The 58197-nt window shown below is 45.3% G+C and overlaps 4 protein-coding genes across 7 annotated transcripts; 2 read left to right on the top strand and 2 right to left on the bottom strand.

The window, feature by feature from the left end:
• The first annotated feature begins 7681 nt into the window (after positions 1-7681).
• On the top strand, positions 7682-32011 carry rock1 (Rho-associated, coiled-coil containing protein kinase 1). 2 transcript variants are annotated; one of them, XM_037457214.2, is made up of 33 exons: positions 7682-8616; positions 16541-16622; positions 18071-18171; positions 18365-18502; positions 18647-18822; positions 19221-19305; positions 19432-19576; positions 19700-19838; positions 20087-20178; positions 20947-21106; positions 21846-21921; positions 22043-22131; positions 22398-22446; positions 22653-22788; positions 23180-23271; positions 23369-23615; positions 23863-23969; positions 24086-24236; positions 24853-25013; positions 25136-25320; positions 25785-25854; positions 25944-26047; positions 26169-26334; positions 26433-26526; positions 26612-26700; positions 26794-26985; positions 27087-27252; positions 28357-28427; positions 28533-28621; positions 28723-28801; positions 28976-29237; positions 29605-29812; positions 30029-30491. In XM_037457214.2, the coding sequence occupies exons 1-33, from the start codon at positions 8524-8526 to the stop codon at positions 30078-30080; spliced, it is 4146 nt and encodes a 1381-aa protein (XP_037313111.2). In that variant the 5' UTR covers positions 7682-8523; the 3' UTR covers positions 30081-30491. The 2 variants fall into 2 exon arrangements, with proteins under 2 accessions (XP_037313111.2, XP_037313112.2); XM_037457215.2 differs by lacking the exon at positions 30029-30491 and adding an exon at positions 30498-32011 and having other exon boundaries at positions 7683-8616.
• Positions 32012-32296: 285 nt separating this feature from the next.
• On the top strand, positions 32297-38299 carry usp14 (ubiquitin specific peptidase 14 (tRNA-guanine transglycosylase)). The gene is made up of 16 exons (XM_037457219.2): positions 32297-32481; positions 33445-33590; positions 34015-34047; positions 34136-34240; positions 34978-35081; positions 35266-35324; positions 35428-35558; positions 35821-35901; positions 35998-36080; positions 36187-36301; positions 36460-36525; positions 36608-36700; positions 36783-36911; positions 37024-37081; positions 37316-37423; positions 37521-38299. The coding sequence occupies exons 1-16, from the start codon at positions 32466-32468 to the stop codon at positions 37661-37663; spliced, it is 1470 nt and encodes a 489-aa protein (XP_037313116.1). The 5' UTR covers positions 32297-32465; the 3' UTR covers positions 37664-38299.
• A 58-nt stretch (positions 38300-38357) lies between these two features.
• Positions 38358-43419, bottom strand: thoc1 (THO complex 1). 2 transcript variants are annotated; one of them, XM_037457217.2, is made up of 21 exons: positions 43304-43419; positions 43003-43076; positions 42857-42917; positions 42711-42780; positions 42329-42447; positions 42193-42241; positions 42008-42103; positions 41819-41901; positions 41652-41725; positions 41437-41545; positions 41196-41330; positions 40784-40884; positions 40639-40705; positions 40370-40420; positions 40183-40253; positions 39976-40071; positions 39791-39856; positions 39588-39671; positions 39074-39221; positions 38899-38983; positions 38358-38772 (listed from the first exon to the last, which is right to left on the bottom strand). In XM_037457217.2, exons 1-21 carry the CDS (start codon positions 43385-43387, stop codon positions 38495-38497), a joined length of 2001 nt encoding a protein of 666 aa, XP_037313114.1. In that variant the 5' UTR covers positions 43388-43419; the 3' UTR covers positions 38358-38494. The 2 variants fall into 2 exon arrangements, with proteins under 2 accessions (XP_037313114.1, XP_037313115.1); XM_037457218.2 differs by having other exon boundaries at positions 38603-38807.
• A 9073-nt stretch (positions 43420-52492) lies between these two features.
• Positions 52493-54834, bottom strand: LOC119209830 (aquaporin-1-like). Of its 2 annotated transcripts, none has more exons than XM_062557906.1 (4): positions 54229-54834; positions 53657-53822; positions 53368-53444; positions 52493-53053 (listed from the first exon to the last, which is right to left on the bottom strand). In XM_062557906.1, the coding sequence occupies exons 1-4, from the start codon at positions 54670-54672 to the stop codon at positions 52874-52876; spliced, it is 867 nt and encodes a 288-aa protein (XP_062413890.1). In that variant the 5' UTR covers positions 54673-54834; the 3' UTR covers positions 52493-52873. The 2 variants fall into 2 exon arrangements, with proteins under 2 accessions (XP_062413890.1, XP_037315322.2); XM_037459425.2 differs by having other exon boundaries at positions 53368-53449; positions 53661-53822; positions 54229-54833.
• Positions 54835-58197: the final 3363 nt, after the last annotated feature.

Raw genomic sequence — 58197 nt, 5'->3', positions numbered from 1 at the left:
AGAGAGAGAGAGAGAGAGAGAGAGAGAGAGAGAGAGAGAGAGGAGAGAGAGAGAGAGAGAGAGAGAGAAGAGAGAGAGAGGAGAGAGAGAGAGAGAGAGAGAGAGAGAATGACCTTCCCCTGCCACACAGGAACGCCAGAGTTCTCGCCGCCGAGGGTCTGGGTCTTGGTCACCGTGGCCTTGGAAAATTGGCGACAGCCGGCCTCCCCCCCCCCCCACACACACACACAAACCTTGGCAGCATCAACACACTCTGACCTTGTGTTTCGACAGACGTGAAGAGCGAGAGAGAGAGAGAGAGTGGATGTGCTGTTTGAGATGTGTGCGTTTTGTGGGAAATCTGGCTACAAGCCGGAGTGTTTCCAGCTGTTGTAGCACACCGTCCGGCTCCTTTCACGCCAGCGAGATACACGGCCCCGCAATCTGGGCCGCAGTCAAAAGCTCCCATTTAATCATCTGGGAATAAAAAATGAAACGAGGACAAATTAATAACTACATCAAAAATAGAGCGGGAACGAAAAGGCAGAGGGGATGAATTCTCTTCGCAATCATTCATCACCACAACGACGACGACGACGCGCCGCCGCATCAAGCGCTCGTGGGGCCCTCGAACGCAGGCGGGCCGAAGGTTACGGCGAGAGCGAAGACAACAAAAGATCAACCAGGTGGAAACGCAACACCGACGGGTGGCTCGCTGCGCCCAAATCAAGACGTCAACCCCTGCTTTACAAGATAATGTCAGATACTCATGTATGGCGGCAACTGCTGTTCAAATGGGGTTGGCGTCCGTGCAAGGGAGGAGGGGGAGGAGGAGGGGGAGGAGGACGCAGCGGTACAGCCTGTGAGAACACACTGTTCCATAACAGTGCAAGACGGGATTCTCAGCTGGATGCGTTCCAGGTTCGAGTGGAGACAACGAGCACATCTCATCACAGAGAGCCCTCAGACGCACGCTGCTCTTCAGGAGCTCACGGCGACGCGACGCAGCCCACAATCAAGCCGAGAAAATTATTATTGTCGTTTGTTTTATATATAAAAAATAAAAGAATCCTGTTGTGATGAGATGCGTGACGTGAGGAGTCAGGAGACGGGGACACAAAAAAAACTTAAAGGATGAAGAGACATTCCTCTTTCACCTTGACACGCCATCTCACACACGCACGCACACAGACTATCACACTTAATGGCGGTGGTTCGACTTTGCACGCTTCCTGCAGAGCGACTAGAGGGAGAGTCCAGAAAAGTCCCATTCGTTTCTAACGGGCAGCTTTTTTTACTTTGATCCGAGGCCGAAAAAAAAAAGAAAAAAAAAGTTGACAGGGGCGACAAATTTGGACGGTTTTAGCCACGTGGTAATCTAAGTACGACTGATGCCGTAGGGGAAGGGGAGCTTATATAAACCAGGCAATGGGTTCATTGAGCGATGCGGTGAGTCAACCAGGACATCAAGCGGTGACAGATAAGAAACTGCCATGCATGTCAGACTCACAGATAACCAACAGAACAACAGGAAGTGCCTTGCACCGGGGTCGTGTTCCACTCATGCATAAATGCACACACACACACACAAAGAACCTCCCTTGCAACAAAGAGCAGGATGTCAGTCTTTTCGGATGTACCCCGTTGAAGAAAAAGCGTAAATTACCTCAAATGTTGTTATTTTGGATCCGGGACAGAACACTGTGCCGAAAGAACCTCTGGGAGACGTCAGTTAAGAATAAGGCCAAGGTAACTCCCAGGAAGAGGCCGCAGGAGGATCAATTTGACCTACAGGAAAGCCCAGATGGAGAACATCCCTTTTTAACGTTGTTGATTGGAACCTAGCCCGTATAAAAATATATAAATATATATATATATATATATATAATTTCCCCGGCCAAGAACGTCAAATTGGAGCAGGAGAGCATGAGACAATGAGCCGACCGGACGTGCTTCATTTGTGGTTCAATCGACGGGGTTCGATTGGCGGATGGGGGCGTGAGGCGTTGGGTCGCAACTCCTTTTTCCCCCCTTTCCCCAGTCCCTCTCGAGTGGAGAGGGAGGCAGACTCACCTCCGGGAGCACAAATTCACGGTCAGGCATTGAGGGGTGAGAGGTTTAGTTAACGTGGCGACAGCAACGGGCCTTAAGCGAGCTCCGGTTAATGAGTGAGGGTTTAACACATGCACAAGCAACAGGACTTTAGATGTTAAGGTCAGAAACCGAAAAGAAATGGGACTTCCATATTACATATAGACTGGCATGTTCCTGCTCTTAATAACAGCACTCAAAAACGCAACCCCCCCCCCCAAAAAAAGATACGCAATAAATAAAAGCTAAATTACAATAAGTTATAAAAACAATTAAAAAAGCGGTTCCACTTCCTGCAGGTGAGACTAAAATATAACAGCTGATGGTGGAGGGCTTTGAGGAGGGAGCCCCACCCCCCGCCCGAGGGATCAATGCACATAAATGGAAGAGGTCGCAGACCTTTGACATCTCCTTTCAGCCGGGGGAAGGGCAAAGGCCTTTGTGAGATTGGCTTTAAAGATCCAATTGTCAACTGCGCCTACATACAGTACAGAGTTTGTGTCGCATTGTCTCTCTCTCTCTCTCTCCGTGCACACTCCTCAGCCCAACCGTGCACACTTCTCCCTCCCCCGTGTGTCCAATGTCTTCATTGAGGCGTTTCAATGAAATAATGTTGCTATATGCATCCAGCTGCCTTGCTTTGCTCTTCATGAACCCCCCCCCCCCACATCTGTTTTAACCACTTCTCCCACATTTTCCTCTCCTCAGCCTCCCTATCCTCCCCTTCAGACCTTATCGGTGCCTTCGCTCACTCCTCTTTCCCGCGGCATTTTTTTGGAGAGAGATTTGATCGGCTACTTCTTTATAGTAATGGAACTTCAACTGCATGTAGAAGAAAACACACACACACACACACACAAGCCTGACACCACCAACGCAGCCTGTGAGTACTCAGACATTTTACCAGTGCACAGCGTGTTCTTGGCATTCTTGACCCTTAATAAAAAAATAAAATAAAAAAAAAAACAAGCCAGGACAGGTTGAAAGTTTACGAGCATCCAGGAGGAACACTTTGGGCTCTGCAGATCTGCACCCAGGTGCTCTTTTATTATTTTTTTTAAAAATCAACAATCAGTCAAAGTCTGATGCAGATAGGAAAATTAATATTTAATTGGGAGGCATTTCCAGCCCGATTTATACTTCTACTCGCCTACAAACTAGTTACCTCGCAGCGTATTATCATTTTACGCGAAACATTCAGACGATTCCTTACAGATCAAACCGGACGCAATGTAACACGTTTTTTTTTTTTTACAGTGAACACTTTTACTTTGATGATGCGAGAAGCAAGCGGTTTGCTTGATAGCACACATCGACCTTTCCCGTGACCACGTGAGCATTCTGCTAAAGGCAACTTTTGATTCGCCGCTGACCTCCAACCTCTCGGCGGAATTTGGACAACGAGGGTTAATTTGAGGAACACCCCCGTTTTCTGAGTCCTGTCCAATCCCGGTCAAAAAGTGTGCATCAACAGCACTGATCTCTCTCTCTCTCTAGTTGGGATTTGGTCCCTTGCACCATCTGTACCGCGGATCAGAGGGGACCACGGTCACTAAGACCTGCCTCTGAAGGGATCAGGAGAAGCATCTGCCTCTATTGCCGATTGGTCCCAGTAGTGTCTGTAGGATCTTATTATTTGGTATGGTGAATGATCCGTGAGGGGGTTTTAGTTGCCGTGTGAGAGAGATTTTGCCTCACAAAATCAATATGTTGAAACGCTGCGTCTCTGCAGCTGGTTGAAGCCACCGAGGAACCTAAAAACCTCTGTGTTGGTAATCGATTGTTAAGTATTGTTGTGAATGACGCTGAATACAAATCAGAGCGATCTATCACGCGCACACACACACACACACACACACACAAAACGCACAGGGCCAGCCGAGCGAGCTCAACAAAAAAAAAAGAGGAGTCCGGGTGAGCTTGAAATGAAGAGAATAAAATAACTCAATCCGTTACCCTGGTAACAACTGCCTTATGTACAAAATGGATGCGGGATAATCATCTCTCCACAGCTTGATGGAGCAATGACATGCATTTCATTGCAAAAAGGCCTCCCTGCCTCGCAGCCGGTCTTCCGGCACAAAGGAACAACTGTTAATGATACTTTGGCACAAAATAGAAACGGGGAGGCATTAATATGATGAGAGGTTGACAAAACAGCCTGCTCTCAATGCATGAATAATACATTTTAAAGAGATCTTTTGACTACCTGACATCTCAAGTTGCTTAATTAAAATTGCCAGAAGCCCGCTTTTACCCCGCGTGCGTGCATTTCTCGTTAATGTCATGATGGTTGAAGTGTGCTGTACTCAATCGTTCCAATTTACAACAAAACCTCCCGTGACAGGGGCAAATAACACGTTTCAGCAGAACACTCTGGTTTCAAAAAAACCCCCACGTCCAATCCCCGAGGCGGTGTTCCACTCGCGTTTGAGAAATAAAAAAGGTCAAAAGCCTCGACCACACAGGAGACAACAGCCGCGGCCGAACCAGGGGCTTAACAAAGCGACGGGGGGGGGGGGAGAATGAGATGTCTCCTTCAAGGCTAAAGAGAGAAACCTGTCCGACCGCAGGAGTGGTGTCACGGGGGCCTTACTTATCTCCTCCCAGATTAACTCCCAATTGTTCCACTGGAACAAAAGGCAGCCAGGGAGGAAACCCCCCCCCCCACACACACTCCCCTCACCCCTCCCCTGTCCCCAAAGGCCAGATGGTCAGCGTTGCGGGCCCCCTCCTGTCCCCTCCAGGCCTTTCCCCCCTCTCTCTCTCTCTCTCTCTCTCTATCCGACAGGGCTTCTGCGCGTGCTCTACGAGAGACAGGCCACCCGGCCGATTGCAAATCCACCGGTCCCTGGAAGTCCGTTTGAAGACGATGCTAAAAAGCGGGGTAGAGGACGGCGTGTCCGCACGTCACACATCACAAATCTGCTTTTTAGGTATTTTTGTTATAGTCAAACGGAAATATATTTTAAAGGCTCAACAACGTGGGATTCGTTCCAAGCAGAGTGTGGGGGGCCTCGGCGTGAAAAAGCGACGTAACGGTTTCTTTACAATGGACCGCCGCAGTCTGCGGGATCATGTAATGCGCATGTTATTGTCATTAACTCCGATGGGCCTTTTGAAAGTAAAGGCGCGGGAGGGGAGACATGGAAGAATGCAACCTTTGGGACATGAAACATGGAATGTCAGATTAGATGCAGTCAAGACGGACTGGTTTGCCATTTAGCTGCAGTGACAAACCACCCAACAAAAAAAAAAAAAGGTCTGGCGGGTCCTGGCTACGTGGCTCTACATGTGAAGTGCTGCAGCCTGTTTCAACATCGGGCCTCGGGCAACCGTGACAGTCTTCAAGAGACAAACGTCTAAATTAGGGGCCTGGTTCCACGCAAGACAGGAACCAACAATCATGGAGGACAGGAGTGAACTTTTCAAGGCAAAACTAAAATATAGCTTTAGAATCTGCAATTCTAAAAGGCAGCAGACATCAACAATCCTTGTTATTAGTGGATCAGCTAAATGACATTTAATTGAATGCAATCACCCATACGAGAAAGTTCCACATGTCCTTCATGCTACAGGTTGGACCAAACTGACACTCATATTAAACTGCGAGATGTTAATTACTGACAACAGCCCACTAATTGGGCTATTAAATCTAGCTCTGGTTGACAGCAACGACGTAGGCAACCATATGATGGAGCAAATAATGAAGAGAGAGAGAGAGAAAAAAAAGAAAAGAAAAGATTCACTCACGCAGTCAAACAGGCATCAGATGTGATTAGATTAATTTCCCCTCGTTGCAGAGTACTTTTAACTGCAGTGGTTTCATCTCTGTAGCTGTGACACTAGTCCCAACCGACATTAAGCAGCCCCCCCAACCCCAACCCCCCTCCGGTGACGGACCCGAGCTCACGCAGGCTTCAGCACGACCATCACCGGCCCGATCCCCGATCACCCCCCCCCCCCCCCCCCCGTGTCTGACCACCGGCGCCTGTTCCTCGCGCCACGCAATGTTTAAAGCGAGCGTGGGCGCACGGAGTGGAAACGCGGTACCTACGGAGCACGCCTACCTTTATCCACTCGGGTGGGAGACGCGTGACACCGCACACGGCCACGTAGCGAGTCGGTCCCCGTCAAGGTTTCTTTTTTTTTGTTGTTTTGTTGTTGAAGCGTCGCGTCCACACGACACGATCACCAGGCCGACACGGTGCGCTCTGCTCACAGCTGATCTGCGCAGCGAGGAAGCCGCCGGGTGACGTCACCGTGTGACCGTGTGCGCGCCGTTCGCTGCGGTTCAGCCGAGGATAAGTTCAGCTCGGCCTGTTGTTAAAAAGTGCGAGGACGGATAAACACGAGAGTTACACGCAAAAAGGGAATACGTGACGAACTTTACCGGGAGTAGCCAGTTAAGTGGTTCAAGTTTAAAAAAAAAAAAAAGTATTTTAATAAATGGTAGGCTTTTTCCGAAGAGCACATGACAAAATGTTCAGTAAACGCATGTTTCTGTTTTCACCACAAACTTGTACAACAGCGCCCTCTGTTGGGTGACATGCAGAACACACACACACACACTGCTGAAAAGAAATAAATAAGAGTAAAAGAGACAATAATAGTTTAGACAGAGGGCCGGTTAGATAGACATATTCACAAACGCAATCCTTTTTATTGTAGTCAAAAAAGTATCTTCCCCCTATTCAGGGAGCATCTAAGCATTTCCTGTTTGCCATTGTTTTCACTCTGGGAACTAACTACACATGACCAATAAATGCCAAATCGAAAAAAGACAACGTTATTAATATAAAGTGTAAGCCAGATGATGAAACTCTGTTGAGTGACCTTTACAAAAATAACCATTACTGTCACAGTGACCTTATGGGGTATCCCATAAACGTTGTCACAAACAATCCCAACATTCTAGAGGGCAACCCTCCCCGGTTTTGGTCATTTACAACTGTAGCACTAACAAATGATAGCACTTAAATTGTACTTATAATGGCACTTTTCTATAACATGTTTTGTAACTGCTTATTTGATGAAAAATGTAATTTCTTGTTACTTGTTCTTCTGAGTTTGTATCTATGTGGAAATGCACTTATTGTACGTCGCTTTGGATAAAAGCGTCAGCTAAATGACATGTAATGTAATGTAATGTAATTTATCTATGGCTCCCAATCACACCGAGAGCAGAGGTGCGCCGCATGAATCACTTTCGTAATGTGTAACCACATTTAATAATGATCCAGTAACAAGAGCATATCTAGCCCACGTGGACAATTCCAATTCAATATAAATAATTTAATCAAACATGTCCTTTGAAACATGACTCAGAACAAGGGTATTGGGTGACACCTAAATACAATAGAACGTTATTCATAGATGATTATGGTCCATAACCACAGCAGGATAGTTTCAGTATAGAAAATAATAATGTACACGAGTATGTAAATATAATTGATCGTTTTATTTTGCATCATCATCAAACCTGATATAAGAACTTGACATAAATGAACCGTAGTACATTCCTCGTATCCCTCCGATGGCAGGCGATGTAGTAACTGGTCACAAAATACGTTGTGACACTGGTGAGCAGGAACGTATTGCCACCAGCGGTCCGTGAGTGCGCATGCGCAGTGCTTGACATTTTGAAGTTGCTTTGAACAGGAAGGCGGACATGTTGGTCGGGCTGTGGGAGAAAATCGGGCATCGTCCGCTGTTTTTTTCCTTCACAAAACCTACACACGTTTAAAAGTTGATGGATGTGCCTTCGAAGCCGGAGACGGAGCACCGCAGACGGGAGACAGTCGAGAGTCAACGACAACGCACGGGGTGCAGCGGGAGGACAGCCGTTAGGCGGTGAAACGAGACCGTGTTTTAAACTCATCGAAATTTGGAAGAAGCAGAAGTTTTTTTTTTCCCCACCACTTCTACTTTTGAGCTGTCAGAATCTATTGTCGTTTTTTTTTTCTTTCTTTCTGCAAGGCCCCCGGACAGAAATACGGGACCGGGCCTGGACCGACCCTCCCGCAAACTTTGCTTTTTGTTCTTCTAATCGGCAAAACGGGCTAACTTTGAATTGCCTTTTGTTCGGATGCACCCACATTTTAAGCCCTTATCCTCAGCGGCGTCCTGCGGAGGCTGACTAATCTGTCGCCGCATTTATCTGTTGCCACTGAAGTTGTCTGCCACTTCAACACTGGAATAAAACAAAAAACCCTCCCTTGGACTCCGAGAATGTGGCTTTTGTACATTCAGCGCAATCTTAAACGTTTCATCGTCTGTGAAAGCTCGAGGAGAACGATGTATTTTCTTTAAAAGTGCGGCGCGCGCGGTTCACGCTAAGAAAGGAACATTCGGCTAGCTAGCTAGCTACTGCTGGCTGCTAAAGCTAGCTAGCCAGCCTTCTAACCTCGCCAGTGGGCTGTTTTTGTTCGTGGGCCGACCGTAGCAGCAAACATGTCCGCCGGGGAAAGTATGGCGGCTCGGTTTGAAAAGATCGATGCCATGTTGAAGGACCCGAAGTCAGAAGTAAACACGGATTGTCTTCTGGTAAGTTTGTAACTCGCTAGCTGGCTAGGCGGCTAAGCGAGACGACCGCTCGGGGTCTGTCTACTCCTTGGAGCAGTTCTTTCTTCCGAGACCAACAGGTCGTCTTGAGTTGTCACTGACGGAATGTGGTGATATGCCTCGCTCGGTTGAACACGATCAAACGCCTGTATGTATGTGTGTGTGTGTGTGTGAGATCAATTATACGAAATGTAACTTTATATATATATATATATATATATATATATATATATACAGCATGAAAACAATGAACAAAATTCCATCCGACAGTCCGAACACTGCAGCCTAAAACTGTAAAACTATGTCCTAGCGTTTGGCTCGTTGTTTAACGGCGACGTGCATTCAGTAACGTGACTTCAATTCGCACCAGCATCAACAACTAATGAGGACTCAAAGGTAACTGAACTTGAGTGACAAGTGGCAGACACATTTTGTCAGACGGCTTGTGGTCAATTCGCTTTTTCAAAGATGACGCTAATCATAAGATCTGTTCACCTTAATTGCCGCCCACTGCGGTCCTATAATACTCTTGTGATGTCACCGGGGCATTTGTTTCCCGGCAAGATCACACGGAAGTCTGTGGTGAGGTGTGCTGCTTCGCATAGATTTACTTATCTCGTCTTGATTTGAAGTGATCGGCTGCCTGCGAGCATGTTGTAACCTGCCCCCCCCCCTCAACCTCTGAAGGCCCCCAGCTGCCCCACTACACCTGCCAGCTGGAGGTCCATCCCCGGCTGCCTCGTGTCTCCGGGCGAACTTTCTAAGTCATCAACAGAAAAGAGGCGTCTGCTGCCACGTGCTAAACTCTAAAGCAACACCATCAGGTTTTGCTGCTTCTCTCCCCCCCCCCCCTGATTACATGAAGCAAATAGGACGTGTTTGTTGATATTGGGATCCTTTCAGTTTGGGTGACATCAGCAAGCAGTGCTTTCTCACGGATCTGGCTCTCATTGACTCATTAGAGGAGTCACACCCAGATGTTAGGTGCGAGGAAACGTCAAGAGTTTTCTGTTTTGCGGCACGACTGGGGTTTTTTTCGTCACGTACTACAAAACCCGGAATGGCGTTATTCATAGTTACTCATTCAGGTGTTGCTCACATCAGGTCATTCTCTTTGATTAACGATCCCCATATCTTGATTGTGGGATTATAGAATGCAGACTGACTTACCAAGCAAAGGAAAATGGAGCAAGCGGTGTGTTTTTGTTGTTTTTTTTGGAAAGTGGGCTTGTCCTGAAACCCCACCCTCACGTGCAACTTGACGTGTTTGTGCAAAGGCTGCTGTAGATTGCTGTCCATTGAAAAGAAAAGCTCGCCCGCTCCCTTTGACCTCCCATCCTGTTGCTGAACGAGGCAATTAAACTCACCTGAAAGTGCGCATGTGCTGCATTTTCAGTGGCTGAAAGCTATGGGGACTGTTCCTGCCGGCAGCAGCACAGACACGGGTGTTGTTCCCCCCCTCCCCCCTTTCTGCAATCTTGCTTGATCAATGAATGGGGGCCTTTTGCTGAGGCGCTCTCTGCCACCGTGCAACTCCACCCACAGCTTAATAAAATTCCGTGCTAATCAAATAACCTCTTGTCTTTGAGTTCCCTGTGTGTCCCACAGCCGCTGTGCACGTCTGGAGGGAGTTGAGACCAGGCAGGCAGCTCTGAGGTAGCTGGGTGTGGGCTCTTCTCCCTAACCCATAAACCAAAATTATGTGAACCAAAGACTCATGTTTCTGAACGCCGTGAATCAGGACGTTTAACTCATAAAGCAGCCAACACGCTGGGCTGTGTGAGTAATAGGTTCCACCAGAATTCACAATGCAAGCCTTTTACTGGCTGCACTTCTGTACCTGAGTCCGAGCTGCCTTTGGCTCTCCCTCTGAAGCATTGCACTGTTGGACTTGAACATTTTTCCAATGGAGAGCCTGGTCTGTGTTCTGTGATGGTGACACTTGGGCCTGCACCGTAGCACTCAGCTCTGGGCTGGCCTATTGAGCACATTGTTCAAGCCCCGATGCCCTTATCTGCGCCCTTTAAATAAATCCTGCCCGGAGAGAGGAGCGCGTTATCTGGACGCTCTGCCCCCCTCCCCAGCGATTGTGCTCTGGGCGGCTCGATCTGAAGAGACAGAATTCCTGACATTGTGACGCAAAAGCTCACTGACATTAAAGGTTGAAGAACTGTCAGAGTTTTTCTTTCGGCGACATCTGGCATCAAAAACTTGGATCAAAAGTCTGGATTCAATGTTCTTACCGTAGTTTGATTTTTCATAAATGAACATGGTGAAAAATGTGTTTGCCAGTTTATTGCTTTTTTTACACTTAAGTGTAGAGTCTAATCATTTAGTGTATAAAATGGTTGCGTTGATCTGTTGGAACTTGTTTTGCAAAGTCTTTGCTTGATTCATTGCTACTTTCACACTTGGGATGCATTGGCGTGTCCATTTTTTAAGCTGTCTTTCATCTGCTGTTTGGACTTTAAATCTGTAATAAGAGTAATTACAGGAAACTGAAAGGTTAGAAAACCATATTGGAAGCCTGTGGTTCAACATGTGAATGTTGCATGTACATATTATGGTCAACGCTCTTATTCTGAAGTGATTTCAGCCTATCAGTTGAATAAGATGAACAGTACAGTGTTACAGTTCAAGTGGTAGCTGTTGGCAGGATGCTGTAAACTAAAGTGAGCATTGTGCTAATTCACTTATGCTTTTGCTTTATTGAATAATTATATAATAAATGAGTTAAAATCCTATATCTAGGTTAACGCCTGCCAGCGTTAGCTACTCAAATTAGATTTAATTAGGGAGATTCTTATCATTACCTCTGTCACTATTGCTAAATAATGGTGCTGTGTGGCCAAGGAGCTAGAATGAATAGACATTCATAGGGAACTCACAATATAGCGACACCAGCGTGTACAAATGCCAACCATCAAAAAACATCAAACAGCCTTTTAACGGGCCGAGGGAACGCGCTCGGTCACAGCTGCCTAAGTTGGAGCCCTGAGTGATTTGTAGGGGTTTTACTGGCGTCCCTCCTAACAGTCTGTGGGCTGTGGCCCAGTCAGAGTACAGTTGGCCTTTGTCATGCCGATGTAGAGGGCTTGCCGGCGTCCTATTGACCTTTGCCTCTTAATGTACAAACCTCACCTGGAAGGTGCTGTCAGCACTGATAATGAAGCTACAGTCTGTGTTTGGTTAACGACTTGTAGACAGATCTGCACGGCTTTGAACAGAGGGAGCACTTTTGCTTGACATATTAACCCCCAGATTATTGTTAATATGTCTAACTTGGCTGTACTCGCCAGTACTTGTTTCCATTTGATAAAGAATATTAGATTGTATGTCGGCATTGTTTTCAGGTTGGTTCCTGCTCCTGTTTCAGCCTCGTTTTCTCCTTCCACACATTCATACAAAACAATGTGTGCATCACATTTCATGATTACTTCATTAAAACTCTCCGCATAAATGTAATCCTATTGTGATTACTGATGTCCAGCTTTTAATGTCAGATTGTAATGCAGCTCCCAGGAGACATTGAATTCCAAACTACAAATGGATGTCGCACTGATGAACAGTTGACACTGGTGGTTTTCCCACTCCAAGCATGCTTATTTCCTTACTTGGATCAAAAGTTTTGTATCCAGTGGGACGGTTGTTGTCGCCGTTTGATTTCCTCCAATTCACCCCTTGAACTTTGCAGCCTCCTGCTTCTCTGTCATCTCATTGGTGAAGGGCCGCGGCCCACGGTTAGTTTGCCCCACATACAGCGGACTCCGCGTCTCCCCCCGTCCCCCCCCCCCGCCCCTCCAGTGAAGATGGTCGGAATGGGCCGAGTGGACGTTTTAATAAGACGGTTATTTGTTGGGCCGAGGTCAGACATCCCGGGCAGAGCAGCGGAGTTTCGCTGGAGAATCCGGAGCTCAGTCAGTGGAGCACGTGCGTGCACGCCGCTGTTGGGATAACTCAATTATATTTTGACATGAGAGCCTTTGTGACAGTGATTCTCGCTCACTGGGACCTCATAAGGAAATGGAATGCCCCTGTTTTGCCACCCCTGGGTTCACTGTCACTGCCATTTACCCAGCAGAGCTGTCGGATGCGCAGTCTTTCTAGGTAAAGGGGCTGTTCTGTCAGTAGATGTTATTGTCGTGCAAAGGGAGTTTGGACCGAGAAGTTAGTTTGAATCAACAAACCTGAGTCCCTCCAGTGATGTTGATTCCAAGCCAATCCTGATGGCTACTGATTCTACTACTTGGGATAAAACTACATCAAGCGACGACATGAAAAGATGTCCCGCTTCGAATGGCCTCGCCAGTTTGTTCGATCACATTGGTGTGAACATGGGCGCCGCCTCTATTTGCGTGGCCAACCGACGGGCTGTCGCAACAATCGCTCACACGTGGCAGGACAAAATTGTCTTAAAGAGGTGGCAGAAAAGGAAGTGAGGAGGCCAGTCCACGTGCCTAGTGCTGGCATGCAGAAAGGGGATGATGTGGCTGAGGCGCCCATGGAAACTTTAACTCAGACTTTAATGTCTGGAAAAGAGCTTGTGTGTGTGGATTTCTCTTCCCTAAAGCTTTAAGAAATAATTGCCATATGTGATGTCAACCACTGGCTCGCGCGTTTTTACAATATAATTACCACATTTAATTATTAGGGTGATGAGATGTTTTTATTATTATCTGGTAATCCCAGGGATGTGTCGCCCTCTGCCTGATGCATAATCCCCAGAAATAACTAGGAGTCCTGTTTATTCTTCCCCTAAAACACTGCAAAGTATTAAGACCTATTCTCTGGACTGCTAACACACAATGCTTTTTGCACTTGAGTCACTTTTATGCATGGTTTTGCTCTGTTTCTAATAGGTGTAGCAGGTCGAAGAGAATTGTCTTTATAATTATATAATAAGCTTTTTCCTGGCAGATTTTGGGCTGTTCCTTATGTGGAGGAAAAAATCCTGGAGACCAAAGTCTAGATCCACACAGATTTAATATTTATACATATGTTAGACCTGTTTTTCACATTTTGTGTTCCACATTCTTATTTTTTTTCTGGACAGTTTAATTGCTGTGTCCAGAGCGCCGGATGTTATCATTTCTTTTTAAATAGTTATCAAAACTGTTTTTTCACGTTCCACGGACGGTCGATTGTGCGTTTTGTTTAGATACTGCTATACCAGCACCCAGGCCTGTTGCTGATGCAAAGAGGCAAATGCTGTGATGCAAACCTGGGACCGTTGCTCCCCACACACACACACACGCACACAGTCACACTCGTACTACTTCAGAATGCTTATTTGTCACACAATTTGTTGCTTGTGTCCGCTTTGTTCAAATTTGCAATTAAAATCGTATTCCTGTTTTTGCCACAGTGTTTCACTGTCCAAGCTAAACAAGCGTTCTTTTGTCCCACCGGTGTTGCAGCAGAGGACTCTTAGCATGGCCGTCTTCCTGATTTTTCTTTGTTTTTTCCTTCATTTGTTCTCCTATTGGAGCAGCCGGCCCCATATGCCCCCGCCCTCCTCCCTTTCCGTCACAGTCTTCAGCACCAGTGCTGACTGAAACTAAGGCTCTCTGTGTGACTCTCTACTTGGGATGGATTTTTTTTTTTTTTTCTTCCCTTCCTTCACTTTTTGTTGGGAACTTGTTTGGCCACATACCTAAAATAGCTCTCTGACGTGTACGGTCCTGTTGAGGAATGTTACTGTGGCTGTCCAGAGTTCTCTGCGGCAGGAAGTTATGCGAACGTGCATTGCTGAGCATGAAGCCTTGTGATTAGGGTCCTGAAGGACTTGGTCTCTCTGCTCCCCCCCCCCCCCCCCCCCTCCCTCCATTGCATGCTGGTCGCATACCGTATGGGGAACAAGGCCCCCTTTTCTGCCAGCCTGGTTTGTGTAAATGATCGTGTCAGAACGCAGACTTTTCCAAAAAAAAAAATCTTGAGCGGATGATGGCTCTCACCTCCGCCGTGTGTGTTGGTCACATCCTCCCCTCTTATTAATGTCTGCATTCTGTCTACGCTGCTTTTGTTCTTGCCATCCAGCCATACTTCGCCTCCCGTTTTTCCCTTGGGATGGTGTGGGGGGGGTGCGACATGGCCCCGACCTCCACTGCTGAGCAGAAGCAGAGTTACTTAAGAGGATTGTCCGCCTCGTCTGAGCTGCTGATTCATGTGTCATCATTGTTTTGCTCAGAGATGCAAAGAGAAATCCTCTGAATATTTAAGACTGAACATCACTCGCAAAACAAGAATGGCTACATTCTTGGTATGAAAGAATGGATGTCAACGAGTGATGAAAAGTTGTTTTTAAATGTTCTTTGGGCACGTCTGGTGTAATGATCTGACTTTTTTTAAAGAAAGAAACCATTAGCCAGGTGAGAGTCAGGAGATGCTCAATTTCAACCTCTGGTTTTCCCCTCCTAGAGGGAATACAGACCACTATAGTGTGTTTGTGAGCCGGTCTTCTTTGAGCCATTCTGGATTATGGAAGATTAAATTAAATCCAGCCAAGTAGCCTTTGTGCTCCTATCCGGCCCTTTTGTTTTTGTAGTGCTCGGACTTTCAATATGGTAGCTGTCATCATTTGAAAAGGGTATTGATGCAACCCATTTATCAACACCCTCCTTTTTTTTTTTTTTTTTTTTTTTTTTTTTTACAACAATGCTGCTCAGGTTGTCGTGGAATTGTTTTGTGACGAGGGTCGACGTTGCAGCGCAGCGTTTACCCAACTGTTCGGGTGTTCGGCCCCACCCTGCCGGCCGAAATAATAGCGGGGGTCATGGGAAATTCTGTTGGTCATCCAGCAATGCACATTTATCAGCTACTGTCTTTTTACACCAGCTATTTCATATACAAAATACTGAAGGTGCATCCTTTTAATGACGCTTATCCCATTTCTGATCACATTGGTTTGATCATATCTATACATGAAAACATGTCAATTACTTAGCCTCGTGGTAACCTGACCTGACTAACTTCCTGAAGCTGGTGCACACAATGACAAACGTGTTCTTCTGGCTACCCAGACACCAGTGACAGCCAATGGGAGAGGAGAGCGACCAGAAATGTGAATAAAACAAATGTTTTTTAATGGTTCTTACTTCACTTTCTTGACCTCAGTCCAAGGCAAGACTTTTTTTTTTTTTTTCTTCTCCGGGGCCAAAGTGGAGTCGCAGCCTCTTTCATTACACAGACTCAATTTGACCGAATGTAAACAAAGTGTCAACCAATCGGAGGGCTTGAACAGACCATCGTACCCGGGCACTCTCCCTTTAATCATTGCACCAGAATTGAGAGGTTTTTTGCTGCTGCCGTGGTTAGTAATGGTCTTACTACACTGAGGCTGCACAGGAAGTCGCCCGGATGAGGTGTAGCTTACACGGGCAACCGTTTCTCATGCTACCACTCCATTCTCTTTCTGATATCGGGACGTGATGATTATGTGCATGTCAAACAACAATGGGATCAAGAAATCTGAGCAGAACCTAGATATGTGTGTTTTTATATATTAATATAAACTCACCTCTTGAGGTGACATTGTTTTTTGTAATGGCTACGAGCACGTCTCATGAAATCTGCTCAGCAGCTGACTCAAGCCCCGAGACATAATAACCTTCCTCCGTACGCATGGCCTCTCAGAAGCAGACGTACACTTTCAAGGCCGTAGCATCACCACGACAACATCAGAACCAGACTTGGTTTACTCCTGCCGATGGGCTTTGTTTCAGTGAGCCGAAAACACAGTCGGAATATCGGTCTTAATTCCTCTCGACGCTTTTGAGCGCGTCATGGAAAGCAAAAAAAAAAACAGTCCAGCAATGTCTCACTGGTGCTGAAAGTCGTTCTTCAGGGGGTGTGTGTGTGTGTGTGTGTTGCCGCTGTGGCTTTGTTAACCCTTCTCCTCTGCCCGCAGGATGGCTTGGACGCGCTGGTGTACGACCTCGACTTCCCCGCCCTGAGGAAAAACAAGAGCATTGACAACTTTTTGAGTAGATGTAAGTGTGCCCCCCCCCCCCCCCCCCTCATGTCCTCTTTTATCATCGATCTGAGTGTCTTTCACTTGAACCATTTGTGTTGCATTCGGCTCAGAGAAGAAAACTGTTTTTGGGTCACCGTCTCTATGCAGGCTCGGACACAATACGTGTCTGCTGCTTAGTGCCCCCAACAAAGGGACATTCATAAATGGTTGGTGACCCACATGATGCCCATCGTGATGGTTTTCTATTTTCCCAGACTGGGGAACTGCTGTAGCCAGAATACCGACCAGAGGCCGGTAGTGAGGCCTACTCCGTCTTTCCTTAACCGATCAAGTTTGGAAATGTCGACATGATAATAGTGCTTATCCCAGAACCTGTTCTTGTTAGCTGTGTGGGGGCGGAGCATCAGTGCTATGTCTTGGGAATATACATCTTTAATTTCCTGAATTACATATAATTTAACCAGAACACCTACATCCAAACTAAACATGGTCTACTCCCACTCGCGTGTTATAACTCTGTCGTTTCCCCCCCTCCCTTTATAATTATTTTGAGCCTCTTTGAGCCTTTTTTATTCCTTAGTTTCTCAATATTTATTCCATTCTACTAGTTTGACAAATTCCATGTGTGAAATGAATCTGGCTCCAGTAAACCTGGCCGAGAGGTTTATTCATGTCCAACGTCTGTCATCTTTCAGTCCACTTTTTCACATTTGTCATATTTGGGGATCAACTCTGCTAACTACTGTTAGAGCCCCGGGCTAATACTGCCATTAGGCCTCAATTACTCTTGGTACAGTACTTTTTTCAGAGAGGGCCGTGTGGCGGATGTGGACTAATGGACCGGCTGTCTTGTGAGACAATGGCCCCGAGCAGCCTGCGTTGCCTGAAGGGCTCTCGCTCCGCCATGCATTGTGCTTGCTACTTGATCACATCAGCTGATTACTCTATTGTATGCATGCAGGGCCCTATTGGAAATACTCCTGCTCCACTCCCAAACACATGCAAATACACCAGCGTATCGGCGTGACGGCAGCGAGAAAGCCTATTTGTAGACATATTTGTTTATGTCTTCTTGGTCCCCGAGGATGATTCAGGGTCCCAGGAACCTCTGCTCACAGTGGAAATGACTCGCTCAGTTCAACTATCACCAAATTTGGCCGAACTGTGAATGCAGTCCCCCTCAAGTCCCCCCCCCCCCCCCCCCCCCCCCTCTTCCGAGGGAGCTTGCATTGTTTCATTAGGGAGAGGCCGACTCTCAGTAAGCAGGCCCCGTCAGCGTTTTCTCATCTGTTTGGCAAATGTAAATAGTATATAACATTTACACAATGTCCCGAAGTAAAAGAAAATATCTCCCCGTACAAAATGCAACCTGTGGAAAATGTCTCAAGTGTTAATACTGTGCTGCAGTAACTCACAGCTTCCATTCCTTCTATTTTCTATTAACTTCGTCTTCCTTTTTTCCAGACAAGGAAACCATTAGTAAAATTCGTGATCTACGCATGAAAGCGGTTGACTATGAGGTGGTTAAAGTTATTGGGAGGGGAGCATTTGGAGAGGTGCAATTGGTAAGAATTCCATTTAAAAAAACATTTTTCTTTATAAACAATGCCGTCCATAAAAAGTTGCAGTCGTATTATATTCCTCATATAGGAATTACAGTCAATGTCATTATTCCTCATATATTGTTATATTCCTCATGTGTTTGTGAGAAATACTTGACTGACACCTGACTGGCTTGTCAACACTTTTCTTTTCAAGGTAAGGCACAAAGCCACGTGCAAGGTGTACGCCATGAAGCTGCTCAGCAAGTTTGAGATGATCAAGAGGTCGGACTCTGCTTTCTTTTGGGAGGAGAGGGACATCATGGCTTTTGCCAACAGCTCGTGGGTGGTGCAGGTAAGATGTGACCCTACCCAACGTCGTGTGCTATTTTTAAAATATATATCTGCCACACCGATGTAAACCCTGCTGAGTTCAAAAAGAGAATTTTTTTTTTATTGATTATTTTAAAACAAATCACTTCTCTTTTCTATTCCGCAGCTCTTTTTTGCATTCCAAGATGACCGCTACCTCTACATGGTGATGGAATACATGCCGGGTGGCGACTTGGTGAACCTGATGAGCAACTACGACGTCCCGGAGAAGTGGGCCCGTTTTTACACCGCTGAGGTGGTGCTGGCTTTGGACGGGATCCACTCCATGGGCTTCATTCACAGGTAGACGGCTCCCTTCTCCACGGCTCCTTTCCTGCTGGTCCGGTCTTCGGATTGAGTGTCTGTTATGGTTTTCTTGTCCATTTGGAATTTGCTTGGATTAAGTCTTCCGACATGACGGTGTAACACCATTTATCTTTTATGGCTCTCGACACCGGTGATACGCAGTGGTATTTACAAGGTGTGGCAGCAACCTTTGATCTAACGGGGCTTTGTAATGAGCAGGAATTGGCACCGTCGGAGGAAATAGTGAGCTACATTTCTGAGTGGCATTTTCTAACCGATGTAATCTAAACCTCGCGCATAAACGCATGCAAAGTGACTTGTGTGCGCTCGAGGCTTGCGTGTTGTTCAGTAGTGTTGTACATGTGTTTGATGTGTCCGTATCGTTGTCTTCTCAGGGACGTGAAGCCTGATAACATGCTGCTGGATAAAGCAGGCCATTTAAAACTGGCAGACTTTGGGACCTGCATGAAAATGAACAAGGTTTCACATTTAATTTATGTCACCATAATAGAATTATTGTTGATGTATCTAGTAAAAATATTTCAAAACGACAGACCGACAAAAAACAAGAACTTTTAACTATTAAACAACGTGCCTCCTTTTCAGGACGGTATGGTACGATGTGACACCGCAGTGGGAACTCCAGACTACATTTCGCCCGAGGTACTGAAATCCCAAGGAGGAGATGGCTATTACGGCAGAGAGTGTGACTGGTGGTCAGTGGGAGTCTTCCTGTACGAAATGCTAGTTGGTGAGTGTTTATCCGTCGACATCTCCTGTGGGTGCTGCTGTTATTGTACCATCATCCCTCATAAATCTTAAGGAAAGACTGAAGTTGAAGCTCAAAAACCGTGACCTCTTGTGTTGTGCACAGGCGACACTCCCTTCTATGCAGACTCCCTGGTGGGGACCTACAGCAAAATTATGAACCACAAGAATGCCCTGAACTTCCCCGACGACAGCGACATCTCCAACGATGCCAAGAATCTCATCTGTGCTTTCCTCACTGACAGGTTCGATAGCGACACTGGAAGCGCCACCTTGAAGTGTGTTCTTACCATCAGGCCCCCTGCGTGTTTTGGGCTCAGTGGAAAGAATCTTGATTGACATGTTCATAATGGCGTAGACACGCCTCTTTACTAAACATTTAAGAACTGTTTCTGCTGTTTTTTTAATTTTTTACATTTTTTTTTGAGAACCACGAACACAAACTGTATAAATGATCAAGAACCAGACTAAGTGTGTCCTTCCCGCCCCACAGGGAAGTTCGACTTGGCCGCAATGGTTTCGACGAGATCAAGAGGCATCCCTTCTTCAAGAACGACCAGTGGACATGGGAGAACATCCGAGACAGTAAGGCCATTTTCACCGTGAAGATCACGTTGCAGCTGGCGCTCTGCACACTGCTCCTTTGGTTGCGTACCAGCGATCAGGTTTTCCGTTTGACCTGCTGCGGACATTTGCAGGAAATTCTTGCGGACAAGCCATTCATTCAGTATCCTTTCCAAGACCAAACGTGATTCCTGCTCGGAGGAGTAATTGGCAGCGGAGCCTTTTTTGAGGCCCCACAGCGGGGGCAAATGTTAATGCGCCGGGATCTACGCTGGAGAGAGATTAGAAATGTACGGATAAATCCAGGAGCTGTAGTCAGTCCTTCACTGGCTTTATATTTAATGCTTTACTAGACTCAGCACTTTTTGGCGATGTTGTTCCATTGGCTAAACAGCTCTGATATCTTGGCTGGTTTCCCTTGTTTAAAAAAAAAGAAGAAAAAGAAAGAAAAAGAAAACTCACCTGAGAAAAGCTGAACAGGTGTTTATGTGTCTTTTATCTTTCCAGGAGATAATCCATTTCAAAATACAGTTATGGCAGATTAACAAGGAAATCTTTATTGTAAAGGCAGGGGAAAATATTCGGTTTAAAGTTAAGAAATCTGTTGGACTAATTTGAATGGTAAAACTGGTCTCGACTAGACAATCATTTCAGGAGGCTCTTCCCGTGTCCCACGTGTTGGCTGCATCTTGGAGCAGGCCATTAACGTGCAGCGACCGATCACATGGCATGAACGGGTGCTCCCTGCGGTCTCGTCACTGATCTCCCGTCTTTCCCTGCCCCGTTTAGCGGCCGCCCCCGTCGTGCCTGAACTGAGCAGCGACGTCGACACCAGTAACTTCGATGACATCGAGGAGGATCGGGGAGAGGAGGAGACCTTCCCCATACCGAAGGCCTTTGTGGGCAACCAGCTCCCCTTCGTCGGCTTCACTTACTACAGCAGTCAGCAGTAAGTCTGACGCGCGTGCGCATGTTGGCCCAGTTCCCCGTCACGCTAAATTGCCCACATAATGGAAGATGCGTGGAATTGGTACAGCAACGATGGCAGATATGCAGTAGCTATATTTCAGGTCTATGAGGAGAATGCCATCTCCACTAAGAATAACATGATTTTTCCATACCCCAAGGCACTAAAGTCAATTTTGCTTCCAAAGGCAGTTAAGGTTGGATCTGCTCCATAGATGATGAGTGAAGAGGCTCCGTGACGTCAATGAGGCTTCACTTAAATGAGGCTCAGTATTCTACATAGCCAGCCAAAATACGTTTTTCTAATAAATTAAGATGCCATGATTTTCACATCATGGTGGGACAGGTTACCATGGATTGTTCGTAGTGACGTTAATCGCAGTACAGCGCATCTGAAAAACCTACATGATTTAGTTTATTCAGACACACACACACTGGTCAACATTTTTCTTATGTATCTTATGCAGTGGTTCTCAAATGGGGGAACGCGTACTCCTGGAGGCAAGTGAAGGCACTCCAGGGGGTTTGTGCAATTATAAAAAAAAAAAAAAAGAATTTAAAATTAGCATCCAATCAACGTCGTTTTAAAAATATAAACTTAATTAATATTTAAGTAAAAGTTTTGCTCATTTGTTCTCTGAAGAATCAGTGGTAGTTTTTAGTTTTGAGGCAATTCAACTGCTGTGATAATAGTTCAGTAATGAAATGTGTTGTGTTTCCAGCCAGTTGCGCAGCTCTAGCGCCCCCACAAAGACCAGCGAGAAGCGTAGCAGCACCACAAAGGAAGACAAGAGCCATGTAAGTTGAAGACTAGGTTCTTAAGGTCTGCCAATTCTTTTGGATTTCAAGTTCATGCAGGCGTCTGCAATATCTGTCCGTAACTAAGAAGCTTTTAAGACTGTTTGATGTCTATTTTCAGCTGGAGAACCTGCAGAAAAGGATTTACCATCTGGAGGAGCAGCTCCACAGTGAGATGCAGCTGAAGGATGAGTTGGAGCAGAAATGCAGGTATTGAAACAGGAATTTGATCCATCACAAAAAGGAAGCCGCTTACGTCAAAGCGCAGACCGGGTGCAAATTCTTTGGTGTCACAGACGGGTCGCTAAACAGACCGGATCGGATCAGGGAGGGAGTGAGCAGACATACATATTTACTTCTAAATACAGTCATGTTATTGTTTCTCGGAGAATTCAGACATAGTTGCAAATGTTTATAGAGTGGACCAGACTTTTTAAATCCGCTTTTTATTCAAGAAACACTCTGTTCCCTCCCAGGACATCAAACAACAAGATGGACAAGATCATAAAGGAACTCGATGAAGAGGTTTGCCTTTTTCCCCCCACACTCTTTTTACAGACAAATTATACACGGTTTGTGTGATATTTGCCGCTTTATTTATGGTTATAACTGCATCCACAGCTTGTGTCTATAAATCGTACTGATTGCATCAAGCTGTGAGGGTTGAGTGCATCACAGTTCAGGGGTTTAGTTTCGTCCTGTCACGGCTGCTCTCTTGTTCCTCGCCGCAGGCGAACCTGAGGAAAAGTGCGGAGAGCGGCATGTCTCAGCTGGAGAAGGACAAGATCGTGCTGCAGCACAGATTCACGGAGTACCAAAGAAAAGCTGACCAGGATGCAGAGAAGAGGCGCAACCTGGAGAATGAGGGTAAAGACGATGGGGATTCATGTAATTGTAAAGTGCGGAAGCAGTCGGTATTTGAGTTTAATTTCAGGTTAGTGCCTTACACTCTTTATTGCTTGATCTCATCAAGACTTCTTGTCCCCAATGGATTATTATTACTTTTTAATGCCAATAAATAACTTCTAGTTTTTGTTGCCATTATCTGTGTATGACAACTAATGCTTGCAACCCTATACCATAATACAAATGAGATGTAAGCCAAGAATTAACTCACAAAAGTTTCTTTAACCCAACATGATATTTGGTCCGCCGTGTTTCTGCATGAATAACGGCAAATCGGCCAAAATGTGTAAGAAGGATCAGATTATTTCAAAAACGCACAAATTCAGCATTCGATTTATTTATTATTTTCTAGTGTCGAGTTTAAAGGAGCAACTTGACGACATGAAGAAGATCAGCCAGAACTCTCAGGCCTCAAATGACAAGATGCTCCAGCTGCAGAATCAGGTAAACAACGCGCGCGCACACACACACACACACTCTGTTGGGACTAGTGGAGGATAAAACTTAATTTTCCCTCTCATGTCCCCTTTTTAATTGACAGATGGAAGAGGCCAACGACCTTCTACGAGCCGAGTCGGACACGGCGGCGAGGCTGAGGAAGAGCCACACCGAGATGGCAAAGTCCATGAGCCAGCTGGAGAGCTTGAACCGCGAGCTGCAGGAGAGAAGCCGGGCGGCGGACAGCGAGAAGGCCCAGCTGGAGAAGGAGCTCCTGCTCCTGCAGAGTTCCCTGGACTCAGAGAGGAGGAACTACAGCCTGGGCTCCGAGGAGATCAGGGAGCTGCAAGGTGATCCAATCCCTGACCATACATACACGTTGTCTAATGTATATCTCGACAGTACAAAAAACATGACTGGTGTCTTCAGTAGTTAATAGGAAGTTCAGAGTGAATATACACACACACACACGGCCAATCATAATTAAGTGCTTGTTTTGGGGAGAAACTCCACAAGAAGGGGGTTTAAAATGAAAATGGCACCCACACATCATCAGCACCGTAGAAGTGACGATGTGTCTTTATCGTCCGCTCTCAGCCAGGATGGCCGGCTTGCAAGAGGACAACAAAAGCTTGAAGCTCAGCCTGTCCAAGGTGGAGTCGGAGCGCAAACAGGCTCAGGAGAGGAGCAACAACCAGGAGAAGGTACGACGCGAGAAGTACAAGTACTTAGTTTCTCCCACCCTGTTGCGTTTCTACCCGGACGATGGGACGTCTCGCCCTCATGTCGTCGCATTGTCGTTCCCCCCCCCTCGCCACAGGAGAAGAACAACTTGGAGATAGACCTGAACTACAAGCTGAAGACGCTGCAGCAGCGTCTGGAGCAGGAGCAGACGGAGCACCGGGTGACGCGGGCACAGCTCACCGACAAATACGAGTCGATCGAAGAAGCCAAATCGGTTGCCACGAATGGTAGGCAGCTCCTGTGTCGGAGCCCGTCCCGACTTACCGCTGTTCCTCTCTCTGCTTTGTTCTTTATAATTCTCTCCTGCCTTTTTTACTTTTTAATGAGCTACTTTGTGACCACATGTTCCTCCCCCCCCCCCCCCTGTTTCATCCCTTGTCTGCCATCTGATCAGACTCCCCCCCCCCCCCCCCCCCGTGGGGGACGTTTGTGTGGGAGGAATTCAAGGAGTGTAAGCCGGCAGCATGTCAGGACAGCGCCCCTCTGAATATTAATGCATCGCTCTAAATGAGCTTTTTCCATGGAGTTATGATCTGTCTGAGTGATTTCCTGCCTTTAAGCCCGAACACGCTGGAATAAGATATTTTCTTCTACAGCGAATAGTTGAGGCTCATTGATGTAAAAGTTACTGATTCTCATATAGATTTGTGAGTTTCATCTGGATTTTATTGCCCCATGCACAAACTCATTGTGTTTCCAGCTACTGATACAGAGAAAAATGTACGGAAAAGCCTCCCTTTGGAATAATTAGTATTCTTTTATTAATAGAAATGTTTTATAGCGACGTTTGTTGTTCGATCGAGTTGACAACAAGGGGTTGACCATTTTTCTCTCCCTGTCCAGCTGTTCAGCAGAAGATGTCCGAGGAGAACGTCGCGAGGATGCGAGCGGAGAGCCGGGTCGTGGAGGTCGAGAAGCAGTGCTCGATGTTGGAGTTTGATCTCAAGCAGTCTGTGCAGAAGATGGAGCAGCTGATGAAGCAAAAAGAGAGGCTGGAAGATGAGGTGAGTAAACACCCCCCCCCCCCCCCACTCCTCCCTCACTCTCGCTCTTCTTTATAATGAAAAATATCAAATACAATTGCCCCTTTCACTCGGCCTTGTGTCACGTCGTCTTCCTCTTCCAGGTGAAGAATCTGCAGCTTCAGGGAGAACAGGAGTCAAGCAAGCGCGTCCAGGCTCAGAACGAACTGAAGAGCCGCATGCAGGAGGTGGACCGTCTCAGGTGTTCAGAGAAGCAGCTCAAGCAGGAGATCAACGCGGCGCTGGAGAGCAAGCGCTCGCTGGAGTTCCAGCTGGCGCAGCTGACCAAGTGAGTGGCTCGCAAATGCCGCATTTGCTATTATTATTATTATTATTTGTTATGAATGAAATAATGCCGTCTGCTGGAAGAGGAGCAGAACTCGAGGTCGCTTTCGCCATCGTGCTTGTTACTATTACTCTGGCAGGAATTGGCAGCGGCTGCAGCCAGGAGCTCTGGTTTTCTGTTTCTGCCGCGTCATCCAGTAATGCTCTTTGGAAGTCAAGGCGTAAATTGCCCGTTGATTGCCTGTTTATTTTCAAAATAGTGCCATTATTCCAGCTTAGGGGGGGGTTGAGCATCCAAAGCTGATCTGCTCAGTGTTTACATCAGAGGATTAGAGTTTAGGGTCCGGCTCCATCCACTCCATTGCTAATCCCCTGGCTAGGGCTGCTAGATGTGGGTTAGCTCTTTACTACAAGTCCAGTTGGAAAAGCTTCTGAGTGTGTAAAATGTGTTTTGTTGATGTGTTAAAGGCAATACAGAGGCAACGAGGGACAGATGAGGGAACTTCAGGACCAGCTTGAGGCCGAACAGTATTTTTCTGTAAGTATGGGTCCCCGTCCCCCCCGATGTCTCTGTCCTCTCTATTGAATGTGAAAGCCACTGTCTAAACCACCGCTGTCCTCCATCAGACGCTTTACAAAACTCAGGTCAAGGAACTTAAAGAGGAGATTGAGGAAAGGAACCGGCAGGTACAGGAGACTCATAAAAAGGTGCAGGAGTTGTGCAGTGAAAGGTAAGAGAATCATTTATGCTGAGGTCTCAAGGCCATCCCTTTTATTGATCTAACCACCTGAACATCAGCTAATGGCTTCATGAGTTTTATTGTGATCCTGTGATATCTATCTTTTACAAAGGGACTCCCTGTCCGCCCAGCTGGATCTGACGGTGACCAAGGCTGAGTCGGAGCAGCTGGCCCGAGCCCTGCAGGAGGAGCAGTACTTTGAGCTCAGCCAGGAGAACAAGAAGGCAATAAGTAGACATAAGCAGGACATCGGGGAAAAGGAGGCCACTATTGCTCGGGTAGGCCAATCCGACATCGCATTATTGTGTCCCTCCACAATGTATATTTTGTTGTGCATGTAGAATGCATTGGAGTTATATTACGCTTTCCTTTGCAGCTTGAGGAATCCAATAATACTCTGACCAAAGATGTGGAGAACCTCACCAGAGAGAAGACTGACTTGAGCGAGAAGTTCAGTACTCAGGAGCAAGGTACCGTCCCCTTTGTTGAGCTGAATGCGTCTTTGCTGCATTATGATTACGCTGTTGCACAAGCTGAGTCTCTCTTTCTAAACAGAGTATGCTGCTCAGAAGGAGGAGATTTCCAACACAATCAAGTCCAACTATGAGAAGATCCTCAACACAGAGCGCACACTGAAGACTCAGGTAAAGATACGCCGCTTTAACCGGCAGGTATTTGCAAAAGCACTGGTAACCTAATTGGACGATGGCGACGAACGCTTTCCCTGCTTTTGACAGGCGGTGAACAAGCTGGCAGAGATTATGAACCGAAAGGACATGAAGCTGGACCAGAAGAAGAAGGGCAGTACCGCCGACCTGCGGAAGAAGGAGAAGGAGAACCGCAAGCTCCAGCTGGAACTCAATCAGGAGAAAGAGAAGTTCAACCACATGGCCATCAAGACCCAGAAGGAGTTGAGCGAGATGCAGGCGGTGAGTAAAGAGACGCTCCAGAACACGAGCGCCCGGGCAAGGTCCCGGCCGCACGTCCTCCCGGTTTTTAACCCTGCGTCTCTCTGCTTCTCCACCGACAGCAACTGTCGGAGGAATCCACGTATCGCAACGAGCTGCAAATGCAGCTGGACAGCAAGGAGAGCGACATCGAGCAGCTTCGGGAGAAACTGAACGACCTGCAGCTGCGCATGGACACCTCGAGCGTCACCAGCCTGCAGACAGACGAGACCGACAGCAACATCGCAGGTAGGGACGCAGGGAGGGTAACCTCTAAATAGTCTGGGAATCACACCAAAAAGAATCGTTAAGGAGACAATCCTTCTAACAGGGTTTGGTTACAGTAGCTTATGAGAGCAAAAAACACGTAAAAACGCCCTCACAGGAAACTTCAAAGTCTCCTCCGCTTGACATATTTAAGTGTAGTTAATGGTAATGAGTGAGCTAAAACGTCCTCCTCCTATTTGGTCCTTTTCCCATGTGGTGTGAACCATGATTAACATCTCTTCACAATTCACGATGTCTTAACGAATCTCTTGTTTTAGGTCTGTTATCACATAACCACATATGTGGTTAAACCCTTCTCTCTTTATTTCCCTCATGTCCAGTCAGTTCTCTCCTTATCTTTAACGTCTATTCCTTTCCCTCTGTGAGTAACTGTGTGGGCCAGCCCCTCTTTTTGCCTCTAGTTTTTCTTTAGTTAAAGTCTTCAAGCGCCTGCGTTTTGTACTTCATGGCACCGTGTGCTACACAAACACTTAACACTGTCCTTGTTGGTCTTGTTGGCGGCATGTTCACCCCCAAGCACTGCTCGGTCGGACGGCACTAGGCGACGAGCCCCTCTCAGCTCCCTGTACCCACTGAACTATCAGCTGCATGCTCCTAAAAATTTTCATTTTAGCACCAAACCTGCAATACACATGGTTGTTTCTATGGAAGACTGATCAATCTAATCCATAGAAAAATCATTCCAATTACTGCTGGAAAACTTTTTTGGAGTTTCAATTTGAAATCATTATCCCCTGTGCTCTGCTAACATGCTGTAAGAAGGACTGTGTAATATGTTCCTCCTGCATGGGGGGGTGGGGGGGGTGTAGCAACAGGGGTTATCTAAACTCCTCAATACATTAACGCTGGCTGAGCTCCTTTAGGGGTTCACTTAGTGTTTTGAAACAATTATGAACATTGTCAAGTTAACTTTTCATTTTTTCTCCCCCCCCCCCCCCCCCCTAGTAGAGTTTTGGATTTTGAAACACTGCATGGTCTTTTTTTTTTTTTTCCCCCCACAGTGCATTGCATTCCTCACATCGATTTGTACACTTATTTATTTTTTGCATCTGGGCTGCTTTTCAGAATCCAGACTGGAGGGTTGGCTGTCGATTCCCAACCGAGCGAATATCAAGCGATACGGATGGAAGAAGCAGGTTGGATTTTGGGTTTTACTTGACGTCTCCTCTGCACACCCTGTGTTCGTGTTTGCTGGGAGCGCCGCAAGACATTTTGTCCTTTTTTAAAAAATATTTTTGCAGTATGTGGTGGTGAGCAGCAAGAAGATTCTGTTCTACAACAATGAGGAGGATAAGGAACTGTCCAACCCCTCGATGGTACTAGATATCGAGTACGTATTTCCAGTTATCCACTAAGGTCATGTTGCAGGGCTTGTGTTTCCATGTTCGTGGCGGTTACAGCGTTGTTGACATGTAATTATTAATTTGGCAGCAAACTGTTTCACGTGAGACCAGTCACACAAGGAGACGTGTACCGGGCCGAGACAGAAGAGATTCCAAGGATATTCCAGGTTGGAGGCTCCTTCCTGTTCTGGAGATTTCTGTATACATATTTTATATTTGTATTCTGCTTGCGATTCTGGTGCTAAAGAATGTCAGGTCGTATCTGCTCAGCCACAGAAAAGCTGTTTTTTCTCTGACTGCGATTGCTTTGACGTCGGCCTCCTCTCTCCCTCTGCCATCAGATCCTTTACGCCAACGAGGGCGAGTGCAGGAAGGAGACGGACATGGAGGCTGTCCCTCAGGGCGACAAGACCAACTGTCTCCCGCACAAAGGCCACGAGTTCATCCCCACGCTGTACCACTTCCCTTCAAACTGTGACGCCTGCGCCAAGCCGCTGTGGAACGTCTTCAAGCCGCCGCCGGCCCTGGAGTGCCGCCGCTGCCACGTCAAGTGCCACAAGGACCACCTGGACAAAAAGGAGGACCTTATTACTCCTTGCAAAGGTAGACTCCTCCGCAGTTTGGCACTTTGTATTTTTATTTTTCAAAAAGACATATTTGGCTTTTCAGAAATACTACCAGCAAAAGTAGCAATTGTTGTAATATGTATGAATGTAAGTGCATTTGGTTTTAAGAACCGTCTGTGCAGCGAGTTGTTACCGATGATGCAGCCACTCCTGCAATTAACTTTAAGATGCAGCACTCAAACAACCAGTCAATACATCTTTTATAGTAAACTCAATGTCTTTGGGGATCGGACTGTTGGTCGGGTGAAACAAGCTGTTAAAGCAGACATGCAGGCTCGTTATGCCTTCTTATCTGTCCGCAATGACGCTCTTAACACCGCCTTGAACACCCCCCCCCCCCACAGTAAACTACGACGTGACCTCCGCCCGGGACATGCTCCTGCTGGCTCTGACCCAGGATGAGCAGAAGAAATGGATCGGCCACCTCGGAAAGAAGATTCCCAAGACCCCACCATCCACATTCTTACGGGCCTCGCCTCGCTCCATGTCCACGCGCTCCGGACCAAACCAGTCCTTCCGCAAGAACCCTAAAGGCAATACCACGAAGCTGAGGTAACTCGACGATCTGTGGCGGATCTCCGCGCCGTCGCGCACGATCGCATGAAGTTCATTGAGTTAGCGTGCTGCTGCTGCTGCTGTTGTTGTTGTTGTTGTTTTGGCCAGTGATTGAGGGCGTGCCGCAGTCAGAAGTCTTGTTAAATCCCATCTGCTGGGCTGAGCGGTGGTCGAGTCAGTCGCGTGACCTGCTGTTTGTCTCCTGTGTTGTAGCAGAGCGCAGTCCAGCCTCCAAGCCGCAGACACAACCTCCAGCACTTGTTGACAGGAACTTCTTCACACAGTGTTGATCTTTTCTTTTTTTTTCCCCATTTTTTTTTTAGACCCCCCCAACCCCACTTCCTTTTCGGCTTTAACCATGTCTATTTATTGTGTTACTGGGTGTTTCTAACGCGAGACACTTCCTGGTGGGTTGGTTGGTTGGTTGGTTGACTCTTTCCAGTTGGCACTTTTCTCTAATTGGCACTAATGTGTTGTTGGGTTCAGTAACTAACATGGACTTTACTGTGCAACGCTTCATCAGAATAGTCTGTATAAAGGATTTTTACATGACCTGTCAACCTTGATGCAAAGATGGCAGCGGCGTTGCGTTCTCTGTTGCCTCTGAGCGGCTTACTAACCAGGGTGAAAACATGTCTCTCTTTTACTGGACACCTGTCTTTTTTCTGTTTTTTTGTTTCAGCTAACCATCTGAACCGTTTGGATTTTTTTCTGGACTCTAAACTTTCCCTGCTTCCTCATCCTCAAAAAAAACAACAACAGAGAAACCTGTATTACATAGAAAATTCATCAAAAAGAGAGAATATATGAATAAATATCCAGCGCAACACACATCAGACACGAGGCGTCGGGGACGGACAGAGGCCTCGCACCCGGCTCCGGTGTCCACATTCAAGAGACGACCATCTTTCAACTCAACAAACCTGCAGCTGTCCTTTTTCTACCACAAGAGGGCCCCCCTCGTCTTGGACTTAAGATGGACAGTGGCGAAAGAGAGACTCATGTCATGGAGACCTTCTGTGTTTCATACTATATGGCAGTTATGATGGAAGTGGGAAGGTGAACGGGGGTTTTGCTGGGACTAAGTAAGTCTTCAGTTTTAAGGTACTGTCATACAGGGATTGCAGATCTGCAGTGACTCGGGTGGAAAATGAATATCTTATGTTGTCATTCCATCTCCCCCCCCCCCCCCCCCTCCGTCTGACAGATACTGAAGCTAAATGCAAGCAAGCTTCTGTTTCCGGCAATAGAAAATGACGGATGCCTTTGTCTAGGCCTTTTTGCCTTTATTCTTATCTTTCTGCAAGTCACTTCAAGTCAGGTTTGGGACAGAGAGTTGGGACATAAGTATTAGATGTATTGAGTGTTCAGCATGCAGGATCATCATTTAAATCTATGCATTATTTTTATTATAATTATTTTTATTGCTCCAAGCCATAAGGAATTTTCCATTGTAATGGCATATAGGGGTCCTAAAACTTTTTTCTGTTTATTTGGTACATTTTTTTTTTTTGTAATGTATTGCCTTACATTGATTCATAGATACATGGTTCAAAAGGAAAACATTAAGTTAACAAATGTAAAACTGCACTGTTTGAATTGTAAATTATTTGTAGACTAAGCAGGTGTAGCATTTGGCCCACCTAGTGCCTTAACGTTTGGGAAATGATTTTACTGCCATATCTCATTATCTGTCCTCCAAAACAAGAAAAATCGTAACTCTTCCACCACTTATTTTTTTTAAACCGCCATGCATCTCTGGTTTTATCTGAACTTCTTTTTTCTGGATTCAGTATATAAAATATATATATATTAGATTACATCTTTACGGACACATTGCAAGTTATTGTGACAAAAAGTCCCCAAAAACTCTGTTCATATCATAAGACAAATTTCAGGATGGTGTACCTAAAGGGAGAGAACCAGCGTCAGTTGATGCCTGGTTAACAATTGAGTTGTTTCTCTGACACGGTGATGTCCCAGTAATGCAACCCCCCCCTCCCCCCTCCCCCACAGTGTATATAATGAGAGCGACATAAGGATTAAGGAATACCGCCGCAATCTTTTTATTTGTAACATTTTGTTCAGTTAAAAAAAAAAGCACTGGAACTATGATCTACTCTTGTCTTGGATAATTTGCATGGTTTATTGCATTTGAGTCCGCACTGATGGATATGTCAATAAACATATCTTTATCATTCACTGTATACTGGTCTTCACTACATAAGGCTTCCGGAGAATGAGGAACATAATCACTCTGGTTTTTGATACAATTATTTTTAATATTTATATTCTAGAAATTGTGTTTTATCTTGGATAAACAGGTGACACTTCACAGAGACTGATATGAATGTATCGGCACAAAGCGAAGGTGAGTTTGCGGAATAAAATCCCCACGTAGGATTGCTCTGGTCTGCGAACTTGACTGTTCAGCGCGACAATGGGCCGCGCGTGTGCGCGTGCGCGCGTTGCTTGCGGCAGGATGGCTAGCAGATGTCAGAACGCATCGATAAGTTCTCGGCGTGTTGTTGCAGCGTCATTCTGTTTGAATGAAGTTCAGCCCCGCATCTAGCCAACTCTCCATTCGCGCCCCGGTGCATCGGAACAGGAAAAAAAAATCAAGAGTTGAGGACGTAAAAGGTTGCCAAATATGCCGGTGTTTACAGGTACGGTGATGTTTTGACTTGACACATTGATTGCCACGGAAAAGGGAACCAAAAACACCAACTCTTACACGTGTGTTTGTGCAGTAACGTAAATTGCATTTGCCTTGCTAAATTGGTTAGCCTTAGCGTGATATGCAATTAGCATGCTAACGGTAGTAGCCAGCCTGTCAAGTCGGGTTAGGCCACTTGGTGGACTTATTACAAAAAAAAAACAATAATTCGACAGAGGAGAACACGCACAAGTACCACGTTGCCGTCATTAGGTGACGGTTAATTAGTGGACTTTACCCAATGAGTTCGGTGAAGCCGGTTACTCAAGCTGGCGTCTGACACAGTCCAAAAAGCAGCTTCTGACGCTAAGTGCCAGCTAACGCTAGCTAGTTTAGCCAGGTGACAGTTTGGTAAGGTGGTTAACCGACGTTAATTATTTAAAATCAACCCCCTTTGTTGGCAACCTGGTCAGTCTAAGCTGTTTACGTCCACCAGGAGGTTGAACCAGTATGAAACCCAAGAGTCGCGCGTCCTATTTGTTTTAATTCCTATGTACGAACCGTGGTTAGCACGGGTAGCCGTGCTAAGCGAAACTAGCGTTAGCCAGATCGGGAGTGTACACACCAGAAGCCCCTCAACGTTGCTGCTTCTTGCAGACCAACAGTCCTTATCGAACACGTTTTTTACTTTAAAAAAATGTGGCATTTACCTTCGGTGCACAACTCAAATGGCAAATCCTCATTTATTTATCGCTGCACTGGCAGCCAAATCGTTGTGTGTGTATTCTTTCACTTTCAGCTTTTCGCACGACAGGCATCTGATGTGAAGCTAACGTTAGCTAACTTAACTGTGCTAACTTGATGCTGTGTCATAACGTTACATGACACCAGTTTGACAAAGTTCCCCCCCCCCAACACTCACGCTGGGAGGCTGACGTGTGTGTGTGTGTACTAATCTCCTGGCCTTTTCCAGTGAATGTGAAATGGGGCAAAGAGAAGTTTGATGCGGTGGAGCTGAACACAGAGGAACCACCCATGGTCTTCAAGGCTCAGCTCTTCGCCCTGACAGGAGTTCAGCCGGACAGGCAGAAGGTCATGGTGAAGGGAGGCACTCTGAAGGTATGGCTATGAGGTGCATGTGAGGGGAAAATACTGTCCTGCACGGTTATTTCATTTTGTTAGAGAATTTGTAAGTAGACCTATATCTGTGTTGTTTACAAACCTGATCACAGCTACCAACACCTACAAATGTTCCCACTTTTAAGTATGGCCCCTTTAGCCAAAGCCTGTCAGAGTTACATACAATGCAGACATCTGTTATCTACAAACACTGCATACAATGACCTGGTGCTGCTGTTGTAAATGTACCCAAAAGAACCAAATGTGTATTAATCCGCAGCTCATAAACAGCTGTTTGAGTAATGTTTGTAGACAACTACGATGGCCAGTTGTTTGGGTGAGCGTTTGGTTTCTAATGAAAGCATGCGTGGAACGGGCCTGAGAGTAAGAACAAAACCTCACCATTGTCTCATTCTTACTCTAGGATGACGAGTGGGGGGACATTAAACTGAAAAATGTGAGTATTTAAGATGTTTTAAGCATTTCTTAGTTCACAGACCTGCATACCAAATGTCTTGATTGTAAATGTGTATTTCTGTTTTGAGGGGATGACTCTGCTGATGATGGGCTCAGCAGAAGCCCTGCCTGAGGAACCTGCTGTCCGGCCCATGTTTGTAGAGGACATGACTGAGGAGCAGCTGGCCTCAGCGGTGAGTAACCCTGAAAATGACCAGCATGACGCGTCTCTCTCACACACACACACACACACACACACACACGTGCTGATTGTTGTTTTCTGCACTGACTGGTGCAGGTGAACGCGCTTTGCTAACTGTGATGTTTACCAAGCAGACAAGCTAATAAATAAAATCTACAGTCTGCACAGCTTCCTGAAAAGAGAATGTTTGTCAGGTCTGCATTTGTGTTGATCGGAGACAAGTGCACCTCCAAAGCTGCAGCGAGGCGCTTTGTTATTGTCAAAAGTATGGGGCAACTTTAGAAAATCATGTTTAACAAGGAGGACTGAACCCTAAACTTACACTAATTGAAGACTAAATGGGATTTAAACCACAAACCATTTCTCTTTATGTCCTTCTGTTCAATCTGCATTCACATCTTGTATTGGGGAATGTTATTATCTTGTCATAGAGTCCTGTTATAGATGTATTATAAGTTATCATTATAATCTTATGGTTTGCTAGGAAACATTCATAAAAGTAATTTTTAAGACTGCCATACATAATGTCTGAAATGCATATCCTAATTCATTACTCAAATGTTTTTTGTACATATATAAGGTAGTTTGAATTAACTGTGCTTTATAAAGTGAAATTGTATCAATTCTGAAACACTCAAAGCTTTGTTGTTAACGACTCAGAACAAACTGCTTGCCTATGTATTGTATATGTACATTTAAACATTTAGAGGAACCTCTCTGTACTTCCAGATGGAGCTTCCTTGTGGGCTGACAAACCTGGGCAACACCTGTTACATGAATGCCACGGTGCAGTGTCTGCGCTCTGTGCCCGAGCTCAAAACCGCTCTCAGAAGGTGAGTTTTCTGCCTCCGTTGGAATGTAATGAGCAGGTTGACCACGCCGGTTATGTGGTCAACATATTTTAAAATGCACATTTCTGTGTTCTCTCGCTCTCTGAATTTGCGCAATTCCTGGCGGCTGTGTGTGTGTGTGTGTGTGTGTGTCTCCTGCTGAAATCCCCCCTCTCCCCCCCTGCAGGTATGCAGGTGCTCTGCGATCTTCAGGGGCCAATGCACCCTCACAGTACATCACGGCAGGTACGAGGCCCTGTGAACGCTGAACCCCCTGAAATGAGCGCCCTAAAGGTTCCTAGAGGCCTTACGACATGAATGTGTACGTCTTGTTCTGTTCAATCCTCAGCCCTCCGTGACTTGTATGAGACCATGGAGAAGACCTCGTCCAGCCTGCCGCCCATTATTTTGCTGCAGTTCCTTCACATGGCCTTTCCACAGTTTGCCGAGAAGGGGGACCAGGGACAGTACCTCCAGCAGGTGAGAAACTCGTCACCATCGCTTGTGCTTCTATTCACAGCTCCACCTACTGTATGCTCAGGAAATGATTCCCCCCCAAGTCTTTTCCAACCACCTCTAACTCTTCTTCTCTCTTTAACTTCTTCCTCTCACCTCTAAACGCCTGAACTGCGCCAACTAGCTTTCAGAATGAACTCTTGCACTACTACCTGCCTTCTTGTTTCAAACGTTGACCGTAAATAGCAGGACGTGGTCTCATTTGTTCCTTTTGGGGTGTCCTCAGGATGCCAACGAGTGCTGGCTGCAGATGATGAGAGTGCTTCAGCAAAAGTTGGAGCCATTAGAGCCGGAGACTTCCATGGAGGTAAAATCTATTGGGCTTTCCTTTACATGTGTTTTAGGATGAAAGCAGGATTCTGTAATTTAAGGTTAAAATGTCCCCTTTTGTCTCAACATCTAGACCGAGTCTGACACTGCAGCCGCTTCTTCCTCTTCAAAGAAGAACTTAATTGATCAGTATTTCGGCGTGGAATTTGAGACTACGTATCCTAACGACACTTTATGTGATGATGTTATCTCTGGGTTCAGTGGTTTGACTGTGTGTGTGTTTCAGTGCTCCGATGGGCTTTTCCTTAACTCTCCCGTTCAGTATGAAATGCACAGAGTCCGAGGAGGAGGAGCCAATCAAGGGCAAGGAAAGCCAGCTCCAGCTCAGTTGCTTCATCAACCAAGAAGTCAAATACCTTTCCACAGGACTAAGACTGGTATGAATCCGACTAACCTGAAACATGTTGTAAATGTGTTACAACAGGAGAAAAAGGAGTGGTTGATCAAATGTATAACCAACATGAACTTGGCCGTGGTTAGTTTTATCTCCAGGGTAACGCGGACCAAATCCTGTTTTTGACTCTTTTCTCTCCAGAGGCTGCAAGAAGAAATCACAAAAATGTCTCCTTCCTTGGAAAGAAATGCCCTGTACATTAAATCTGTAAGTCCATATTTTTAACTTCCCCTGAAACGAGCGTTCTTTCCATTACATATTTTGAGATGTTTTCTACGTGTCCCTCCAGTCGAAACTCAGCCGTCTCCCTGCCTACTTGACTGTTCAAATGGTCCGATTTTTCTACAAAGAGAAGGAGTCCGTCAATGCAAAAGTCCTCAAGGTTTGTCTCCAGCCAACTTCAACCGGTAGCCCTGGTATCGCCTCTTCACTGTAAAGTCCTTTTTTTGTTGTTGTTGTTGAAGGATGTCAAGTTCCCACTCATGCTGGACGTCTATGAGCTCTGCACCGCGGAGGTCCAGGAGAAAATGCTGCCGGTGAGGTCAAAGTTCAAGGAGGTCGAGGACAAGAATCTAGAGAAACAGCAGAAAAAGGTCAGGCCGCTTTTCTTGTACTTTCATGCTCAGATTATTAGCAGAAAGCCGGTGAATACCAACTCTTTTAGTGTCATGTTTTTTTTATTTTTTTATTTCTCGTCTTCATTAGTTGGTGAAGAAGCCGGATGCAGAGAAAGTGAAATATGAACCCTTCTCCTTCCCTGATGGTACGCACAAAGGAAATTATAGCTGCAAACAAATCTCATTACATATTTAGGGACAAAGTCTGCCTTCATCAGCATGGTACTAAAAACAGGAATGAATAACCCTTAAACCAATAGGTGCCAATAGGTGTTCCAGCAATACACCACATATTCACATTTTACCAGCCTATGGAGGAGATTTGTTTGGCTCGCTCAGGAATCCGAGTAAAGGCCTTGAATGAACCCTCTATCCTGCAGACCTCGGCTCCAACAACAGCGGCTACTACGACCTGCAGGCCGTGCTGACTCACCAAGGCCGCTCCAGCTCCTCGGGTCACTACGTGGGATGGGTCAAGAGGAAAGAAGGTGGTAGTCGGCGTGTATCATGGAGGAGGAGGAGCCTGATCCCCCCCCCCCCCCCCCTCCTAACTGTTTCTCCCTGCGCTTCTCTCCCCTCCGTCAGATGAGTGGGTGAAGTTCGACGACGACAAGGTGAGCCTGGTGTCTCCGGAGGACATCCTGCGACTGTCCGGCGGCGGCGACTGGCATATAGCGTACGTTCTACTGTACGGCCCCCGGCGGCTGGAGATCGAGGCGGACCAGTAGCTGGGGAGGGAGGTGTGTCCTCGAAGACAAAGACGACAGGCGTACAAAATGCCATTTCCGAGCACTGTCTACAAAGATGTGCAATAAAACTGGTGTCTTTAAAGATTTGATGAACCTTAATTTCTTTTTTCTTTTTTTTGTAACCACCACGGATGCTTGTAAAACAAATTCTGTCAAATGGTGTTAAATATTCAACTATACTGGGCTTTGAAAATGGAGAAATGATAACGAATCCGGAGTCTGGCTCTGCAGTTTCATTAATGTTTTATACACATTGTATATTTTTTAAAGCCTTTGATAAGGTGCTCATATCATACAGGCAAAATATTTCTCTTCAGTCATGTAATCAACCTCGACAGAAATGCCTGGCCGAGCTGCTGTCCTCGACGTGTCGCTGTAAAGACTTGCCCTTGTTCACCTGTTGCCCTCTGGGAAACCTCGGGTTCAACCTCAGGTCTTTTCTTAAGTGCTTGGCTCACGTCGTCTCCTGGAATTGTTCTGAAATGTAATGACAGATGAGGTTCTTTCTGCCAAATCTCACTGATGCTTCTGGAAGTGTGTTGGGAGCTGCACGAGAACGCGTCGCTCATGTGATGAACTGTGTGGTTAAATAAAGACTTGAGATTCAACCACTTCCCTAGACGTCCTTGATTGATTGCTTTTCATAGGTGGTGATAATAAATGGTCTACAACGTTTATTAAAAAAACATTTATTGAATTTTCTTCAGTGAAAAAATTTCAACCTGAACTACATACAAAAATGTTCAGTTTCCAAGTTGTTTTTTTTTGTTGATAAAAAGACGGCGTAACTATAGCGGAGGTACCAAATCATCACGCCTCACTGAGGATGTCCGCGATCTGGGCGAACCCGGCGGCGTTGAGCGCTGCGACCAGGCTCTCCACAGTGGCCTGCGTCCCCTCTCGGTCCTGCCAGGCCACGAGCAGCAGTTTGGCCTGCATGTCCACGTCTTCGCTGTCCGTCTCGATCTCCCGCAGCTCCGCCGCCTTCATCTCCAGATGAGGCGCCAGCGTCTTCCACTGGGCGCCCAGCTTCGCCGCGACGTCGTCCATCTGCTGGTTGCTCACCATCTTGCTCTGAATGCTCGGACCTGGAAGAACGAGGATAAGATGATAGAGGCTTGATCTGAAAAGGGGCGAACACACGTTCAATCATCAAAAACCAGGAAGAAGAGGGATAGTAGAGATTAGTGTTGAATCTGTGACTTCACACTCACTGTCGTTGCTGTCTTTGAGCAGATTGTCTCCGTTGTCGTCGTCGTCCTCCTCTCCCGTCTTGATCTCTTCAGAGGGAATGTCCTTCTGCGTGCGCGGAAGGGGAAAGGTCAGCCGCTGTGCGCAGCTTTAATAGAAATAAAGATGGGATCGTGTTTGTGTGACGCAAACCCTCACCGGCAGCTCTTTGGCCAGCTTGCTGACCATGCTGTCGAGGTAGTCCGCCAGGCTCTTGAACTTCTGGTTGGTCGGCTGGAAGAAGTGTGGACTCCTGCGGGACAGCAGCCGCAGAGCGCGCCAGCCGTAGTTTGGGTTTCGAACCGCCCTGAATGGGTTTTAAAGGAGGAACCCGGATGAGCCACACAGACGGGAGAAGAAGCGAAGAAGAACCCGCGGTTTTGTGCTGTCACAATGACGTATGGGGCCTAATATGAAGAAACTTGCTTACGGTGTGCCAGCGAGGAAGCAAAAGACGTCAAAGTATATTCTGTCATTAAAAATACACAGTATACCATAAATATGAAAGAATGTTACCTTAAAGGAGTCATGGCACAAAATGCCAGAATAATATGTATTTGAATGTTGTACGGGTAAAATAAAAGGTTCCAAACCATTAAAATGTCCTAAATATATAAATAAAAAATATCACATTCATACAAATGGCATGGAATATAACAGCGTGGGAACTCACTTGTACTCTTCCTCCACCATGTTGGCGGGATCGGCCTGCTCTATGGCCTCCGCAAAGAACTCGTCCAGCGACGGCATGAACTCCCTGAAGGAAAGACAGCCAATGAAAACAACGCCGTGTGACATCGACGCGGCGGGCGCGGCTGTGGAGGAGAACCCAGAACACCCCCCTCTGCCCCCCCCCCCGTTTTCCGGACCACTGACCTGCTGTCGGACTTGCAGGCCTCCATGTTGTCGTGGTTCAGGTTCCACAGTCGAGTCAACTCGTCACTAACGGAAACACAGTTGTTGTGGTTTAGTCTGCTGCTGTTAAGCAGGGATCTTTTTCCCCCCCCCACACATTGTGCACCGGGTACATTTACTTTGGCCGGGATAGAACCGTCACTCACTTTCCCATGAAGATCTTGGAGTCCGGCCCTTTGCCAAGGAAGTCTTCTGGAGCTTGTCTTTTCCTGGTGGGCCTCTTGGGTTTTTCATCTACTGTCCTGTGGAAGAGCAGAGACATGAGAACAGGCTGACATTTTGACACACCAGCCCAAGATTACACGGAACACTTTTGTTGTGTGCAGATCTACTCAGACATTGAGCTGCTGTACCTTTCTTTCACAAAGCTCGAACATCCCTCATTTTTCCAGCCATTCCAGTTCTCCTCTGTGTTGAGGATGTGCTGAAAAAAAAAAAAAAAAAACATTTCTAGTGTTACTAGAGTACGTGGAACTCGTACAAGGAAACAACAAAAGCCTGTTTAGTATCCAAATATAGTGTTGTCCAATCTTGGCTTACTTCGACCATGGTGGCAAACTTGTCTCCATCAGGAGGGATTTCTTTCAGCAGCTACAAGAGGACAGACACAAGTTAATACGGTTCTCTCTCTGTGGACCGTGTGCAAAAAACAAAAAAAAAGATTCGGAATCAAACTAGACTTATTGCCACAGCTAATTACGTCTGGTGGTGAATGGAAAAGTGTATTAATTGTTTATAAAAAAAAGGTTCAGGTGAATCTTCACTTTTGAAAAACAAGAAGACGGTGAAACATCTTCCTTCATAAATACCTGAAAAACCAGTTTAGTCGTCTCTTCGATCCACGTAGTCTGGTCGTCATTCAGGACACAGCTGGAGCTGTGCAACGACAGAAACTAAATATGAAACCCCAACCCACTGACGACAGCTTCTTGCCACACGGCCACAAGGCCTCACCTTTTGAACTTGACCTGGCCCTTCAGGTACTGGAAGAGGATTAGGTACTGCAGTAGAATGTGCCGCCGGAAGTTGCTGTCGCTGAGCTGCAGGTCCATCAGCTGGAGGGTCGAGAGCAGAGAAAAACTTTTGTTTGTGCCAAGACAAATAAACACACTCAAGCCAACAGGAGCGTTTGCAGCTTATTTTGGGGCAGAGGCCGGCGGCTCCCACGAGTTTTACTCCTTGTTCAAATGAACTCTTGATCCAAGTTTTCAGTGCTTCCTAGAACTAAGAAAGGCTTCACAAAAGGAGGTTGAACCCAATCGGAACACTAGATGTCGCTGAGATACCAGATGTGCAGACAGAGAGCCCGAGGAACTTCGATCATGACAAATACATTTTCTTGGGGCATAAAAAACGGTTTTCTTACCTTTTCACTTGTTAGAAACTTGGCAAAGTAGACATGCTCCCCCCCAGATGCTCTGAGCTCCTCCAGCTTTCTCTTGGAGGCCTGCATGTCATCTAATTTATAGCTCTTGAACACGGCCAAGGTCTCATCTGAGAACTGTGCGGGGGGAAAAAAAAAGATTTACAGCGGCAGCGAGTCATTGCCTTTAAGCGTCTACTTTGGGATTAGTTATGATCCCACTTTTGACGCGTTTGTGCATTACCTTAAGAAACGTCATCCAGGAGAATTTATCGTAACACTGCACAGGGTTTCGGAAGTAGTCCTGCAGTGTCCAGAACTTTCTGTACAAGTTGTAGTCAATCGGAATGGAACTGAAAGCAATGATTAAGGAGACTTTAATGAAACAAAAAAAGAATATCTTGCAAAAAGTTAAATTTGATAAACTTCAGCTTTTCCGTATCTTGGACTTTCCCTTACCATGGAGCGGGAGCTTCCTCCTCGCCCATTTCTCCTTCCTCCACCTCCATGCCATCTTCCTTTTCTTCTGTGTGCTTTAAAACAAAATAAAAGAAGATTAAACTAGGGTTTCACGGTTACATTTTAAACCGCTCAGTGTCGCTATAAGACTATAAAACACACGTTACCTTCTGGCCGAAAGTGCTTTCTTGTTCATTCTTGTTGAACACGGTTATATTTTCCAGGTTGAACTGGCTCTGCAGATTGAGCCCTGGAATGAAACATGGCAGTACATTAAAAAAAAAGTGCAAACAGACACAGTTTTATATAGATGATTGTTATATATATTTAATCAAAGGTAATATACATTTGTTTACCTGATTTTTCAGACAGAGGAAAGAGGCGTGCCAGGAAGAGCTGGATCCGCCCACAGAATACCGTATTCTGGGATTTGGAAAGCCTCCGTAGAAGATCTACAGATTGACAGGTGTGATACGTACAGCTATAACCTTTAAAACATACAACGCGTTGCACATCAACAGAAATGAAAAAAAGTTCTTACCATTACACATCCTCAACAGGTAGTTCTTCCCTGCAGTGTAAAAGGAGCTCTAGGGAAATAAAGATGACATGAACATTAAATGATCTTTAGTACACTGGAGACGTGCTAGAATGGACAGAGTCTGCAGCTTCATTACCGATTTCCATGTGGAAACATTCTCCTCGACAAAAGAGAATATTTTGTCACATTGGTCGAGGGGAAGACAGTCCAGTACATCTCCCAGCAGAAGAAAAGGAGTGGTAGCAGAACAGATACCTAAAGGAAGACAGTGAAAAAATGCATCACAAACGCTTTAAGAGGCGTAAAAAAAATCCTTTAAATATATTTAGCCAGCTCATGTTTTAATTCTGTAAATCAGAGTGATTCATGGCAAATGGTGTCTTTCTTTATCTGTCGACTGCTGAGCCCAATAAAAACTGTATTATTATTGTGGGTGGGAGGGAAGTTTGAACCATCGATCAAACCCGTTTATTAACGGTGGTCTTTCATATAAATCAAAGACATAAAGAGCAGCATACCTTCTGTCACTGCATCAATACTCAGGTAGATGAGGGCCAAGTATTCATCACAGTTCACCTTCTTCTCAACCTGCAGACCAAAAAAATGCAACACGTTCATTCAATGAGATTATTAGAAATACAACGAAGACCGCAAATCTACTTACAATCTGATCACCAAGAACCCCCCTCAGCGCCTGGTCCAGGGTGGTCTTCTTTTCAGCCTCACTTTAACACAAACACGGTTGAGTCAAAAGACGTTTCACGACTGGAATCCATGTTTTGTACAGAGGCTAAACCTAGCATCACTTACTTTCCAGGGAACTGATTGAACACGTTTATCAAAGGCTTGCTGGTTTTACCAACCAGTGCATGTCTGGCAGACGCCTGTAGATGTGTGAGAGAGAGAATAGGAAATTAAAAAAGGCATCATCGGAAGGCGTTTTGTTAGCTTAGCTGGAACTAGCTAGCTGCTGGGATACGAGTACACTGGTTAGCAGAGCGAGAACAAGCAGCAACCGGCGGACTAAAACACACATTATTGTTATCATCACAATATACGGTATATAAGCCAAGTTATTTACAACCGAAAGGCTATTTTCGGGGTTTCTCACCGTAAATTTGTCCTTAGCGTCGACAAAATTAAATAACGTAGGCGACATCTTTTCGCCGTTGCAACAGGAAGTGACGCTGAACATCTTCCGGTTTCCTTGGCAATGGACGATGGTCTGTTGCGCAATCCGGAAAATAGCGTCCATAAAACTTAAATTTGCTAAATGTATATAAAAATAATAAAAATACAGTCAATTATTATTTTATAATCTATTTTGTTTAATATCACTGCTCATTTCCCCCAACTCATACTAATATTTAGAATGTCGAGACTGCTTAGTAACCAATCTAAACCGATTTAATTGTCAATTTTAATTGCAAACAAACTCAATATTATTAATGCACCACGTTTCAAAAACATATATATTTTAATTAAAAACTACCGTATCTTACAACATTCCTCATCTGAAATGTTTAATATAAGAGGATATTGCTTATAGAAAGATAAGATTCTTTCTCATATTCGTCTTGTTTCAGGACAGAGGACTCTATCCGTTGTAGACCGGGGGGCGGCAGTGTTGCACATTACTTTAACTCCCAGTAGGGGAAGCTGTCACGGTGTTTTTGCACACTTAATACTAATTCGTGTGTTTGCACGTGTGTGTATGTCCCTGTAGCATCTACCATATCACAGCCATGCAGCTTACTTGTTAACTGTAATATGATGCTACATTGTACTTGTCCTTCATGGTTGGGGTCATGGCTAAAGTCCTGGTGTTTATGAGGAGGCTTCCCAAAGGGCACAGCTTTCATATTACTTTTCATGCATGTGTGACTGTGTCTTTGAGTGCACAAAATTAGGACTAAAGGCTATTTGGCAGGGCATGCTTTTTTCTGTCAAAGGCTTTTCTGTTGAACCATGTCACAAAGCACATTAGAACCACTGGAGTGTTACACTGGGATGTCAATCTTTAAAGATCCAATCCATTAATAAAATAAATGCCAAATACATAGGTTGGAGGAATTTTCATCCTTTTTTTCACACAAACATAATTGATGCATGCAAACCTTTAACCCCTTAGTTAAAACGATGTTGTTGTCAAGAGATAATTTGTGCTTTAAAATGGCACGAAATTGCTCCCTTCGTTATGATGTTTTTCTTGTATTTACTTTTGGTGTATTTTGGTTGACATTACTCACGGACTCTAACCGAAACCAACGTGCAGTGTGACCTGTTGTCATGTGTATTTACCGAGGGACAGTGCCCCCCCCCCCCCCCCCCCGGACACACTATTTATTGGAACATTGCCAAAAACTGATGAAGAGCAGAGAGGGAGTGAGCAGATCAGCTGCCACCATACGTCAGATATTTAAGTCGGAGATGAGATTTGTCTTTGTTCAGGACATTGCACTTAAATTCTAACCACAAAAGTGATACATAATGAAACAGCGTAACCTCTATGGCTACTGACCGATTAATCAGCTAAAAGCTTTTTCATCCTCCAAACTATCGTTATTATATCTGCCTTTTAATATACACTATTGACCCCCCTCCCCCCCCCCTCCTAGTATCAACTGCATCGGTACAATTTAGTTGGATCAATTCAAAATCACAACATATATAAATATATACTAGTTGTGCAATTTATAGTCTCATGTTACAATACTGGGGATCTGTTTTGTTTGGCTTTCTAGAGTTAAAATCAAGACAGTTTTCTATAACAGAATATTCTACATTCAGGAAGTGTATGTTACATGCCATGTAGCTGGGTTCAATATTACACTGTAAACTTGCCTGATCTGAGATCAGTTAAAAGAAGGTTACGCCTTCATTCATTATTTTTGTCCACATAAACATAATGAGAGGGCCACCGAGCACTGTCCCCGTGCCAAGTCATGGAATAATCAAGCACGCCGCGAGAGCCAAATCATTTGATGGAGGTCAGTCTCGGACAAAATGATTGAGGTCCCACAAGAAGAGCATTGTCCATGTTGTTGAGGACAGTCTTCAAAACAAGAGGCTAAACACAATGCTCTGACCTCTGGGGGGTCAGGCACGCAAAGAAAGGAGATTTTAAATTGGCCGCCGTCACGTGACCGGCCTCTGAACTCCCGCACTAACAATCGTGTGTAAAAGTATCGCGCCGTGCATCCTTCATTGAAACACTTATAATCTCAGTGCATTGGAGGTTACGGTAACATTCACCAGATCAGATGCTCCCCGTGAAGAATGATACAGAATGTGTATTTTGGATTGATCCAAGCATTACCACTGATACAAACAGATCAGTTGATTTATGGACTCTGCCCATTTAGGTGCATTAGTCGTTGCAATGCTGGAAGCAAATTTCTTCCATATGTTTGTTGGCATTTGACTCGTCCTGCATACTTTTAGTTATAGAAACAGTTGGCTATCAATCTACTGAGCTTATTGAGGACAAGCTGGCTATGGCTTATCTATCTGATGCCTCTAACTTCTCAAAATATTGAGCAAGATTCATATTTTTCTTTATGTGTATTCTCTGTGGAGATATTTCTCAAATCCCCTTAAGCTTCTTAAACTTTCAAAGCCTTTTTCTGCCCTCTTCCTTAAACTGCAGCCACCGTTTACACTATCAAATGTTGACAAAACCTTGAACCATTTTGAAATTATTCAGCTGTTTTAAGCCTATTGGACTTTTTTTAACTGTTACTAATTATGTTTCAAGAACTTTTCAGACAGTTTCTGAGATTTACATGGTTGTGTATTGCGCAGTTTGAGTCGGATGGAGAAGAGCTTCAGATATTTCTATTTGGTCAGCGTTTTCATGTCTGACACATCACATACATCAACTGATACTATTACCTCTACTAACAGTACTACTGGTAATTATACTGCTATTAATACTGAACTACTATTACTAGTATTTCTACTGGTATTAATATTAAAACCCCTCCCACTGCTAGTACTACCAGTACCACGACTGCTACTACAACTCATAATAACATATTGCTATTACTATCACTATTACAAATGCTATTTCTACATATACTATCGCTATTACTGTTCCCACCAATAATACTAGAACTAGTACTATTACATCTACTGCTATAACTACATCCACTGTTATTACTGCAACTTCAAATACAACTATGTCTACTACTGCTAATTCTTCTAAAACTACGACCAGCTATTGCTAAGACATATAGTCATATAGTATAGTTATACATATAGTCATAGTTATACTACAACCACCATTACTGCTATTACCACCGCTACTACTTCCTCTACTTCTTTTACTGCCATAACTTTTGCTAAATTTGTTGTTCCATCTTTTCCTGTATTGTAAATCAGCTCTTAAAGTCTTTGGTAATGCTGTGGAGCTTCCTTCTCTGCCAGTTATACATTATAACTAGAAGGTTATGCAGTTCAATTATTTTGTCCTTCAACATTTTTTATGTGGTAACATTCTCCTTTCTGTATTTTAGTAAGTTTAGCTTTCAGCATTCCAGCACATTATCTAAAGGAAATGTAGTTTTCTGGTGCTCAATGTTGCATTCAAGTTTTTGTTAAAGTTTGTGGTTGTTTTCCACCACAGATTTATCCTCACTGGTGATGCAACAAGCGGAACTTGGACCCGACAAAATACCAACACGTAGACTTTAACCACCGTAAAGGCCATTGTAAAAAGAATTTGGGACACAAACATTGTGTTAATGCTCACCTCACAAAACAAATCACTGAAATGCCCTTTATTTCAAGACACTTCCATGAGCGCATCATTGCTGTATTAAAAGTCTGCTGTTAAAGTGTACTGTTATACATCATTAACCCTACTAAAATTACACTCAAATACATCGGATGTAGTTACTTTTTCAATGATGCTGTTCTCCAATTTATATATTTAGACATATGCAATCAAACATGGGGATACTATCCAATCTCATCTCCAGCCGCTCATCTGGGGTCGGGTTGCAGGAGGAACAGCTCCAGCAGGAGGGGGGGGGACGCAGCCCAGTGAGGAGACTATTTGGAATAACAATACTAGTTGGAATAACAATTTAAAGTGTATTTAAACCATGCAGACATTCACACTTGAATCGACAAAAAAAAAGTCCATTCGCGATGACGTCATTATGGATGATTTGTCTCATAATTAAATCGTCCGCTTCCTGAATAACAACATGGTGGTGATTTGATCTGCTGAGAGACGGGAAACATCCGCGAGGAGGGGATCCAAACAAAGTGACAAAAATGACCAATTGATCCCAAAAGCATTTGCATTTATACATCTCCTCTCTAGTCTTCAAAGGCACTGTTGATACAATGAAACGTAAGTGGGGAAGGCATTGTCTCGGCTTTGAGGGAGTGATAACGCCACGCTGTCGAATTTCAAAGATTACAAGTTACACTGTGTACAGAAACAACCGAGACAAAAGGCCTTGAGCCCCCTGGTACGACACGAACCCGTTTATCTCTGCACACAGGCCCGAGTGAATCTCACAATGTAACAACAGCAGGATACATTCGATCACCTACACAAAGAGCGAAGGTCTATGAGATCAGAGCTAAAGTGCAAAGTAGAAATACTCAGTAGAAATGTTCCACATAAAAAAAAGTACACAAAAAGATACACTGAAATTCTCAGTAATTGCAGAGTTCACTCTATTTAAGTACATTTGAAATATGCTTTAAATTAACTTCATCGCGTTTCTTAGTAGTACACTAAATGTGGACCTGCGAAAAGATTATATTGGGAATACTCCACAAGCAGCTGGCCATGTTGCCCCAGCGCTAAAAACCCCCCCCCAAAAAAACAGGCTTCACCGAACAGTCGGCCTTGACCGGATTGACCTCCGACCCCCGCTGAGGGCCGTTTCAGATGCAGAGGATCACAGCAGCTTATCACACCAGTGTGAGGGGATCGAATACGCGTTGGTCCCAAAACGGGAAGTGGGAGAGCGCCGGTGTTTTGGACGAGGAGGAAGAGGACGTTCTTGGGCGTGGCGCCGCCGCGGCCACATCTCGTCTAATCGTGCTTCTTCTAATGGAGAATCTAAAGTGATTTGTGGGGCAATTAGCTGATCCTCGTCCGCCCACTCTTTCACTGCGGAGAGATTCTCGGAACCGTTGCCAAACACTCTGAATATAATAATATAGTTTGTGATCAATTAGACACTAATGGCATATTAAAACATACATCGCTTTTTTCCCGGCCAATTCCATGATGTTAATAAGGATAAGGGAACTTTGCAGATAAAAACTTCAAAATACAAACTGGAAGAATAATCCCTATTATATCATAGATATAATTCAAAATGGCTTTATCTGTAAATCATACATTGTTCATTAATAGGCCACTGACTTGGCATGAATTGTACAGGCTACTGATGCAATCCCAGGGCAACCTTATATTACCTTTGAGTGAATTACATCTTTAGACATGCTTTAATTGGTTGATACTTTATGGAGCAAAGTGATCCTTTTGACGTTGTTTTATCTCGGAGAATATTTCATGTTGACATTACCAAGTCTCACACCTGTTTAGCCGACATTGAGCTTGTCTTTTTTTTTTTTCCGACGCAAAACTTTCTGATCCGTCGACACACACGCTGCAAAAATGATGGAACCACGGAGGACGAGTCTCAAATCGCGACAAAAGGAACAGCGGTCTCTAGTAGAACCGCAACACCAAGCAGGACACTCGCTTCAACATCACGCTGGCAGTTTAAATTTGAATGCAACCGTTGTCCCCGGCGATGATCTTATTAGCGGAAACAGTAACCCACCAGTCGTGATTTCTACTACTTACATTTTTCTCCTTTCAGATGTACCAACAGACAGGAATCGCAACTTGCCGGCATCCAAAACCTCCTTATGCCCCGCCCACAAAAAAACAAGAGCTTATTTAGACGTTTGTGTGCAGCGACGCATTGATGACGGAGGGAATCAACGCCACGTCACCTCTTAGCAGTCTGAATGACCACGGCTGCACAGAAAATTCCAGAGGGTCAAATAAAGTTCAATTTCATCATCTCTTCCTGTCGAACTCACCAACGGTGCACGCAGTCAGCAAAAAAAAGTCACATTCCTAAAGCCCTGCACACAATTTCAGTTCACATCGATTACTCCTGATGTTGAAAAACAGTTTTATTTATACAAAATCAGCCGCACGCAGTGGTCATTTCCTCTCAGAACTCCCCGGAAACCTCTTCTAGAAGGGCCTCCCGATGGGTTCTTCCCTGCGCCGAGCCACAGCAGAGCAGGCCTCTTCTTTTGTGTCACTGCAGGGGAGCTTTACTGGGTGCCAGCAAATACACCTGGAACCAGGAGACAGAGTTAGATGCGGTGTAAATGCGTCGCTGCGCGGACCCCGGCAAGGTGTCCCAGTGTCAGAGGTTCAAACCCGCCGACGTCACGTCTCTCCGGTCAGCGACCGCGAGCGCACACACAGGACCAACTGAAGGGTGAGCGTGAACTCCACGCCGAAACCTTTTGGGCCTGCAGACTCCATTCAGCTGCAATACAGCAGAGAGGCTTTCATCCCATGGGGAGAAGGGACATGTGTTGCATGGCAGGTGTAAAATTAAACAAAAGATCACCTGTAGTTCTAAAAATGTCTAAAAATTAAGTCTGGACCAAAGTTGACACCCAACTAGGAAAAACTACACCAGGCCGGAGGCGGATATGCCAAATGCCTCTCAATTTGAGAAACACATGCCCTCCATTAGGCGGAAAAGTGTAAATGCGTGCGTTGATCCTTACCTTGTTAACGCCGAGGGAATGCGTGGCTTCTGGCCCGACGGCGTACACAACGACGCCGACCGCAGCCTGAGCGGCTCACGGAGAAAAGGTGGCTCGGAGCGATCCGACCTCGCAGGCTGGCCAAGAGGCCCGGGGTGACGGCGGGGTTCAGGTGGGCGCCAAGTGACAATGACCTCCAACGTCTCCCACTCTGTGCAGTTCTTGTTCCTTCCAACAGACGGCTTTTCACTTTTATTCACAATCCGATAGACTGCACCAAAGTGTGACTTTGAGATAGATAAGTGGTAACTGAATGATGATGAAGATGATGTTTAATTATCAAAATGCTTTTTAAAAAAAATAATTTAAAGTAAAAATAATAAGCACAGTTTACCGGGCAATTTACGAAATAACACAAGCAGCCCTCAGCACCTGGTGTTCAAAATTTAATCCATGCTCGAGTCAATTGTTCATTTGCATTTTTATTATCATCCCTCCAACGCAAAATTGAAAATAGACTCCTTGTGATCTGGCAATTTGGAAAGGCACCGTGTTGTTTTCCGGTTTAACTCCGTCCGGCTTGACACCTGCGGCGAGTGTGTGAACGACATCAGTCACGCGTGGGAAGGACACTTGTTGGAACGTGACTGTTTGCAACTGTTTGCGAAATCAGCTCATTCTGTTCTATTGTGAGGTCGCGTCACGCGGTCATGAGCCGCTGTGAAGGAAACGGGACCTTTTTGAGGAAACCGGCCTCCCATGCTGCATTTGTGTGGGAACGGACGGGTCAAAGGGTCACGCTGCTTCTCGTCCGTGAAATAAAAGTAATAAAGAAAAGAGAACACTGTCATTGTTGCCTCATTTTTTTTTAAAAAGCAGCACATCTTCGTCTTTACTTTCTAGAAGAACCTGTTGCCAAATATTTCCTGACCTAAATTCAGTCGTTTCCTTTCATTCTTAAATCACATTAAAAAAAAACACACGGCAGATCCGTTTCAGTTGTCACTTAATCTCATATTTGAAGTGCAGATGCCTGAGATTAGAGATGATAGCATCGATGAGAGGAGCTATTCATTGAGGGGATATACAGGACATAATAAAGTAAATGCCAGAGATAAGTGGAGGATCAACGGCAAGGACAAAGGCCACACTTTTCAAACCACGTGAGCAGGAGCATCTCTCCCACCAAACCGTTTTATTAGTTGAAAAAGACGTCCTTGTTCTTTTGGTACATCTGGTACAAAAGATCCTCCCGGACAACACAAAAGGCGTAAATAACAACAGGAGGGAGGATTTATTACTGTGGACTGTATGTGTAAAAATATTCCAAACAATATTTACATTTTTTTGAAAGATAGAAATCTTGAAAAAAAAATGAAAAATATAATTAGAAAAATAATGAAACTAAATAAAGAATGGTGGTTTGCAACATGTTTTTTATTCCTAGGAAAAAAAGTAAGGAACTAGAAAAATTGAAAGAAAATCTAAAAGGGATTCTAAAAAATATTTTAGTCTGTATTCTCAAAATAAATATTATTAAAATAAATATTCAAAAAGAGTGTTTAAAACAAATATTCACAAAAAACGTACTCAGAATGTAAAGATAAAGACTCAGAAGAGGGTAGAGAGAGTGTCGGGCTTATCTCTGGTGTTTACCAACCATTAGCTCTGGTCTAATCTTTGCAAACCTACACATTTACACACTTGTCACACACAGTTAGAACATTGCTTGTCACCCTCCCTGTAACACGCTGCTCTATGAACGATGCATTTCATCATTTTTTGGGGAATGCAGACCACTGAATACTGCTTTCTTATCAGGTAAATTAAAGGGTGTCTGACTGGGCTTCAGGTTCACTGGAAGATGATTCAAAGCGCGTGTTTGCCCCGGAGCTCCCTCAAGGATTAATTCAGCATGAATCTGTATTCATCTGGAAATATTCTGAAAAGGTCTCCAGATGTTTTCTTGAAAAAGTATTACAATCACAGCTTGTTGATATAACTCACACTAACAGTAATGTTGGTTAGGTTAAGTTTTTTTCTTTTTTTATATGTCACAATAATGAAATAATGGAGGGCAGAAGCTCGTCTTTGCCACAGATGTTCGTTTCCCGCTGAATTCCTAGTAAAAATATAAAATGTTGTCTTTTCAGGAATCAGGAATCAGTAAAAGGTTTTTTGCCATAATATGTTGTACATACATGGAAATTGTCTTGGCGGAAGGTGCATGAGGACAGTAGAATAAAAACAACATAGTGTAAATAAGATAAGAATAAAATAAAAGTATAATAAAATATAAGCTATGTGTTAGTACGCTAAAAACTAATGCTATTGGTTAGTAAGTTAGGAGATAAGATAAAATTAGGAGTAAAATTAGGAGTTTGAGAGAACCAGTGGGACAATACGATGAAGTGAGAGTTTTTTCTGAATTTTTATATAAAAAATCCAAAGTTTATATCAAATCTATAACATCAGATGTTTGTTTTCTACATGACCACATGAAGAAAAGCACACGCAGGAACAACTGTTAAAAACAAGGGTTTTATTTATTTAAAAAACAGAGAGATCACGCAAAACATTATCAATCAGAAATATATAAAAGTTACACAGACACAACGGGTATACAAAAGAAAATGGCTTGTCATTAGAATACTGATATGGGGGAGGAAAACATTTCTGACATCCTCAACTTTTGAGCAGCTAGCGTGTGGGGGGGGGGGGGGGGTCAGACGAAGGAGTGAGTTCTACCTCGGAGAGACACCGACTGGTTCGTTGCACCGATTCTTATTGGTAATTCAAAAATAAGCACATAAAAACACTGAGATCCTACACCCAATATAAGAGCTTTTCTTTTTCTTTTTGTACAGAGAAAGTGTTTTTTTTTTTTTAGGGAGGGGTCTGCATGGGACTATTTCGACGCCATCTCCACAGTGGCGTTGTCGTTGCCCCCGTTGACGTCGTAGTTGCCCACCGGGCCGCTGACCAGCACCTTCATGCGCTCGGGGAAGTCATCGTGTTTGGGGAACAGCAGGAAGTCGTAAACGAGAGCCGCCGCCAGGCCGCCGCACATCGGCCCCACCCAGTACACCTGCAAAAAGGAGACAGCTTTTCATCAATCACTGGGGGGGGGGGGGGCGGGGGGGGGGGTTGATGGTTGATGCATCCATCTCTCATCGTTATCACAGGAAGATAATCCCGTTCAAAGGGTTCTCCTTTCCGCCTGTGTTTGCAGAGCTAACTGTGAAGCAACCGGGCGCCCATCACTGATTAACCATCCTCAGTGACGGACCCTCCTCTTGTCTGTCACCGAAAGTACGTTTATTGAAGCTCGACGTGTGACACGCACGCAGATATGCAAGCCTTTTTTCTCTTCTTTTCTTTTCCTCCTGGCCTCGGACTTACCCAGTGGTCCGTGAAATCGCTCAGGATCAAAGCCGGGCCGAAGGAGCGCGCCGGATTGATGCCGCAGGCCCGTGTAGCTGATCTGTGGTGAACCACAAAGAGACGGGCCGTGAGAGGGCATCTCCAGCTTACGGATGGAGTAAGTGGTGGGGGGGGGGGGGGGGGGGGGGTGTTAGCTGAAAACTGTTTGTCGTGCATGAAAGCGTTTGCATGTGGTTGCTTGCTGAAGCGCTGTGTCAGGCCCAGATAAACGTACACACTGCAGGGGGGGCGGGGGGGGGGGGGAAACTTACAGCTGCCAAGTGTCCCAGGCAGACCGAGAGGCCAATGGCCAAGGGTGCTGAGCCGGTGACATCACGCCTTCTTTTATCAGTGACGGCAATGACACACAGCACCAGCTGGAAGGTGGCCAGCAGCTCGATGCCCACGCCTTGACTGGGAGTGACACCGTTCAGCTGCGAGAGAGGGATCCAAAAACAACAAGAGTTTCGTCAGTCGGAGTCAGTTTAGACAGTTAGATAGTTTCCCAACGCTTCTATTGAGCCTTTATTTTCTCTTTATGCCAAAAAAAACATCTATTCAGCTGTTACACCACGTGTGGGAGGGTGACATCGTGCCTTGAAACACCCAACATTTTTTTGATAAGAAGACAGCTTATGTTGCGGATCGGTCAAAGACAAATGAAGCACCAGTATGCACAAAAATTAAAAACACCTCATTCCCCAGAACAGTTTGCATTGCAGATTCTTTGCAGTTTGGTTTTAATGTCATCGCTACTCCAGTAATACCAAAGGAGATAAAGTGCACGCATCCTCACCAATAACAACCCCCACCCCCCCCCAAAAAAAATAATGTACTCACAGCGTTGAGCCCCAGGCCGTCCGTGGTGCTGGGACGCGCCCCGTACACGATGCCGCTGGCCAGGGCCGAACCCAGCATCTGGGCCACGACGTACATGACGGCCTTGAACACGCTGATCTGGCAGCTGGCCAGCATGCCGAAGGTCACCGCCGGGTTCAGGTGGGCTCCGCTGATGTGGCCCAGACTCTGAGCCAGCGTGGCGATGGCCAGCCCGAAGGTCAGCGACACCTTCACCTCCTGGTCGGGGCCGGAGTTGATCTTGTTGCCGATGGCCGCCGAGATGCTGAGGTAGATGAAGAGGGTCATTCCCACCAGCTCGGCCAGGACGGCCCTCCAAAAGTCTTTGCTCCGGAACTCTCTCATGGCGGCTGGCGGTGTGGCTTCAGGGGTTTTCGAGCTCTGTGACGCCTGTGCACTCACAAAAACCACAGCAGCAGTCTCCATATATAGGGGCTGTGCTGATAATGGTCAGTGGGCGGGCTTTTAAAAAAAAAAAAAAAAAAACTGAAAAGAGAGGGCCACACTGAATTAATGAGAAAACCAAAAGTCTGGGCTCCCGTTTCCCTCCCTCTACTCCCTCACCCTCCTTCCTCTTTTTGCATGTCCTGCAGCCCCCCTCCCGCTACCACCTCCCCCCGGCCCCGCTCCCCCCCCCCCCCCCCCCCCCCCCAGTGCACAACACTCTGGTCTTTGGACTGAGTGAGACACCCGGGTCCTCAAATAGCTGTATCTGAAGGGAAAGTTTCCACTCAGTTTCCAGTCTGTGAAAGTTTTAAAATCACTTAAATGAAAATCTGAAAAGTTTGCTTTTGTGGAGTGAATCGCTTGTCCCTTCACAGCACACAGGAGGGGGGGGTGGGGGGGGGGGGGTGGGATGCAGGACACTCCCAACAACATGACACGGTTCTTAAGCTTTTCACATGAAAACAAATAGAGACAAGAGAAGAGATGTGTTTATTGACAATATAAGTATTTAAAACCAGCTTCTTTTCTTTCAAAAACAAGCCAGAGGACAAACAGGAGACAGATTTGATGAAAAAGTGGAAAAATATTTTTTTTAAAATATGTATATATAATAGCATGTCACTAAATCATAATATGTGCTTATGGAATTCAAAAACGGGAAACATTTCTAATGATGGAGCAAGAATAACTTATTAACGAAACGGATGTTTGCTCAGTAATTATTTGAAAAAAATTAGCGCAGCGTAAAACATCAACTTTGAGAAATGAGCAGCCTGCTGCACCTGGCCCCCAATTCAAGTGTGATAAACAAACAGTAAACCAGAACGCTGCAAATTCTGCAAGGAAAATGCTGTGCTACTACTCTGGATGGTACAATAAGCTCCTTTTTTAATGTGTGATTCAATGCAAGTGAAAATAATTTCAACGTTAGCATTTTAATGCAAGTACAACAAGTATGAAACGTATTGTATTTGAAGTATATCACATTCATTCTGTCATTGCATCACAGTGAGGAGAAAACAACCCATCCTGGATTTAAACACCTGTTGAGGAACAAATGACCAATAACTTTTCATGCAGCAGATGGCAAAGGAATAAAACTACTCGTCATGAAGCAAGACCACATCTGATCTGTTTAAAACATGAGTTGGTTTCTTAAAGGCTAAATGTGCGGCAGCTAAAAAGAAGCATTTTAGGTGAAGTGAAGGAAAACAGATGGGTCTTATGCACAAAGACACCAATGTGTGGTAAATAATGAAAAAACTGAAAAACGGCTCCATGTTGTTGTCTTCCCTCAAATGATCAAAATATTGTAGGACGGTAGATTTACAATAATCCAATGACAAATAATCCCGGTGTTGGGTTATATGAGGACACGCTGGAGACACAGTTTTGTTGTAAAAGGGACTTCCTGAACTAAAGAGGTCAATGTTGGTACAACTCGACCGGATCTAGTCTACAAGAGTACTGGAGCGAGAAAGTTCATGAGGTCGGGTGTGTCACCAGGGATCAATGAATAAATTATTTGCTTGCTGGAGTGGTGACGTCCGGCGTATTCATGGCCACAGGCACGCACAGTGAAAAACAGGTCTGCTCTGGAGCCATACTGTATATTATCACATATGTCAATCATTAAACTCACCCTCAAACTCTTTAAAAAGGTGCTCAGGCGAGCTACCAGCGGAGAAAGTCCACAATTAATGACTTGCTAATATTTGAAAAGTAAATGATGGCTGACAAAGGACATAATTGACTGTATGCACAACAGGACCATTCACAAAAGACATTAAAAACTATTTGAAGTTGCTTTTCGCGGTGCAGAAGATGAACATCAGCGACCAGCGGGCGCGGCCCGTCCCGAAAAATGAGGGATGGTCCGAACTTCCCAAACTTCCCCCCCATCTGTGAGTGATTTGACAAATAGTTCACAGTATGATCCGCTGTATCAGCATCTTATCAGACTTTCAGAGAACCGCAGCATGCATCATCTCCACGACGCCGTTAACATGCGTCCGGCAAACGGAACCGATGACTCGTTTGTCAGGTATTGAGGTTCAAAAGGTGACGCGTACCATGCGCAGAGGTCACGCTCAAATCATCAAACCACGCACACCAGATTGCACAATCAGCCATAAGTAATGGCCGCAACAATAACAGAAGTCTGTGGATTGCTCATAGAGTGTTTCCACAGCATTGCTGTTTAATGCCATAGATCCCCAAAATACACTATGCAGGAGGACACCACTTAATTTCCAATTCCTGTATGCATTGTAAAAAAAATCCATATTATTGCACCAGAAAAAGCCTATTTTTTATTAGAAAATAATAAACATATTACAGATATAACTGTAACTGTGGGTTGGTGGTGCAACAAACTGGCTGATGGGTAAGAGGTTGAGGAGCATGGACATTGCTGAAGGCCAGTGACCCGTCAGGAACCCCCTTCAACAATTGCTCATATTGATCTAATCACAGATTGGTCACAAGGTATTTTGTGAACCAAAGAAAACCGTCTTCAAAACTAACACTGCACATTGTCGCTTGCGTCCGACCTTTGTGCGTCATCAAAATGTTGCCATAGGCTACAACAGGCTAAAATGCTACTGTTTTGGTAGACGAGGTTGATGAATTGTTCCTCCACAGGTGCTTCGCTTCTCTCCAGCAACCTGCCACCAACAAACCTGAGGAACGAAGCCACGAAGCGACTGATACAACCATCTCCCTACATGTTTTTTTTTTCCACTGTGAGGATGCGCTGCTTGCTCAGAAAGACGCACACACACACACACACACACACACACACACACACTCGCGCCCTCTGAACTCATCCCCCGAGCGAACAACGCTGGTGAGCAACCTGGGCCGTCTCACAAACAGAAGGAGACATAAATTCTGCATGTCACATTCATGGGCTCTTTCCTAAGATCTCAGAGTTTGCAGATTGCAGATGAAGTTATTTATAACATCCCTGAAATGTTTGTTTGTTCACGGAACAGCCAAACTGTCACGCTTTCTCAGGATAGGAAGCACTAGAAGGTCCACGGTCCTTGTAATGGGTTTTTTTTTTTTTTGGTGGCTTATCTGACTTCCTCAGTGGGAGTGTAATCAGCGAGTTAGAAGGTGAAACTGTTTATTTTCTGCCACGACCACCGTAGGATATCCTCTTATTCTGCGCGCGTCTGCGACCCGGAGAACCAGGAGTCCATTTGCGTTTGCCCTTCCACACCGCGCTGGTCATCGATTCTGGACAAAACTCGAGCATGTGAGATCCTTCGGGGGCAGTTCAGGCATCTGCAGCTCGTCTCTGAAATTGATTTTCTTGGTGTAATAGCTGTGTGAACGTAACAATGACAACAATAAACCATAAACCCCCCCCCACCCCACCCCCCGTATCTCATTCTAACACATGCGGAATTCAGCTCCCTTTCATCTGTAACGCTAAGGTGCGTGAGCCCATTCAGGTTTGACACGTTTTTTTGGCCCCCACCCATCTTTTTTTCACAA

This window comes from Pungitius pungitius, chromosome 15 (genome assembly GCF_949316345.1).
Source record: "Pungitius pungitius chromosome 15, fPunPun2.1, whole genome shotgun sequence".
Classification (NCBI taxonomy): Eukaryota; Metazoa; Chordata; class Actinopteri; order Perciformes; family Gasterosteidae; genus Pungitius; species Pungitius pungitius.
The sequence above is the reverse complement of the archived record's forward strand: the minus strand, read 5'-3'. Positions and strand labels throughout refer to the sequence as shown.

Excerpts from the sequence above, each read along its gene's own strand:
- usp14 (XM_037457219.2), top strand. Across the intron at positions 36,302-36,459 it reads TTTCCACAGGACTAAGACTG|AGGCTGCAAGAAGAAATCAC; the intron begins GTATGAATCCGA and ends TTTTCTCTCCAG. Across the intron at positions 37,082-37,315 it reads ACCCTTCTCCTTCCCTGATG|ACCTCGGCTCCAACAACAGC; the intron begins GTACGCACAAAG and ends TCTATCCTGCAG.
- rock1 (XM_037457214.2), top strand. The coding sequence starts at position 8,524 with ATGTCCGCCGGGGAAAGTATGGCGGCTCGGTTTGAAAAGATCGATGCC. Across the intron at positions 18,823-19,220 it reads TCCATGGGCTTCATTCACAG|GGACGTGAAGCCTGATAACA; the intron begins GTAGACGGCTCC and ends TTGTCTTCTCAG. Across the intron at positions 26,527-26,611 it reads GTTCAGTACTCAGGAGCAAG|AGTATGCTGCTCAGAAGGAG; the intron begins GTACCGTCCCCT and ends CTTTCTAAACAG.
- thoc1 (XM_037457217.2), bottom strand. The coding sequence starts at position 43,387 with ATGTTCAGCGTCACTTCCTGTTGCAACGGCGAAAAGATGTCGCCTACG. Across the intron at positions 41,546-41,651 it reads GAGGAAGCTCCCGCTCCATG|TTCCATTCCGATTGACTACA; the intron begins GTAAGGGAAAGT and ends CATTGCTTTCAG. Across the intron at positions 40,421-40,638 it reads CGACTAAACTGGTTTTTCAG|CTGCTGAAAGAAATCCCTCC; the intron begins GTATTTATGAAG and ends GTCCTCTTGTAG.
- LOC119209830 (XM_062557906.1), bottom strand. The coding sequence starts at position 54,672 with ATGGAGACTGCTGCTGTGGTTTTTGTGAGTGCACAGGCGTCACAGAGC. Across the intron at positions 53,823-54,228 it reads ACGGCCTGGGGCTCAACGCT|CTGAACGGTGTCACTCCCAG; the intron begins GTGAGTACATTA and ends CCTCTCTCGCAG. Across the intron at positions 53,054-53,367 it reads GCGATTTCACGGACCACTGG|GTGTACTGGGTGGGGCCGAT; the intron begins GTAAGTCCGAGG and ends TCCTTTTTGCAG.